The sequence below is a fragment of the Ascaphus truei genome, chromosome 22 (genome assembly GCF_040206685.1).
Source record: "Ascaphus truei isolate aAscTru1 chromosome 22, aAscTru1.hap1, whole genome shotgun sequence".
Classification (NCBI taxonomy): domain Eukaryota; kingdom Metazoa; phylum Chordata; class Amphibia; order Anura; family Ascaphidae; genus Ascaphus; species Ascaphus truei.
In genome coordinates this window covers 17,935,085-17,987,267 of record NC_134504.1, presented here as the reverse complement: position 1 = coordinate 17,987,267, position 52,183 = coordinate 17,935,085, and the positions used below count along the sequence as shown (strand labels likewise).

Sequence of the window (52,183 nt, the reverse complement as noted above, 5' to 3'; positions counted from 1 at the left end):
GCTCAGTAGCAAACTCCAGGCTCCTCCCCCCTCGCGGCGCGGCCCGGGCCTCCTGCTCTCCCCCTCACGTGCGCCGCTACCGGAGAGGGGAAATGCGGCGCGGGACTCCCCCTCACGTGCGCCGCTACCGGAGAGGGGAAGCGCGGCGCGGGACTCCTGCCACTCTTGCCCCCCCAGCTTCCCGAACTCACCTCCTGCCCCAGCCAGATGCCACGGGGTCAAGGTAAGTCTCCCACCCACGCACTGTCACCCACCCAGTCACCCACTCAGTCACCCACCCAGTCACTTTCACCCAGTCACCCACCCACTCACTCAGTCACCCACCCACTCAGTCACCCACCCAGTCACTTTCACCCACTCAGTCACCCACCCACTCAGTAACCCACCCACCCACTCACTTAGTCACCCAAAAACTCACTCAGTCAAGTCACCCAGTCAGTCACCCACCCAGTCACCCACCCACCCAGTCACCCATCCACCCAGTCACCCACCCACCCAGTCACCCACCCAGTCAAGTCACCCACCCAGTCAAGTCACCCACCCACCCAGTCACCCACCCGCCTACCCACCCAGTCAGTCAATCCCAGTCAGCCACCCACCCAGTCACTTTCACCCAGTCACCCACTCAGTCGACCACCCACCCACCTCAGTCAACTCCCCACCCACCCACCTCAGTCAACTCAAGTCACCCACCCAGTCACCCACCCAACTCAGTCACCCACCCACCCAGTCAATCAGTCACCCATTCAGTCAGTCACTCAGTCACCCACCCATTCAGTCACCCATTCAGTCAGTCACTCACCCACCCAGTCAGTCACCCACTCACCCACCCAGTCAGTCACTCACCCACCCAGTCAGTCACCCACTCACCCAGTCAGTCACCCACTCACCCACCCAGTCAATCACCCACCCACCCAGTCAGTCACCCACTCACCCACCCAGTCAGTCACCCACTCACCCACCCAGTCAGTCACCCACTCACCCAGTCAGTCACCCACTCACCCACCCAGTCAGTCACCCACCCAGTCACCCACCCAGTCAGTCAGTCTCCCACCCAGTCAGTCTCCCACCCAGTCAGTCTCCCACCCAGTCTCCCACTCACCCACCCATTCAGTTTCCCACTCACCCACCCATTCAGTTTCCCACTCACCCACCCATTCAGTTTCCCACTCACCCACCCATTCAGTTTCCCACTCATCCACCCATTCAGTTTCCCACTCACCCACCCATTCAGTTTCCCACTCACCCACCCATTCAGTCTCCCACTCACCCACCCATTCAGTCTCACACTCACCCACCCATTCAGTCTCACACTCACCCACCCATTCAGTCTCACACTCACCCACCCATTCAGTCTCACACTCACCCACCCATTCAGTCTCACACTCACCCACCCAGTCTCACCCAAAACCAGTCACTGACCCCACCCACCCACTCACCGACCCCACCTACCCACTCACTGACCCACCCAGTCACCGACCCCAGTCACTGACCCACCCAGTCACCGACCCTGAAAAAGTCACCCAGTCACCGACCCACCCACCCACCCAAAGTCACCTACCCACCAACCCAGAGTCACCCACCGACCCAAAGTCACCCACCCACCGACCCAAAGTCATCCACCCCCCGACCCAACTCACCCACCCACCGACCCAACTCACCCACCCAACCACCGACCCAAAGTCACCCACCGACCCAAAGTCACCCACCCACACACCGACCCAAAGTCACCCACCCACCGACCCAAAGTCACCCACCCACCGACCCAAAGTCACCCACCCACCGACCCAAAGTCACCCACCCACCGACCCAAAGTCACCCACCCACCGACCCAAAGTCACACACCCACCGACCCAAAGTCAAACCGACCCAAAGTCACCCACCCAGTCACCGACCCAAAGTCACCCACTCAGTCACCAACCGACACACCCACTCAGTCAAGTGTCACCCACACACTCAGTCAACTCAGTCACCCACCTAGCTGTCAAGGGGGGGGGGAAGCCTAACCCTGTCGTACGCCCCCCCCAAATTACATCCCGGGCAACGCCGGGTCTCTCAGCTAGTATATTAATACACCATGTTGTTAACCCTTTCATTGCCAAAGGGATCCGCAACCTGGCTCCCTGTGACACATTTTTCGCAACGCCTTAAATCTGCAGTTCAAGCTACATCCTACATGTGTGACAGAAACTATTTTAAAGACATTTTTAATGTATTCTAATGTAACAAGCATTTTTGTTTTTACAGCAACTATTTACAAAGTCACATCCCCTTCCCCTTCTGAAACAGCATCACCTTTTTGAGCCCTGCCCTCTCTAGCAATGAACCAATTGAATCTAGTGCCTGCCTGGTCACATGATCTCCCCCCCCCCCCCCCCCCAGAACTTTGGCTGTCAGTGCATCCCAAGGTTACCCAAGATGCATGTAGTGAACCCCGAGCCAAATCTTCGCTGATCGATCACATGAGAACAGATCGATCGGCAACTTAGCTAATCACTTGTCAGTGTGCAGATTGTATTGATGCACATATTGAATTACATTTTTATTTATTTAAACGACAGCTTGCACTTCAGCTTTAAAGCGAACTTCGCGAATTTCACCCTTTTTTTTTGTCCGGCGAAAACGTTTGCTTCGAATCCACTAGTTTGCGACACGTTCGCTTAACCCCAAACAGCCAATGGGTTGATTTGTATTCTATTCGCTTTAAAAAAAAACCTGCTCAAACGTTAAAAGTAAAATACATATTTTATTTAAGTCGCGTCGCTGCTATTTTGTCACCTTAATAAAGCGAAATATAGACCTTTTTTTTTTTTTACATTTTGGGCCTCTGCTGAAACTGTGGGCGCCGACCGTTCTACCCGCATGTTCGTGGATTTTGGGGCCCACACATGTCTCCTCCTATCACAGCGCTAACCCCATAATAATAGTCATTTTCACTGACAGGGTTAAAGCAGCAAGTGAAAACTGCTGTCATTTGCCCATCGTTTAATTCCAACCTGAGGAAGAGAGGAGAACTCTCGATAGCTCGTTCTATAATATGAATTGTTAGTCCAAATAAAAATAAGGTTCCACCTAATACTATAGTACTCATTTACTCTGCACTATCGCAACTGGACTAGGGTGGCAATTTCTACTTAATTCAATATTTAATTCTCCCAAACGCAGTCATGTGTACAGGTGGGCCCCGCTAATATGGCGGGTTCAGTTCTATGGACCCGCTTCGAAGCGAAAATTGCCGGAAAGCGGAACTGCAATTTTCGGTGTCTGCGCATGCGCAGACCTGCAAGTCTCTCTTCTGCCATGCGCGATTTCCGTTCTGCGCATGCACGACCTGGGCAGCCCCCATTCTGTACTTGCGCAAACATGGCGCCAGTACCGCTGTATGAGTGGAATGCCGTAAGCGGGCCCTACTATAAATAAAAAGTATAGGAGATTATAGTATGTTTAAAGCCGCCATTCTGCCCATTTTGGATACAGATTTTAGTTTCTTTTCACAGAATTTGAACCGCGCTACTTTTAGCCGCGGAGACGCTTGCCGGTTTTAGTCGCCAGTTTTCCAAAGACGGCGAGCCCGCGGTTATCCAATAGGAAGCCGCGCCATCGTCTGTTGGGGCTTCCTATTGGTCCACGGGACCCACGAGGTAGGGCAGCCATTTTTATTTCCCCCCCCCCCCCGAAGGGAAGGAAGACCCCGGCAACTGGAACAGCTAAAAATAGAACGGGTCGGCTTCTGGTTCATATTTTGTAACTAAAAATAAATCAGCCGTAGCCAGGAATGGGGCTTTAATGATGTAATTACCGCAGTATCAAACAACATTGCATGTTCTACAGCATCCCTGCTTCAGCACAACCGGTGCAGTTGTTGACTGAGCCACTGATTGACCCATCTGTGCTGAAGCAGGGATATCCTAAAAACCTGACCTGTTGGTGGCCCTTGAAGACCGGAGTTGGCCACCCCCCTGTTCTAGAGAATGCCCACCGCTGATCTGTAAGCACATCCGTTTTATTCTAGGTATACACAGGGGCAGAATGAATACCCCAAGTTAATGAGCCGTGCAAACAGGGTTACCCAAATACCCCGTCACCTCGAATTCCCAATTATAACATTGGGTCGTCATTCTGTAGTGTGTGGAATATGTCCAGGATCTTCAACTAGTTCCCCCAAGGGGTTAGCGCAGAAAACATTTAGGAACAGAAGGGATATATTTTAGATGTATTGACATACTTGGGAATGATAGTATTTCAACATTTTACCAGCATATACTATAACATCTGTAACATATATATTTCCTGGTCCAGGGTGGGAAGGGAGCGGTAATTTCGGGAACACACCAAAAAGTAAAAAGATATGAACAATAATGGTGCTCTTCAGCAGAGAAGTAGATTCTGGATGAGAAGTAACTCCAAACGGAGATCATACAGGTGGCGGGAACTCAGGATCCCGCCACCTGTATGATCTCCGTTTGGAGTTACTTGGATCTGAGTTCCCGCCACCTGTATGATCTCCGTTTGGAGTTACTTGGATCTGAGTTCCCGCCACCTGTATGATCTCCGTTTGGAGTTACTTGGATCTGAGTTCCCGCCACCTGTATGATCTCCGTTTGGAGTTACTTGGATCTGAGTTCCCGCCACCTGTATGATCTCCGTTTGGAGTTACTTCTCATCCAGAATCTACTTCTCTGCTGAAGATCCAGTTTCACTTATACTGACAGTGTCAGACCATTGCCTTTGTTTATTCCACTTGATGTAAGTAGGAATTTCTACAGAGCCAAGAACTCATTGCTTTCCATGTTGTGTTAATATACTGCACCATTATTGTTCATATCTTTTTACTTTTTGGTGTGTTCCCGAAATTACCGCTCCCTTCCCGCCCTGGACCAAGACTGTTTCTGTAAGGAATCCTTACATATTCCTTGGAAGGTTGAGAAGTATTTTTGGCCACATATCACTTCACAGTGTTTATATATTTTTGTCACTCTAATTTTTATTGTGGGTGTTCTCAGCGCCGATACAAATCACTTGGGTTCACATATATATTTCCATCACCGTATTACCTTTCGGATCTGTTTGTCCTCTCTTGGTATGTAGTTGTTTGTCGTTTCCATCGCTCTGTACCCCTGTCCAGTGTACCGCGCTCCCGAATATGTTGGCTCTTCACAATTAAATGATAATAATAACGACCTTAACTTACATGTGCGTTTCAGTGTGACAATCTGCACTTAGCTGCCGAAGAAACTAGTATGAAATTAGCAGGAGCAGAGAGTCCAGCGCCCACATCCAGGTCCCATGTGGGGGCCAGTTGGAAAACAGTGTAGGGTGTGAAGGTAACGTTAGATTTAGCCAAAACAGGTTCTGCGCGGGGCGCCAGTTGGAATAGGATGTGAAGGTAAAGTTAGCTCCGGCCAAGCCAGGTTTCTCCAATTCCTACACGACTGGTGCAGTTTACAGCGACGCCTTCCATATAAAACCAGAACGGGTCTTTAAAGCTCAAACCTAATTAACCCTTTCACCTGCCAGACGGGGACCTGTACCGCTACGGGAAGCCGAACTTGGACCTGCAGAAAGGGTGAAGGTACTAACGCCATGGGAGAAAAGGGAATCTCTTGTGCTTGATCCTATATAATAATAGCATGTTCTTGTATAGCGCTGCTAGTTTTTACACAGCGCTTTTCAGAGACATTTTGCAGGCACAGGTCCCTGCCCCGTGGAGCTTACAATCTATGTTTTTGGTGCCTGACGTTGGTAACCTAAAATAAGATAAACTAAGAATGGGAAATACATACGGTAATTGGAGTGCTATGTAGGGAGACGTCGGCACCATTCCTGCTACAAATCCGGGTTCCTAAAATAAGTCATTGTTTCTTTAGGAAGGAGACATTTGTTCCTAAATGAAGAGGTAGTTGGTACTGTACTTCGCACTTTACTGCTCGATACTGTAGGTATGAAAAATCCAGAAAGGGACGATTAGCCGCGGCCGTTCAGCTGCCAAGCGAGAGTTGGCCGTGGACGTTTCGGCCTTGGGTAGATGTTGTGTCTAGGACAATTAGCATTAGGATTAGGGATAAAAGATTTTTAGAGTAAGGGGTTAAGATTTTTAGAGTGAGGGGTTCATTTGTTTTTTTTTAAGGTTACGGGGTTAATTTGGGTTTTCTAGGGTAAGGGGTTCAAGTTTTTATGGTAAGAGGTTAAGGTTTATAGGGTAAGGGATTTATTTGGGTTTTTTTAGGTTAAGGGGTTAAGATTTTTAAGCTTTGGTCCCGCTGCCTCTGGCGGCGCGCGGCCGCATGCGCGTTCCTCACCAGCAGGGGTATCCTTCTTTTTCCGGTCCCAGTCCCCCCTCGCTGCACGGCTCACAACGCGCTGTGACGCGTCAGCCGCCAGGGGATGCAAGAAAATTGTGATCCCGAGCGGTGACGCGTCACGTGGTGCGCTGATGAGCCTATCAGCGGCGGGGGCAGGAACTGTCAGAGAGCTTCCTCCACAAGGTAAGGGGTGGTGTGTGTGTATCAGCGTGTGTGAGGAGGGCATTTGTGGGGGAAGGGAGGGAGCGGGAGCTGCTTACCTTCCAGCAGCCCAGGAGAACGAGCCCGTGGAGGGAGGGGGGAGTAGCGGTTACCTCCGCTCAAACCACGGCCGCTGCTGCCGCTCCCTACAGACCGCAGATAGCGGTCTGTGCCTCTCAGCGCGCTGCCTGCATGCAGTGCGGGCGCGCTGACTGAGGGAGCAGGGCCGTAGCCTTAGAGTAAGGGGCTAAGGTTTATAGGGTAAGGGAATAGTTTTGGAGGTTTTAGGATGAGGGGTTAATGTTTTATGGGTTAATTTGGGAGTTTTTGGATACGGGGTTAAGGTTTTTAGGGTAATGTGTAGTTAGAGGATACATTACCTGCGGCGGCCAAATGACCCGGCAGTGAAACAGCCGCGGCTAATAGTCCCTTTCCGGATTTTGCGTGCCTATTTGTCCTAGACGCGGAAAAATCTACTGCTTGAATCTACATTTCTGAAACATTTTAGCCCAGCCCTGTATTTTACACAGATTTATACAACATTTCTACTACACAAGAACGGTGAGAGGAAAAAAGGCAGCGTAACTGGAAGGGTTTAACTGTATAACGGAGAAAGCAGTGGTCCTGCGGCATCTCTGATTATCTGACATCCAACATGCAGCAGATATTACCGTACACTTTATCCTTTTAGGCCTCCATGTTTTGACCGTCACAAGAGAGTAGCGCCGTCTAAACAAATACCAAACCTTTCATCTCGCTAAGAAAAGAAAAAAATAACCTTTTAGTCGTGTCGCTCAGCAGCGGAACCGTTCACCATTCAGACCTAAACTGTTGTTGACCATTGACTTGTTTTCCTCGGCCTCCCGTCTTTACCTGTATGGGAAGTGTTCTAGGAATTGGCTCACATAAGCATGGATCCTTTGAGTGGGTCAGCCGTGTCTTGCATAACGCTCCATGCTCAACAATTCTATTGTTCTGCGTTCTTTTCATTCACAAGCAGATCTGCCAATGTCCATGTTTTTGTTACGAGTAGCAGAATTCAAGGTATTGCATCCATCGTGGATATTTGGGAAGGGCCGGGGGGATACAGGCTCAAACATCTTGTCCGGCTAGGATCAGGGAACAAGTCATGTTGTATCGACCAGTCTTCTTGACTTGGGTACAGTCTTTGGGTAAATATAGTGATAATAACCTAACCTACTGTATAGTAACTCTAAGGGCCTATGTGCTAAGACTGTATTTTCATTTTTTTGGTGCATCATCATTTCGGTGCTAAAACGTAGGGGCTTATCCAATATCCGCCGAATTGGTTGATCGGGGCCATTGGAAAATTTCGTCCCAAATTGTCCCCATCAGCTGCTTCGTCGGATATAGAATAAGCCCCTTAGAAAGAAAAAAGCTTGGGGTGAGGTTACCTTATTTGGGGAGTATGGTAACTAAACCTATAGCGATGCAGGGTTACCTAAGTTAATAAGTGAGCTGCAGGCCTCACAAAATACCAATGGCCCATGTATTCGTCCAAAGTCAAGTGGCCATACAGGTAAACCCTTAAAGAATCTAAGTATCCAGGCAATGTTGGAGCAAAGTAAATTCAGTGCAGTGTAAATATATTCACAGAGGACTATCTCCAATGCTGTAAAAAACAGCCAATAAACCACAGGGTATGCGTTCCCAAAATAAAGCTATTTAATGGCTCAAGAATCAGTTACAAAACACACCAACGCGTTTCAGACCTTAGTGGTCCTTTAACAAGGTTTTTACAGCATTGGAGATAGTGCTCCGTTTTTTTCCCTCTCCCTGTCTGTGAAGATTTCCACAACGGAGGCACATTCAACCTGGAGGTGCTGGACATCTATAAGGACTTTCTTTTCATCGTGGAATCTGCTTTCCCAAGTGAGTCCGTTCCAGCTTTGCCTCAATCAAATTTCCAGGGATCATCAACCGGTAACTATCCTTACCTCATTGCCTTGTGGGATAGCTGTTTACCTGATCCAATAGGACATATATATATCAACAGGTTGTCTTCCATTTCATTATAACAATTTTCAAACTACATAATTGTCTTGAGAGCATCACACATTTTTTTCTTCCAGTGTAAATATATATCTCAAAGAATGTTGTTGCAGTTTTGCCCGTGTGGGTCAGCTTGGGATTTGAGAAGTGCTAGTCTGGGCCACTGACTGCTCTCCAAGACTCAAGACTACTATCTTGGCCTGAGCCCTGGGCTGTTGAGCAGGGTGCTGGGAGATACCTGCCAGCAAGGTACCTGTCGAAGGTAGAGACTTAATGATACAAATAACAGACTTCACTTCAAACATTAACTGGTGGCAAACGATAGGGTTACTCTGCGCTTCTTCCCCTGGGAGCTCTCACTCCTACGCTGGGGGGGCACTTATGCTTGTTTACCTTGGTAATAATTAGATTGGCAATCTCCTGCATAACATCCATAATGCCCCATCTCAGGTGGGAATATACTCTGTCCGCGTGGGGTCAGTATCCAGTCACTCGGTGTACTGCATAACTCGTCCATGCTTATTGGATCAGCATCCAATCGATCCGGTGGGGTCGATCCGATTTATGTGCTGCAGTTACTACTCTGAAAACTCCTATTACGCACACCCTTGTTCCTAAACAATCTTGGACTATTACTATAGGTGCTAACTATATAGGGCACGTTCCTTAACTGAAAATAAATGGTGACAGGACATCTGTAATACAGATAACTACACTGGCGACACACTTTATTCGAGCTTGGCTAGTCCCACGAATTCGGGTATACCCGGGTGTATTGAGGTTTGTGACTGTTTTCTGCCCGAGTGCATTGAGGTATTTTCCAGGCAGGGATTGAAGCATTTTATTCCCACTGGCTGCAATACTGCACAGTATATATATATACTGCATTACAATTCATGAATTTATGCCATCTGGTAGACACGCGAAGCATTGCAGCCTATTAAATCCTAATCATTATCATTTAACAGATCAGCCGCCCATCAGCCAGGCATGAACCCAGGCTGGGAAGGCAAATGCAACGGGGCTTGTCAGAGGTGAGGAGCGGCGCATTCCAGTTATCTGCCAGGTACATACTGGGTATTTGCTCGAATAAAGTGTGTCGGTGCAGTATGCACACAATCCTATATACAGGACTCACAGTGAGGCTTCAATGTGAACTCTAAGGAACCTGTTTCTAGAACAGCGGTGCGCAAACTGGGGGGCTAAAGCCAGGCTCTTATAAATGTAAAGGGTGCACGAATTGTCAATACATGCAGGTTGGATCCTCATATTGTCACCCACATAGTGGGGTAAAGATCAAAATCCAACAATTTCTTAACTGTGAGTCCAGATTCGTAATATACTTGATCAAATGCCCTTGTGGTTTGGTCTATATTGGAAAAACAGTTAGAATGTTAAAGGAACGTATTGCCATACACCGGTCAACTATACGCAAAGCATTGTTATCAGATGTCAATGACCAGGAGTTTAAATGGCTTCCGGTAGCCAAACACTTTAGAGATCAAAAGCACTGTTTAGCTACGTTCAGGTGTATGCCTATTATGCAAGTCCCAGCGCCCGTACGAGGGGGGGACAGAAATAGACTCCTGCTACAGAGCGAGGCAAGGCATATTTTCGAACTACGAACTATGGCACCGTTTGGCCTCAATGAGGATCTGTATTTGGGATGTTTTCTGTGATTTTCATATTTTGTTGTAAAGCAGTTTCTTTCATGTTGTGGTACTTTATGTTCACTGTTATGTTTTCCACATGTGGCTATTTTTGACATATGTAATATGCACGCTAATATCTTTTGACAGCACATTTACTAGGTCCAGATACGGTTTTAGTGTGTCACATATTGTGATGCAATTTGCGGTTGACATGAGAGCACCACGATGGACGTATAGAGCTTGTGAATAATAACTGTATATAACAAATGAGACGAGTTGTGCTATATGTATATATATTTAAAGTAGGCATATATGCGTTTCCTCTATGCCCCATGGTCAGTATGCTCATAGTCTTATGCTTGTATGTTCAAGTGTTCCGTAGAATAGTTCTTTTATACATATCATTCATGTTTGTACATATTCTGTTTAAATGTGTCTGGATCATTTTTATTACATTGTGCAATTAGATGGATATGTGGAGTTTATATACATATGTCTTTTCTGGGTCCCGTGGCCCTGTAGCTCCACCAGGACTGTATGTCCATTATTGATTATATTTTGGACACTATTTAAGGTGTCAGGCTTTAGCTTTCCTTGGACTTGGCCCACAGGGTTTCATAGCGCAGTGTGCGCATGCGCAGTACATATTGGGCAGAAGTGTCTTTCATTTGGGAGGACACTGGCTCTTTAAGGCGCTAGTGAGCATGCGCAACAGAATCGGAGTGCCTAGACTGTTTTGTGCCGAGCCTCCACATGCGTGCCTGGATGTGGCAGCGTGCGTTGGGTGATTTGGGCAAGGCAGAGCCTGGTAGCTGACTGCAGTATGGCCATTATGAGGTAGGGGCCAGCGCTCGCGTCGCGCATGCGCAATGAACCCTGGAGGGATACAATGATCCTTGTGGGCACCTGCACTGCATAGCAGGTAGCTTATGGTAATGAGCAAGATGGTGGTGCGTTCCAGCATAGGACTGCGGTCCAGAACAGAAATTGCCACACGTTTTTCGCGTTTTTTTCTGTTTCCACACAGGTGAGTATGATTATTCTTTGATTATGGTTTGATAGATGTGGGTATATAAGGTGGTTTACTAGCATTTACACACTGCACGTCCCTGAGGAAGGTCACACTTTGATGACCGAAACGTTGGATGCAGTGCCATGTATTTATCTTGAATACAATATCTCTGGATTTCCCTGGCTGTGTGCTGTCTCGTCTTTTCCCGGACCCCCATCTGGTAAAATCTATTTGTGTATGTGCATATATGGGATAAGCATCAGTGGATTATCTGTTTACAGTGTGCCAACTGCCCTCTGTTCTTTTATATATATATATATATATATATATATATATATATATATATATATATATATATATATATATATATATATGTTTTCACATGTGTATTGGGATTAGGTTGTCCCTTGAAGAGCTGCCTCTCACCCCAGCTTTAATTACTCCACATTTAGTCCACTTACTAGTGGTTCAATCACAATATTCATATTAATCTATTTTGGCCCTCGTAATTATATATATATATATTAGCATTTATCCATCTCAGTCCAAAAAGAAACAGCATATGCAATCATAATACAAAATGAAAAGCGACACCGGTGACAGCTCGCACTTGCACAGCGAGATGCCATTAACTTCAAACCCAGGTAATCAGGGTCAGATCATTTAAGAACAAGTGTAAATATTTAACCTGAATTCCTCAGTCGTGACTTCTCCTAACAATGCAACTTCTTGTTCCAGTTCAGTTACGCGGCGGGAGCAGCAGCGCAGTCACAGGGACACCAGCATACGGGACGGAGAAGCCAGGGTAAGGGGAGAGGGGGTGAAGAATTCTTCTTGATAAACATGGACCCCACCAGAAAGCCAATTCTTGCTTATTGTCTATTTATGTACTGTATGTATTGTCATCAATATCACTGATGTTTTATGGAACAACTATATCACCTGATTAAAACAAAATACTAACCATTATATCAACATGTTATTGAAACCAAGGTGAACGTTCTTTTGATTAGAACACACAAAGCTATCAAAACCTCACAATGGTCTTCTTCCAGTGTTCAGCTGGTAATTGTGTCACCATTCATGAAGGAGAGACCTATGACGTTTGGAAAGCTCTGTACGTGTGAAGAGAACAGTGGGGTTTCTTAAGCTCTGTACACATGAAGAGGAGACCTGTGAGGTTTGGAAAGCTCTGTACATTTGAAGAAGAGACCTGTGAGGTTTGGGAAAGCTCTGTACATGTGAAGAAGAGAACTGTGAGGTTTGGAAAGCTCTGTACATTTGAAGAAGAGACCTGTGAGGTTTGAAAAGCTCTGAACATGTGAAGAAGAGACCTGTGAGGTTTGGAAAGTCCTGTGCACTATAGTTTAATCTGTGCAGAACTCCCATGTGGATCTCCTACAGGATCTCACAACCAAAAACCCCCTTACCCCTCTCCGGGACCCGTGTGGCCACTACATTCCTGAACAAAATAATTTGTGCAACAGTAAACAGAATGTAAATGGAGCTATTTGAATGAGAGAAGTATCACTATTTGCCTTTTCCTCACTAAGAGCAAATAAAAATACCCCCTGTGAGCTCATTCACACGTCTCAGACAGGTCTGCAGTCCTGCCCTTCCCCATTATCTCTTAGCATACACTGCTTCCACTGCAGCCAGGGATTCTGGGTAATGACATGCAAATGAGCACACCGTGTCACTCTTTGCTTCAAATCCACTTTAACATGAGACCCCAATACGCTTATACTTGCTGTATTACACAGCTTTTCAGCACAGCCTGGGTTACAGAAGTGCAGAGCCAGTAACCCTACTAAGAGCCAGTTCTTACGACCTCTTGGCTCTCCCCCGTGTGAGGCTGGTTATACTGTCTCTGCAGCGTGAAGCTGGTAACTGGGTATAACCAAACACAAGACAAGTTATGGTGTACTTAGTAAATACAAACTCGGAATGACTATATTTTACCGCTGTGGTATCCTTGTGTAAAGATCTGTGTCACTTTATTCCAGCATGTTAAACAGTCGGGATAGGTGCGGCGTCCCAACCAAACGTTTCTGATCATCCCCCGACTGAAATTCAGGGATTACTGATATCGCTGAGTCGGCGCCATATTTCCAGTTTTGAAATCAGTTGCTGGGGCAATGCTTAAAGATGTACAGTGGCTGTCAATATTGGTACCCGTCAATTGCGTGATTAGATTGGATAGTGGCGGGATTTGGCGTGTCACCGCATCGCTGGTTTGCACTGAAAATGCTGAGAACTCGCGATAACTGCGCATATTTTGGAATCCTATTAACCCTTAGTGGCCTTATTCCAAAACAAGGTAGTATTTTATTTTTTTATAGCAGCCGATACAAGTACAGTATTAGAAAGATGAAAGGGATTTAGATCTTGGGAAGGTATTTCTTTAAGGGTTAAGTCAGGGGTGCTTAACTCCAGTCCTCAAGCCCTCCCTCCCCAACAAGTCAGGTTTTCAGGATATCCCTGCTTCAGCCCAGATGGCTCAATCAGTCCCTGCTTCAGTACAGGTGGCTCAATCAATGGCTCAGTCTTTGACGGCGCCACTGATTGAGTCACCTGTGCTGAAGCAGTGATATCCTTTAACCTTGATCTGTTGGGGGGCGGGGGGCATCTTGGGGACAGGAGTTGAGAACCCCCTGGATTAAGCAAACCCTTCATATCAACCTACACTGGTTGCAAAAAGGTACAAAGTTTGACTTGGCAGATATCTTCGCCTAGAGCTGTTTCTAAGCCTCAATTTCTCTAAGAAGACAGAAAGCTTCCGGAGACTTGTCAGCGTGAAGAGATATTTAGTACTATTGTACAGTGCAGCATGTTCCTTTTTTAGAGCGTTCTGCTTTGTAAGCTATTAAAGGGACTACTGTATGTACACCTTGCTCTGCCTCACGCCCACGGATAGATTTTTCTCTGCATATTCTCTCACAAATACCATTGTTTCGGGGAGGTTTTTTGCCTGCAATCTGAGGGCGTGTCGGTAACAGGACCCATGAAAAGCAAATATTTGCTCTTTGTTATTTTCTGCACGGGAACATCTCTGCCCGTCGGCCTACAGAACAGTGCGGTGACTCACCGGAGCATGCCGTGAAGTTGCACTTCTCAATGGTGGCCTGCAGGTGTTTCATGGTGATGGAGACGTGTAAACCCGAATGGCTCGACATAGCAAGTCCGAGCTCTGCCAACAGCCCTGTTGGGTCGGATCCAGGGGTGCATGGTCTCAGTTTTGTGGGTCACTCCTTGTTAAAACGGAGGGTGAGCTGGAAGTTAGACAAATGATGGTGATCATGGGGTCCTAAAAACTGGTCCACGCCGCCTGACCTTGGATAACAGGGTGAGTTTAGTGTAAAGGTCAACTATTCATGTGTACATATGCATTAATATGGCATTTGTCTATCCTATATCATTTATGTATGTATTCATTATTATCTCATGTGTGTATATGTATATTACTTAGATTATAAGCTCTTCGGGGCAGGGCCTCCTCTTCCTAATGTCTACTTCTACGTATCAAGCCCTTATTCCTCATATGTCACATGTATTACTGCTGTAAAGTGCTATCTACATTGATGGTGAAACGTCGGGCTCCTGTGTGTTATGGGTCAATGAACACCCTCTATTTTGCAACCCACACACATATATACATTTGTGCATTGTGCAGCTGTAGCCAGGGTTATTATACGCGCTGATAATGCAGAATATTGTGTTTTTACGCAGAATATCTCCGATTTCCTATAGGATTCCATGGCCGTGATAACACAGAATATCATAGAATATCCCACCGTGACACGCCAGTGGGAGCAATAACCTTTGCTACATCTGTGTGTGTATTTGTTGTCAAAGAGCCTACTTCAGCACATGTGGTGCAGTCGAAAGCCACCTGTGCTGAAGCAGGGATATCCTGAAAACCTGCCATGCTGGGGGATCTTGAGGACCGGAGTTGAGAGCCCCTGACGTATGACAGGATCTTATACACGATCCAATTGATGAAATCGTTCCATCCAGATGCTTAAGCCAACTCCCTTGCACACAGGAAAAGTACACAGAGACACTTCTCCCAATCCCCCCTCTTCTGTACCCGCCGTTTCATATTCCCAGAAGGCTGGTGCACTGGCCAGCTGGATAAAGTGGGTGCAACCTGATAATATTCAGGTTATAAAACCATATCGCTACCGTCCAAAAAGTCTGCAGAGATATTCCTTCTCCCGTCTTGATTATTACAGTATATCTTTGGTTCAGGACGGCAGATAGACTAACATGCCCGTAATGCCACACGCTCCTATTCATACACAAATAGGAGTACGATGCTGTTATCCGAACACCAGGATACGATTCCATGTTGTTTGAATCAGCCATTCATCAGGCAGTGGAAAATGCAGTGTGACATCTTTGGCATGGGGACAAGGACCATGTTTTCAGTAGCAGCAGATAGAGTTATCGTTGCGAGTGAAACGGGAGCCAAAATACACAGTTCTAGAACAGACCAGGGCTAATAATTAGGCAGATTATTTTCGTGGTAGTGTTCATGAATCCTATAGTGCCCCCTGTCTTGTTCTGTCCACAACATGTCCCCTCTCGGGGTGTAAGAGGACCCACCTTAAGACACATCTGCTTAAAGAAGCATATGAGTAGCACCGTAGATATTACTAGACACCTGATACATAAAACTTGGCCCCCTGCAGACGCACTTACCAGAACTCCCTCCTACTGTCTCTGTACGTTCTCCCTACCTACCAATTAGATTGTAAGCTCCTCGGGGCAGGGACTCCTCTTCCTAAATGTTACGTTTGTCTGAAGCACTTATTCCCATGACCTGTTATTTATATTATATTATTTGTTATTTATATGATTACCACGTGTATTACTACTGTGAAGCGCTACGTACATTAATGGCGCTATATATATATAAAGACATACAATACAAGTGGGGAGAGTGAGAAGGGGAGTGAGAGACAGAGGGCGGGGGGGGGAGAGAAAGCGATGGAGGGGGAGTGAGAGACTAAGGGGGGAGGAGGGGAAGAAATAGATGAGGGGAGGAGATGGATAAGGGGGGAGTGTGGGTAGGGGGAGAGAAATAGAGGGGGGAGTGTGAGAAGGAGGAGAGAGAGTGAGGAGGTATGTAAGAAGTGTTAGAGAAAGAGGGGAGGGGGGTTCTTGCAAGGTCTCCAACACAGGGGGGAGGGGGGGGCGGTGGAAACTCTAGTCCTGGCCCCCCCGGGAAAGCTGTCGGCGGCCTTGCCTCTCTGGGTAGGAAGCTTGGCACTTTGCAATGTGTATTGGCGTTCTCATAAAGTGGAGGCAGTCAGCCATGGAACGCCTTCTCTGTCGTGTTTAACATGTATTTCTTTATTGAGGATTTGGTCTGTGAAAAATAAAGGGCCAAAATCCTACGATCAGACCGCATTACAGGCGGCAACAACAAAAAACTTCCCAGGTGGTGAATGTAAACCCATCCAATAAGTTTTCCAGCAATGCAAGACCAACAACCAAGGTCAGCAGCGAATATTGTGTGTGCTTGTACACTTTTTGCATCAGGTGTCATTTTAAAAATCCATTAAAGGAAGGGCAAGAAGGTATCCTAACTTCAAAAGTTCAAATGACCGTTATTGTGACTAATCAAATATGACATGATCCCATAGTCGTCCCACTCCGTTCTTCTCCAGGCCGGTATAAGGATAGTTCTACTTATTTCAGAGATTAAAAAAACAGCATGTTAAAAATATATATATATATATTCCAAAGTGCTCACTTGTCCATGTGGACTGGAAAGGCATTCTGGGATTTGTAGTCCACCTCTTTGTATTTAGTGGGTAAACTATATGTTTCTGTGCCCTGTAAAACCGGCTGTACCTGAAGGCACAATCCAAATGGGCCAATTTTGGGGAGGTTTTTGTTTTTATATAGGACTTGCTTTTATACCCGGCTTCGTCCGGGGAATGCATCTCCCCTCCACCCCCCCCCCCCCCCCCCCCCCGCCGGTACATCTTTCCCGCCTCCCCCTGCCCCCCGCTGCCGGTACATCGCCCCGCCTCCCCAACCCTCCCCTCTTCCGGCACATCTCCCCGCCCCCACCCGCTGCCAGCACATCTCCCCGCGTTACTTTAGGCTGCGGCCACGCTGCCGCTGGGCTCGCTCATGCTTGAGAGCGGTGACGTCAGCAGCAGTGTCTCTGTGTGTGTACTGTACCTGTGTGTGTGTCTCTTGTGTGTGTGTGTCTCCATTTTCCCTCTACAACCTTCCCCCCTCTCTCTTCCACCTCTCTCTCCCTTCCCCTCTCTCCTTTCTCTCCCTTACCCTCTCTCTATCCCCCTTCTCTCCTTTCTCCCCCCTCCCACTCCGTTTTCTCCCCCTTCCCTTCCTCTGTTTTCTCCCCCCCTCCCTCACTCACTGCGTTGTCTCCCCCCTCCCTCACTCACTGCGTTGTCTCCCCCCTCTCTCACTCACTCTGTTTTCTCCCCCCTCACTCACTCCATTTTCTCCCCCTCCCTCACTCACTCCGTTTTCTCCCCCCTCACTCACTCCGTTCTCTCCCCCTCCCTTGCTCACTCCGTTTTCTCCCCCTCACTCCGTTTTCTCCCCCTCACTCACTCTGTTATCTGCCCCCCCACTCTCTCCGTTTTCTCCCCCCCACTCACTCCGTTCCCCCCCACTCACTCTGTTTCCACCCCCACTCACTCTGTCCGTCCCCCCACTCACTCCGTTTTCTCCACAACCACTCACTCTGTTTCCCCCCACTCACTCCGCCCCCCCCCCACTCACTCCATTCCCCCCCAACTCTCTCCATTTCCCCCCCACTCTCTCTGTTTCTCCCCCCCACTCACTCCATTTCCCCCCCCACTCACTCCGTTTTCTCCCCACCCTCACTTCGTTTTCTCCCCCCTCCCACACTCACTCCATTTCCCCCCCCTCACTCACTCCGTTCTCTCCCCCCTCCCTTGCTCACTCAATTTTCTCCCCCCTCACTCACTCCGTTTTCTCCCCCATCACTCCGTTTTCTCACCCCCTTCACTCACTCTGTTTTCTCCCCCTCACACACTCCGTTTTCTCTCCCCCTCACACACTCCGTTTTCTCCCCCCCTCACTCACTCCATTTCTCCCCCCTCACTCTATATTCCCCCCCTCACTCACTCCGTTTTCTCCCCCCCACTCACTGTTTTCTCCCCCCACTCTGTTTTCTCCCCCTCCCTCACTCCATTTTCTCCCCCCCCTCTCACTCCATTTTCTCCCCCCCCACTCACTCTGTTTTCTGCCCCCCCCCCACTCACTCTGTTTCCCCCCCACTCACTCTGTTTCCCCCCCACTCACTCTGTTTTCTCCACAACCACTCACTCTGTTTTCTCTATAACCACTCACTCTGTTTCCCCCACTCACTCCATTTCCCCCCCCTTACTCTATATTCCCCCCCCTCACTCACTCCGTTTTCTCCCCCCCACTCACTGTTTTCTCCCCCCACTCTGTTTTCTCCCCCTCCCTCACTCCATTTTCTCCCCCCCCTCTCACTCCATTTTCTCCCCCCCCACTCACTCTGTTTTCTGCCCCCCCCCCACTCACTCTGTTTCCCCCCCACTCACTCTGTTTCCCCCCCACTCACTCTGTTTTCTCCACAACCACTCACTCTGTTTTCTCTATAACCACTCACTCTGTTTCCCCCACTCACTCCATTTCCCCCCCCACTCTCTCCGTTTCCCCCCCCCACTCTCCGTTTTCTCCCCCCCACTCACTCCGTTTCCCCCCCCACTCACTCTGTTTTCCCCCCACCCACTCACTCTGTTTTCTCTCCACCCTCACTCCGTGTTCTCCCCCTCACTCACTCTGTTTTCTCCCCCCACTCACTCTGTTTTCTCTCCCCCACTCACTTCGTTTTCTGCCCCCCCCCCACTCACTCTGTTTTCTTCCCCCTCTCACTCTGTTTTCTTCCCCCTCTCACTCCGTTTTCTCCCCCCACTCACTCCGTTTTCTCCCCCCCCCCACTCTGTTCCGCCCCACTCACTCTGTTTTCTCCCCACTCACTCTGTTTTCTCCCCCCCACTCATTCTGTTTTCTCCTCCCCCCACTCACTCACTCCATTTTCTCCCCCCCTCACTCACTCTGTTTTCTTCCCCCCCTCACTTACATTGAAACTGGAAGTCCATCCATCCAGAATCAGTAGAGAGACGGTGGCATCTATTTCCATGTACAAAATGTGGGTGGGTTTGGTAATTACTGTTTGCAATCTAGGGCTGGACAAAATCTGCCCTAAGGAAAATATAGAGCTTGTTGACGGTTCTGGAAGGCGCGTGTGGCCTCTATTTTCCTCCTCAGTCTAAAATGTTTGAAGTTGAGGGAAGTCCGCCCATGGGATTAGCAGCAACGGAGCATTACTCTCTAAGCTTGACATCGCCGATCCGTGCGGTCCTGTTGGAGACGATTCCCGCTTCCATGTCAGACCGCACGGATCGGAGATCTCGGAGCTTTTAGAACAGGGGTGACCATCTCTAGTCCTCGGGGGCCATCATTTATTTTTTTACGTTGCCACTACGTCATTGGGCACTTCAATTGTTAAAGGCTAGATGAGGAGTGGCCAACTCCTGTCCTCAAGTGGCCACCAGCAGATCAGGTATTCATGATATCCCTGCTTCAGCACAGGTGGCTCAATCAGTGGCCCAGTCTTCAGCTGAGCCACTAATTGAGCCACCTGTGCGGAAGCAGGGATATCATGAATTCCTGATTGGTTGGTGGCCCATTGAGGACCGGATTTGGCCACCCCTGTTATAGAGCAATCATAGAAATAAATGGCACACCACTGTTAATAAAGATATGCAGGTATAATTCTGCTTCTGGTGCTGACCTCCCAATGGTCCCGGCGTCTCAAGGCTGGACCTGATAATGGCACAAAAATGAAGGAAAGGAGGACCCTGAGCAATGGACACATTAGTCCTGAAACGTTATCTGTACTAAAGCTCTGATGCTGTGAACACCTTATTGAAGTTTTTCAAAACTCAAATCAAGTCTCCGGTGTGCTCCTCCTTTCCTTCATTTGTGTGCCACCCCTGTTATAGAACATGCCCCAAAGTCTCCATCGGAAGCCAGTTGCACGTCTGTGCTGCACAATGAACACCTTGCAGTCTTCCTCCCGGCTGATACATGCCCCTTGGCGTGACATATGACTCACTAGTGCTCAGTGCTGCAGGTGAACCAGCGTTGGCTAGTTCTGTCTAGCTGCAGTCACTCACCTGCCTCCGCAGGGGGAAAACACCTCGCCAGCACTTCCCTATCTGTTCTCTCATCGGCTCTGCAAAGGTCAATCTCGTCTAAACCGAAAAGCAGATTGACAGGTTGAAAGAAAGGAAACTCTTCCAAAGCGAGTGTGCCGCCGCAGCGCGGTTAGTAAGCACGGCTGTTTTGCTGCGAAACATGATATCTCGCAGGTGAGTAGTTTGCTACTTGTTCAACCGAGCGTTGAATATTTGTTGTACATTGTGTACATTCAGCAGAAATGTGATAGACCCCAGGCGCAAGCAGTGCCCTGTAACTCAATGGTGTCCATTACCAAACTGTTACTTGAAACGCAAGCCCCCCTGGCAATGTAGGGGTTAAAATCCAGAGTTGCCTTTTTACAATGCATTGCACATTCAGCGTTACAGCTCCAATGATCAAGTTACACATAACCCGAGCACTGCCGAACGGGGCTCAATTTGGAACCATTTGCAGCGCAAATATCTCTGTACTTTTACCTCCAGGCAGCGTCAGCCTGTCACCATATGAAATACAGTTTACTGGGAACTTACTGGGACGCTAGTATTCAAATAATGGTGTAATAGTGCCCGCGCCTCTCCTGTGCTGATAAATACAGTACTGCCTGCTCCTCTCCTGTGCTGATACATACAGTACTGCCCGCTCCTCTCCTGGGCTGATAAATACAGTACTGCCCGCTCCTCTCCTGGGCTGATAAATACAGTACTGCCCGCTCATCTCCTGCGCTGATAAATACAGTACTGCCCGCTCCTCTCCTGCGCTGATATATACAGTACTGCCCGCTCCTCTCCTGCGCTGATAAATTCAGTACTGCCCGCTCCTCGCCTGCGCTGATAAATACAGTACTGCCCGCTCCTCTCCTGTGCTGATACATACAGTACTGCCCGCTCCTCTCCTGTGCTGATAAATACAGTACTGCCCGCTCCTCTCCTCCGCTGATAAATACAGTACTGCCCGCTCCTCTCCTGTGCTGATAAATATAGTACTGCCCGCTCCTCTCCTGTGCTGATAAATACAGTACTGCCCGCTCCTCTCCTGTGCTGATAAATACAGTACTGCCCGCTCCTCTCCTGCGCTGATACAGTACTGCCCGCTCCTCGCCTGCGCTGATAAATACAGTACTGCCCGCTCCTCTCCTGTGCTGATACATACAGTACTGCCCGCTCCTCTCCTGTGCTGATAAATACAGTACTGCCCGCTCCTCTCCTCCGCTGATAAATACAGTACTGCCCGCTCCTCTCCTGTGCTGATAAATACAGTACTGCCCGCTCCTCTCCTGCGCTGATACATACAGTACTGCCCGCTCCTCTCCTGTGTGATAAATACAGTACTACCCACTCCTCTCCTGCGCTGATAAATACAGTACTGCCCGCTCCTCTCCTGCGCTGATACATACAGTACTGCCCGCTCCTCTCCTGCGCTGATAAATACAGTACTGCCCGCTCCTCTCCTGCGCTGATACATACAGTACTGCCCGCTCCTCTCCTGCGCTGATACATACAGTACTGCCCACTCCTCTCCTGCGCTGATAAATACAGTACTGCCCGCTCCTCTCCTGCGCTGATACATACAGTACTGCCCGCTCCTCTCCTGCACTGATACATACAGTACTGCCCGCTCCTCTCCTGTGTGATAAATACAGTACTGCCCGCTCCTCTCCTGCACTGATACATACAGTACTGCCCGCTCCTCTCCTGTGTGATAAATACAGTACTGCCCGCTCCTCTCCTGTGCTGATAAATACAGTACTGCCCGCTCCTCTCCTGTGTGATAAATACAGTACAGCCCGCTCCTCTCCTGCGCTGATACATACAGTACTGCCCGCTCCTCTCCTGCGCTGATACATACAGTACTGCCCGCTCCTCTCCTGTGTGATAAATACAGTACTGCCAACTCCTCTCCTGTGCTGATAAATACAGTACTGCCTGCTCCTCTCCTGCGCTGATACATACAGTACTGCCCGCTCCTCTCCTGCGCTGATAAATACAGTACTGCCCGCTCCTCTCCTGTGCTAATCACTAGTTCCCTGTGTAAGGAGAGGAGTGGGACAGAGTTAATCAGCGCTCTGGCATTTAACCGCTGACCAGAGCAGGGAGACGCTGCCACCCACGGCTGCATTTTCCCTTCCCCTGTGCTCTATATACAGTGGGTATTTTGCTGCCCACCACTGATGTAGATTAGAATATGCGGTGAAGTGAGAGGCTGTCACATCACTTATGTCAGAAAACAAGGGGGAAAGTGGATTTCCAGCTCAATAGGAATAGCTGATGGTAAATATGATAATGAGACTTAGGAATGTATTTATTTGTGTATCATTTCCCCCCTTTCTTATGTTATTAATTGTAGTTAAAACATTAAGTACATTTAATGCAAATCCAATGATAATTAGTCAAAGCAATGTATAAGTATACAGGTGCACAGAGGGGTTATGATCTAACAGAAAGAAACACAGTTGCGTGACAGAGACGCCACGCTAGATCCCCTAATTGCCCTCGTTGTATACATGGATTAGTAATGCTTCAAACAGATCAAGGAGTAGAATGTCCTTGGACGACCTAGATAGTTGCCTAATGCAAACCCCCTGGAGTATCAAGGATAGATAGTCAATATCCAAATAATAAAGTTTCAATTTTATATAACATAACGGCGCAGGTACTATACAGGCATACCCCGCTTTAACGTACGCAATGGGTCCAGAGCATGGGTAAAGCGAAAATGTACTTAAAGTGAAGCACTACCTTTTTCCCACTTATCGATGCTCCGGTACAGGTAGGGAGCCGGTATTACTGTTCAGGACGTGCTGACAGGTGCATGTGCGAGCTGCCGTTTGCCTATTGGGTGAGAGGAATCAGCGCGTCACTACTACGGCGGTCTGTAGGGCAGAATAAGTGTCCGTACTCGCGAAGCGAGCGTACGGACACAGGGGTATGGGGCTATTGAAAATTTGTCCTCGAGTGTACTTAAAGTGAGTGTCCTTACACCGGGGTATGCCTGTATATACGTAGTGTTAGTTAAAATGTCTAAAAAAGGAGAGGACCCCCGATGATCGAGACGGCTAATAACAGATGGTTGTCTGTAAAGGGTTAATACCCGTTGGAGAAGACCAACTTCTGTGTATGTTGAGAGTCACGTCCTGCTTACGTAATGTCTGCAGGTGTCACTGCCAAATGATCATATATATCATGTTATTAACTGTAGTTAAAACATTAATTACATTTGATGCAGACGCTAGAGGAGAAAATGTTGGTTGTATTAATTGGCAACCTGCTTGATTCCCAGCTCCCGTTGCCTGGCGGTATGAGTAAGTCCCGGGAAACTCTTTGGAGTTCTTAGAATATAATGTACACGTGTTACAGTATAATAATGGCTGGGAAGGTTTGGGTGATTGTACAATTCTCAGTATTGCAGGGGCATTGCACTTCTTTGCAGCTACGTGTCAACACATTTACTTTGCTGTCATCGCTAAAATGTCTAGTGGCCAGTGTTCTGTGATGGTGTTATTATAGCGAGAACCCCCTCTCCTTCTACCCTGAACATATAACGAAGCCCTCTCCTCTTATATGAAGTCCTCTCCTCTTATACAAAGTTCTTTCATCTCATACAAAGTCCTCTCCTCTCATACAAAACCTTCTCCTCTTATACAATGCCCTCACCTCTCATACAAAGCCATCTCCTCTTATAAGAAGCCCTCTCCTCATAAGAAGCCCTCTCCTTTCATACAAAGCCCTCTCCTCTCATACAAAGTCATCTCCTCTCATACAAAGCCCTCTCATACAAAGCCCTCTCCTCTCATACAAAGTCATCTCCTCTCATACAAAGCTCTCTCCTCTGATACAAAGTCCTCTCCTCTCATACAATGCCATGTTCTCTCATACAAAGCTCTCTCCTCTCATACAAAGCCCTCTCCTCTCATACAAAGTCCTCCCCTCTCATGCAAAGTCCTCTCCTCTCATACAAAGCCATCTCCTCTCATACAAAGTAATCTCCTCTCATACAAAGCTCTCTCCTCTCATACAGTGTCCTCTCCTCTCATACAAAGCCCTCTCCTCTCATACAAAGTCATATCCTCTCATACAAAGTCATCTCCTCTCATACAAAGCCCTCTCCTCTTATACAAAGTCCTCTCCTCTCATACAAAGCCTTATCCTCATATACAAAGTCATCTGCTCTCATATGAAGCCCCTTTCTCTCGTATTAAATACCTCCCTTCTCATTAAGATCATTCATGCAACTGTCTGACAAAGATTATTTCCAAGTATACAATAAAACAAAATGGCGCACGGTTCTGAGAATGCCACACGGGCCATCTGCGTGCTCGTCCTGGTGCCCGCATTGAGAAGCCGAATGGGCACTTAAAGGGGCTTTGTCTGTTGATTCAGATTTGGGCTCTAAAATGTACTTCTAGAAACAGATAAGAACCACTACAAGGCCAACCATGTCTGCCGTTTTCTTATCGGCAGTAAAGACCACAGACCCTATGTGATCATTGGCTTTCTTTGGTTTTCGGAATAGCCTTATTTTTCTTTCACCTTTTTTCTTCTTTTCTGATGTGTATTTATCTGACTATTATTCCTCTCTTTTCTACTCGTTTGGTTTTCTTTCCCTGCACGGCCTCTCCTCAAACAGCAAACTACGACCCAGATTCACCAAAGGCTCTAGCACGGCCTAAGTTCCCATTCATCAAGACCCTTCAGTGAATCTGAACTGCAAATGAGTGTTTCCGAGCTCTGTGGAATTCCACTGAGTTCGGTAACAGAGGTGTACAACATTTTCCCCGAAGGATGCGAAAAAGATGTAAGATTTGCCCTTTTTCTGCCGCAAAAAAAAATGCGCCTTTATTAGAGTTGGCAAGCAATTTGCCAAGCCTTAAATCAATGTGCAGTGCAGTTTGCCAATTTCTCCAAAGTAAAGACTATATACAGGATTCTCACCGTGTTTCACTCGCCGCCTGGCGATATTTCGCTGAAAGCTTACTAATTTGTTGATTATTATTAGCCGTTTGACTTCGGTGGAAACATTTCGCCGGGTAGCAAATTTGGCGAAATGATGGCATTATGGATGGTTTGACACATTATCCTGTTGTTAGGTAGAACTGGAACTGACTGACTTTAAGGCTGAAGGTTTTCCATTGCCACTACACCTGTGCCTTCATGAACATGATCTCTTGCTAGAATCAATGTACACGGGTTTTACAAGACCACCGGTCCCTGGTCTCACAACACGTTACACCTAGGTGTATGCACTACGAATCACGATCGTAGAAGGAAAAATTACCAGGGCACGCAACAATGTCCATTTCATACAAGTAACATTGTAATCCTTAGGTTGACCTTCATCAGTCCCATCTCCGTGGGCAGAATTTATTTAGACTATGGACTAAAGCAGGGTTGGGCATCCCATGGGTCCAACGGCATTTGGAATGGCCAACGTGAGGATACTTGGGGAATAGCCGCTCCTCATCTAAGGGGCTCTCTCACGCCACCCCCAAACCTCCTGCCAGTAAACTGTCCGGCGCCAGAAGTTGAGCTTGCCCAGATATCGGGCACAACCTGCACATCCGCCTAGTATTCCCAACTCCCCTCTGCCGTCTCCCCCCCAAAGTAAAATTATTAGAGGGAATTGAGTGAGAGGAGGAAAGTGATTGAGAGAGAGGAGGATGGTGAGTGGGTGAGAGATAGAGGAGAGGGGGAAGAGGATGTAGGGGGGAAGTAGGACAGTGCCCCCCCCCACCCTCTCAAAAAAAAATGAGCGCCCATTTATTGACACGCCTGAAAAAAAGGTTGGCCCCCTTAGATAGCAATTCTTTTTATTTTATGCTTGTAACTGAAAGGAAGGGCACGTTTTATGTTAATTAGATGGTTCTCCCACGGGGCAACAATTACAAATATTTATGGTAAATAAATATAGGGAGATTTTTTTTTTTTTGCGAGTTGAACGGGGTGTGGAGGTTTCTCACCTGTAGGGATTATCTTATCTACAAAGCAGCACAAACGTCTCAAGTTGTTTCATGTAGTAAATCAAATCTTCCTAAAACCAGAGCCAGCTGGAAAAGCAATTAACAAAGAAAACAACATTGGCTTTTTTTCTTCTCTATTTAAACCGTAGCATTAGTAAATGTATTTATTTATCAAATGTGTTACCAGGAAGTAAGCACATTGAGAGTTACCTTTCGCTTCCAAGTATGTCCTGAGCATAGAGTTAAAATGACAGATACTGTACATGATTACAAATACAGCTGAGTGCTCGCCCCCTATGGGAACTGTAACCGTAGATCACCCATTGGGGATTCAGTTCTCCAATGGCTAGATCTCCCTGTTCTACTCGCGCGAGATTTCGGCCCCGTGACGTCACCGCTGGGGGCGGGGATTGCAGTGTATAACGAGGGAGCCTGTTGAACGCGGATTCACTCTTTGACAAAGGGACACAGGCCCGAAACGCGTTAGAGTTCACTTGTTTCCTATGACCACCCAATAAACTTTTTTAGCCTCCATACTGGTTGCAGCCCCCTTTACTTTGTGCAGCTGTGCTCCGCCACCGGACCCCACGGGATCAAGATTTCCTCATGAATACTGGGCGTGATGCACGCAACTACCTAGGACTGGGCTGCTGCTTACAAAAGTGAGTTCTCACAGTGATTATACATTATTCACACCTGTTTTACTAGGGACACACATTAGACTTATATGGTATATATATGAATCTGTGTTCGTTCTTCAGTATCACATGTACAGTACCAGTATATCACTTTAATTATCCTGTGAGTCCACAGCAGCATTCATGCTTGCCCAGATACCTTGAGTATAATCACACATGCCTGATTCCTATACATATACATAGGATTGCTGAGCCCCTCACATAGGGATTATATCCCAGACTTACCAATATGTGTATCAATACAATTTACTGTACACACTGACAAGTGATTAGCTAAATTGCTGATCAATCTGTTCTCCGGTAATCGATCGCTGAAATTCAGCTAGGGGTTCACTAAAAGCATCTTGGGTCCTCTTCTGCTGCACTGACGCCAAAGTTCTGTGAGGAAGATCATGTGACCAGACAGGCACTAGATTCCATTGGCTCACTGCTAGAGAGGACAGGGCTCAAAAAGCTGATGCTGTTTCAGAAGGGGAAGGGGATGTGATGTTGTATATGGTTGCTATAGGAACAAAAATGCTTGTTACATTAGAATATATTAAAAATTACTTTAAAATTGATTTTTTTTAAATGCTACAAGTATTTTCTCATACAGTAGTACAGAACTGATTTATTTAAAAAAACACACATGTAGGATATTGCTTGAACTGCAGCTTTAAAACACAACCGTGGGATGGAAATATGAGATTGAGAGTGGTTGGGAGTTAGTTGAAGATAATGATGAACCCAGGTGGTATACTTTCTAGAATGGCTGGGACCATGGCTCAGATGGGATTTGCGAACCACGTGTATGCGTAACAATACAAAACTTTTTGCAAAGCCATTACCACACAATCCATGGTAATCCTTGGTAATCCTCTAACCAGGTGATCTTGTCTCTAACAGCGCGGGGGTCAATATTTAAAGTTTATTTATAATATGTTTTACCAGGAAGTAAGTACAATGAGAGTTACCTCTCGTTTTCACGTATGTCCCAGGCACAGAGTTATGATGACAAATACATGGTTACAAATACATAGTTATATTAAGTGAGCAGGGTTATATACAAGACATTGTATGCACAGTAAGAGATAATGTATGTTGTAGGCGTATATAACAGTTACAGCCCAGATTAAAATTTGAGACCGCTTTAGTTTTGAAAGAACTTAGACTGGTGGCGGCTGTGAGAGTCTCCGGTAGATTGTTCCAGTGGCAAAAGTGGCCACAAAAAGTACGCCCACAACTCTGCTGATCCTATCTATGCTCTAGTCTGATGATCGGGACATAGATAAGATCAGCAGAGCTGTGGGTAACAGAAACACTCATGAAAGGGTAGAGCCCCTTCAAATTTCCTTGTGCTGCAGAGATTCACTCCAGGTATATGAAGTCCATTTAAATCAGCAACATCATACTAGACCATAAGGGGTTAACACATATGATGAACAGCAAATGTCTACTGACTCTCCCCTAGTATGGGAGCAGCCTGGCAACATACAGAGGGTTGACCCAGTAGGTTAAGTAACCTGCTAGGGACCCCTCAAATGTATAAATAGTGCACTAAAAGTGGCTGTTCCCCTGGGGTGCTTAAGAATAAGAAATAAACTTACTCAGTTCTTTCATTGGTCTGTTCCAGTTGGCGTGCTCCAGGCTTGTGAGCAATACAGTAGCAGGATATCCTCTCCATAGGAAAGTAATCAGCGGGCACTGCTTGGACTTTTGATTTGGGAATCAAAGTCCCTGTGCGGACGAAACGCGTCAGAGCGCATGAGGGGGGACTCCTTCTCCCCTTTTTTATCCATGTTTGCCGGGAACCAATAAAGGCTTTTATATTTTTTGCACAGTCCAGCCTTCTTGCCATTTTTTGTCCAAGCAGTGCCAGCTGATTACTTTCCTATGGAGAGGATATCGAGCAGTGGGCAACAGGGCTGTTTTTGTGTGGTGGAAACTCCAGCACCTTTTTGTGATCAACAAGACATTCCACACAGCTATTATGTAAAGTCGAGGCTCTTCCTGTCTAATTTCCATATTTAAATCTGAAAGGTTTATTGTAACTTTGATCTATTTCTTTGATTGACGGTTCAAGTTTTGGCACCAAACAAAACAAAAAAAAACTGGTGGCCAATTTTACCACTTGAAATATTGACCCAATTAGAGGCAAGGTCACCTTTGCAGTGGATCACCAAGGATTCCATTTGTGTGGCCGTGGCTTCTCAAGATGTTCTGTATTGTTACGTATGTAGGTGGTTCCCAAAATCACATCTGAGTCATGCTCCCAGCCTGTCTTCTTGGCAGTGAAACCAGGTTGCAAATGGGCCTGATTTATGCTGGCATGGGAACAGTAGCACAGCCATGTGTATGGGAGGGGCTGGCAGAATATGTTCTTTCCTTTAAAACCTGTCAGTCCGAGTGGTACAGTACACAGCATTGAGTAACAATGTTCATTTGAAGTGGTCCATGTAATGAATGATGCAGAAGAATTTTGTTTTTTTCCGTGGTTTGTTTTCTTGTAAAATCAGTGTTTATTGTTTTTTTCCGCTGTTTTCATTTTATTTAAAATAATTAAAAAAAAAAATTTAAACAGTATTTATCAGTGTTAACAATGAAAATATAATTTGACTTTAATGTTTATAGGTACACTTATTTTTTTGTTTCCATATCCTTGTGTTGCCTTTGTCTTCTTCCTGTGGCGGGGCTGCTACAAGACGTACAACTGAATAGGAAATGATGCTTCAGTTCCATTTTGTTTCAGTTTTAACAGGAAGTGCGAGATGATTAGTTGATGGCGAGTTTTTCCAGTTTTCATATATATAGTATCGCCAACTCCGTTCCGTATCCTCATGAGATCCCAACCTAGTCCTGGCTTCCGAAGTCTCATCCCAGTTCAATTAAACCCCACTTTGGAGAGCTCACTTCTAGTAGCCAAAGTATATCAAAGTCGAGTCACTCCTCGGGGTACTAGAGCCATATTGTATGCTGGGGGGCTGCATATTGGGATCACACTCCATACTAGCACTATGAACGGAAGTTGGGGTGTCTCGTGGTAGCCTGGCTAAGGGTCCAGTGTCTGTCTCGTACCTGGCATACACCTGCTTTGTTCCGTGTTTGTATTGACACTTGCTGGAGAACAGCGCAGGATTTGATGGTAAAGTACCACCAGGTTAAAACTTAGGAGATCCTCAGGGGCGGAAAGAGAGACCCCAGTGCAAGAATATTTTTGGGATCCCTCGAGGGCAGCACTGGGCATGAAATATCCCACTCCCTTATTCTCTTCCATACGCGGTGAGCCCCTTAAAGTTGCGGGGTGCTGGTTCCTTGTAATAATAGTAGTTTGTCCCTATGCATGTAGAAGTCCCAGCACCCCTACTTTTAGCCCTGCGCCCGCACATGTATTAGCTTCTTTATTATTTGTAATTTCATAGTTAAAGTGGTGACGATCAAACAAAGTAAAAAAAAAAAAAAAACACAATAGCAATCATCATATCGTCTGCTTCATTAGAAGTTAAAAATAACTTTATTTCAGACAGCGCTTTTCTCCCACAAAGCGCATCACATTTACAGCACAGCGCACGGTACCCAGCACGTAGGAATGTTACAGACACAGCCCCTGCCCTGTAGAGCTTACAATCTACGTTTTTGGTGTCTGCGACACAGGGAGATAAGGTGACTTGCCCAATGAGCTGTCACAGGGGATTGAACCAGATTCTCCCTTGTTCATACTCAGTGTCGCTGTTTACAGAGTCAGCCCCTTCACTCACAGAGCCGCTCCTTCTCATACCTCAGTGTGAGGAGAATGTAACGAGGCATGGGGGGGGGCATCTATAATGTGTTTCTGCCTCCTCCAGCACTCAAGGAGTTAAGTTGGACTGGGATTTAGCCACAAGGGGCATATCCAATACTACAAGAGGTCGGATGTCTTAACATGTCCTATCTCTGACATGTCCCTTCTGAGCGATTTCCTTTGAACCTATTTTCCAACTTCTATTGAGAAAGTGCCCTGGCTAGTGTTTCATCCTCCGGAAGCTCGGTGACATGTTCCGTTTGATTTCCCCTGTTATTATTAAACGTTGGATAGCCTTGCATCTGCTTTCTGTTTTCTCCAGTGCGTCCTGCCCCGCGAATCCTGCAGACATCACAAACTTCCGCTATGTGTCAGAAGCGCAAGTTTTCGGGACTTTTGTTCTTCTCTGGGAGGCTGAATCTTGGGTTTTGTCTTGTGGTGGGGGGGTTGTAACTTGGCTATGGTACTCCCCCCCCCCCCGTGAGCAACTCATTGTAATTGTCTATAAATACCTACAAATACTACTAGGAGGATGGGCACTTCTGAATGCTGCTGGGAGTGGATGATGGTCTATGATGCAGGGAGTGTATGCTACTCTATGGTGCAGGGAGTTTATGCTATTCTATGCTGCAGGGAGAGTATGCTACTCTATGGTGCAGGGAGTGTATGCTATTCTATGGTGCAGGGAATGTATGCTATTCTATGCTGCAGGGAGAGTATGCTACTCTATGATGCAGGGAGTGTCGATGCCCTATGCCGCAGTGAGTATATGCTTCTTTATGCTGCAGGGAGTGATGATGCTTTATGATTCCAGGAGAGGATGATGCTCTATGATGCAGGGAGTGGATGATACTGTACACAGTATGCTGCAGGAAGTGGATGATGCTCTATGCTGCAAGGAGTGGATGATACTGTACACAGTATGCGACAGGGAGTGGATGATACTGTACACAATATGTTGCAGAGAGTGGATGATTCTGTACACAGTATGTTGCAGGGAGTGGCTGATGCTGTATTATTTAATTTATTTATAAATATTTTACCAGGAAGTAATACATTGAGAGTTACCTCTCGTTTTCAAGTATGCTGCAGGGAGTGTTGATGCTGTACACAGTATGCCGCAGGGAGTGGATGATGCTGTATGCTACAGGGAGTGTTTGATGCTCTAAGCTGCAGGGCGTGTACAATGCACTATGCTGCAGGGAGTGTATGCTGCTCTATGCTCCAGGGAGTGTTTATGTTCTATGCTGCAGGGAGTGTCGATGCCCTATGCCGCAGTGAGTATATGCTTCTTTATGCTGCAGGGAGTGATGATGCTTTATGATTCCAGGAGAGGATGATGCTCTATGATGCAGGGAGTGGATGATACTGTACACAGTATGCTGCAGGAAGTGGATGATGCTCTATGCTGCAAGGAGTGGATGATACTGTACACAGTATGCGACAGGGAGTGGATGATACTGTACACAATATGTTGCAGAGAGTGGATGATTCTGTACACAGTATGTTGCAGGGAGTGGCTGATGCTGTATTATTTAATTTATTTATAAAAATATTTTACCAGGAAGTAATACATTGAGAGTTACCTCTCGTTTTCAAGTATGCTGCAGGGAGTGTTGATGCTGTACACAGTATGCCGCAGGGAGTGGATGATGCTGTATGCTACAGGGAGTGTTTGATGCTCTAAGCTGCAGGGCGTGTACAATGCACTATGCTGCAGGGAGTGTATGCTGCTCTATGCTCCAGGGAGTGTTTATGTTCTATGCTGCAGGGAGTGTTGATGCTATATGCTGCAGGGAGTGTTGATGTTCTATGCTGCAGGGAGTGTTGATGCTATATGCTGCATGGAGTGAATGATACTCCATTCTATACTTACGCATGCAGTAACTCCCCAAGGGGGAACAAAAACCGGTGCACAGCGTCAGTCGTGAGATGAGTAATTCAGAAGGATTTATTCATATAAAAACATGGAAAGAAAAAAGTGATTCAGTCACTCTAACGCGTTTCACACTCAGGGTGCCATTCTATACTTACCCAGAAGCCTCCAGTATGTGCCGCTGCTGAAAGCGGGATACTGAGCATTATGGACCATGTGGTCTGATCCAGTACTGACATGTTCTTGTGTCATATTCCGGAATGAAGTAGAAATAGCCGTATTAGGTCAGCTGTGAAAGTGTTATATTCAGGAATTTCTCCGAATGATTCATATCCTAAGTAGAAACCATCACCCACTTCTCCTTCTCCAGCACTCTGCTCACCTTAGGATGGGCCTTCATACTGTATACCCAAATACTGTACATTTCCTATGGAGCTTAAGATAGAGAACAAACCCACCTAAATCAATAGACTGTTTGCCAAATCCTCCTCCATTCTGTTCCTAGGTACACATGTAGCAAAGCTTGATTTCATACCACGGAATAGAACATTTGTGGCAGTATGGGCAATCTCCCAATAATGGGCCAAGTTGAGGGATATTAATTGTTTTATTCTTATGAAGTGCTAGCCACATACGCAGCAATTCTGCACACACAAAAAACAGGTAACTATGTATATAAGATACAGGCGAGAAAATTGAAGCACATAGAAAGAGATACTTATAGTGTCACAATCTGTGTTCAAAGAAGTGTCACAATGTATCAGTACTCACACAAACAGATATAAGGGACCAGCTCAGTGCAAGGTGGGGTTTTTTTTCTTTGAGCAGTTGGTGTTTCTGCAGACTTGGGGTGCTGGGGGGTTTATCTAGCTGTCGTTCCTGCGATTCACACAGTCTGTACGGCCGTCTGCGTTCTTTTTCTTGCTATGTATGTACTGTATGTATAACTTTATTTGATAGTGTTATCCGTGTAAACACAACGCTTCACAGCAGTATTACAAGGGACAAAATAACAGGAGACAACATTTGAATGAGCGCTACAGACATATAAGTAACATTACACTTTTCTGCCCCTCCTTACATCTCACCCTAATCTCTCATTATACACCCCTCTGCCCCTCCTTACATCTCACCCTAATATCTCACTATACCCTCCTCTGCCCCTCCTTACATCTCACCCTAATATCTCACTATACCCTCCTCTGCCCCTCCTTGCATCTCACCCTAATATCTCACTATACCCTCCTCTGCCCCTCCTTGCATCTCACCCTAATATCTCACTATACCCTCCTCTGCCCCTCCTTACATCTCACCCTAATCTCCCACTATACACCCCTCTGCCTCTCCTTATATTTCACTATACCATTCTCTGCCCATCCTTACATCTCAGCCCTAATATCTCACTTTACCCTCCTCTGTCCCTCCTTGCATCTCAGTCCTAATCTCTCGCTATGCACCTGCCCAACTTGTGTGTTCTGCTCAAGGATGTCTTCTCTCTACCCCTTTTGTATCTAAAGCTCTCTCCCAACTAAAACCTTTCTCACTCACTGCCCCACCCCTCACTCACCCTTCCCCTCAATATCCGACTAGCACCCACTCTCTCCACCTTTAACACCTTTCTTAAAACACACCTCTTTAACTAAGCATATTGGTAGCTCCGCTGGCTGACACTATACATCTCATATGCACTGACCGTAGCTCCCTGCAAACGCACTTACCAGAACACCCTCCTACTGTCTCTGTAAATTCTCTCCATTTACCACTTAGATTGGAGCTTATAATTTAAATAGCTGCATTCTAAGTCTTTCCTTGCCTGTGTTAGTCTGTATCTGAACATAACGCCTCTCTGGGACAGGGGGCTGAGGTGAAGCTGCAAAGAGGGACTAACCAAAGACTTCTTCTACATAGTACAGATGAATAAATTAGCAGAAGCCCACACTGCAACCTTTGGGATTATTACTGTTATTGTGTGCCCTGAATCATTTACAATATACTGTATATACTGTAAATACAAATATAGGATAAGCATCTAACGTCTAAATTTAGCATAGATTTTTTTGTTTGGTGAGTAGATTTTTTGGTGATTTGTCGACCACTGTATGTATATATATATATATATATATATATAATTATTATTATTTTATTTTTTTTCAAATATATTATTTGTATCTGCTTTACATTTTTACCTGTAACCAGAAAGTACCTCCTGTATCTAACGGAGATTCAGTGGCCCTACTTCAATGCACCAGCAATTTATTTATTTTTAGTGGTCTACTTTACGTCAGCCTTTTTGACTTAACACTACGCTGAGCCGTTATTAACAAGAACTTGCAGTCTAATGTTTCGTAGCTGATGACGTGATATTGGGTCTTGGGTGGGTCCTTCCAGTGTAGAAGGCAATGACATATCCACAAGATTGTTTTCCCATCAAATGGTAAAACAACCAGTGTCAATGTTGACTTCTCTTCGACTGGAACGGCCGTAATGGAGACGCTTTAGCTGACCCTTTATTTGTAGGCTTTTTCCATGTATGTAAGGCAGGGGTGACCAACCCCAGTCCTCAAGGGCCACCAACAGGTCAGGATATCCATGCTTCAGCATAGGTGGGTCAGTCATTATGACTGAACCACTGATTGAGCCACCTGGGCTGAAGCAAGGATATCCTGAAGCCCTAACCAATTGGTGGCCCTTGACTACTATTGACCACCCCTGATTTAAGTCAAAGACAAGAGGTGGGTTGAAGTAACCATAGGGAGACAATAATTCAAGTCCCAACGAGAAATCTATGGCCGGGACTAACGTACCACCAATGACTTTAATGGTAGTTGACACAAGACCCGAGGTGGGAAAACCCACATCCACACTTCATGAATTCCCCCCCCCCCCTTGTACTAATCCAGTGAAGGCATGCATGATTTATCTAACATTGTATCTGAAGCTGTCAGTGCCAAAGAACAGATTAAATAGAGGTGAGTATCCAATGACTGGGAACGGGAGATGTTAAACAATACATCCGAGAGAAAGGAAAGTGGAAATACCCGTTTTTACTCAACTCCCTCAACGCTTTCACTGCCGGGCTGTCCTGTATCCACTTTATATCAGCCCCCCTACCCCCCCCCCCCCCCCAAAAAAAAATACCACAATACATTACAATTCTGCCAAAGGGGAAATCTGATGGTGAATTTCAAAATAAACAATGTGACCGGGCAAAAACGCTAAGGGGGAATTAGTGCAAAAAACAATTAGAAAGGTACGCTAGTGTTTATTGGAATTTGACTATTTTGTCCATTGAATTTATTCATTTCACGTCAGAGTTGGAAAAGGCAGTGATGTTGTTAAACTTGATACCTGGATGCAGATGCCAAGGTGTGGTCCCATTAATTCCCCCCAAAAGAACCCCTATTTATAATGCTTATTGGCTGTTGGCACCCCTACAGTAGTAACCTAAACCAATAAAAAGATACCCCACACACACTTAATCCAGCTGTGCCCAGAAATGCCCCTCCAACTAACCCCAGCTGTGTCCGCCCCATACGCTTTATCCAAGTCTGCTCCCTCACCTCCTTATCCCCCAAATGCCCCCACCCTTATCCCCACTGGTACCAGCCCCCCCCCCACATATACAGCCCCACAAGTGCATCGTGTCCCCTATCAATACACACCCAATGCTATCCTAAGCCACGTGTCTGCTCATTTATTTGACATGTTTTGTTTACCTCTGTATCTTCTACTTATATCCTGCAGTCTGTTTCCCCTTCTCCTGACTGGTTGTCCTGCGTCCTTAAGTGTTCTACTGCACGGGCAGGATTTTCCAGCCTTACCGGGCTGCCTCGCTGCTGTGCCTGGTGGTGCCACGTGATACATGATGCTGTGAATTCTGGGTCAAGGGTTTTCTGTGTTTGGCCCATGTTTGCTGAGCAGTGCTACTCCATAACATACCTTCTAGCACGGCGTTGGCAATATTGCCCCTCTAAGGCTTTATTTAATGAATGAGCTGTAAGATGGAGTAGAACACCTTAGTAAATTTGACCATCGAGGGTCCATTCACTTGAATAGGCTGCAAGGTGTCTCCTGGAGCCGGCAGGTGTCTTGTGGCATAGCACTCCTTAGTAAACTTGGGCCATAGTCTGGTTGATACAGTATTACCACCTTACATCTCTGGCCCACAATAAGTCCTAGGAATGAGTGGATACGCAGTGGAGGGTTAAGCCACGTGCCCAAATGGGTGGAAGAGCTAAGCCATTCACCGGGGTTCTTCACCTGTTTCTCTAGCTCTGAGTCTAGACACAACACCGATTATATCAGTGGAAAAAATGACAGCTACGGAAAACACACAAAGCAAACGAACAAAAGGAATCTTAAACTCATCTCTGAACACGAGGCCTTGGAAACATCTGGCCATTTAAAATTAGGAATGAAAACATTCCATGACTCGGGACGAAAATGCAATCCGAAAACGAGCCTCCAGGCAGCACAGAGATCTTTCTACAGCAGGTTCAGAGTTCAGCATATCCCAAATGATGGTTTGAACCTATCTAAGTAATTAAGGAGAGTTTGATGGATTAGGGCTACTGGAAGCCGCACAAAACTAACGCCGGCGGGGAGTTCTTGGAAACAGGATGATGTGATGAATGTGAGTGTGCTGGGGCCTCCCAACACGTTCCTGAGAAGAGAATGAAGTGCCCTTTTCAGATCAAAATACATTTGAACCTTGTCCGTAAAAATTGTGGATGAATGGAATAAAGTTAGTTCAACACTACGTACATTTTTCGCCACCACAAATGGAGTACTTTTGGAACATATCCCAACGTGTATCGAGCATGGCATTAGAGGGCTGCCTTAAACACCCATGTAACAAAGTACTTTATAACAATTTTACAGTGTATATGATTTGAGGAAGGGACTAGGGTTGCCAGGAGTCCAGTATTGATCCGGCCTGTCCTGTATTTGGACACCCTGTCCAGTAAAACATTAGAGGTAATACTGGACATATACGTGTATACCGGTATTACCTCTCTAGGCGTGTATGTGTATACCAGTATTACCTCTCTGGGCGTGTATGTGTATACCGGTATTACCTCTCTGGGCGTGTATGTGTATACTGGTATTACCTCTCTGGGCGTGTATGTGTATACCGGTATTACCTCTCTGGGCGTGTATGTGTATACCGGTATTACCTCTCTGGGCGTGTATGTGTATACCGGTATTACCTCTCTGGGCGTGTATGTGTATACCGGTATTACCTCTCTGGGCGTGTATGTGTATACCGGTATTACCTCTCTGGGCGTGTATGTGTATACCGGTATTACTGTACCTCTCTGGGCGTGTATGTGTATACCTGTAATACCTCTCTGGACACAGTGACCTGACAGGCTTGGGGGGCAGGATTTCCCCGAGCAGGGAGAGAGCAGGGCTGCTGCTAGAGGGCTGGGCAGCTTCCTCCATCCTGATTGGCTGCTGCTGGGTAATGCAGCCAATCAGGAAGAGGCGACAGGAGCCTGGAGACAAGGAGAAGAGGAAAAAGCATGGAGCGGAGAGAGGTGTGTGTGTGTGTGTGTGTGTGTGTCTTGAGCGCATCACACTTTTCACCATTGTGTCCAGTAATTTTGGAGAAGCCGCCTGGCAACCCTAGAAGGGACCCACAAGTGGGGCTGTTCCTGACTGAATGAAAGGAACAAAGGAGGAATAATTGCGGCGAGCGTACTCTCTGGCCATCAAATCTGATCTGCATGGAGCATACAACATCTTAATGGACAGTGTCCAGAAGTGACAATAGACGCAGTAGGAAATCCGTGCAGAAAACCCACATTTTAATACATCTTTAAATATCTAAAGCTTTAGATGGCTTAAAAACATAGACAACTGTCTGGGGCTAAAAAAAAACTAGCCAACGCTATCTTCTGACGGGTTTCGTAACGTCATGTCCCCTCCTCGGTGTAAGGACGTGATGTCATGCAATGCATGGCGGGATGATGGTTGCTGGAGGTCTGTAATCCTCGTCATGTTTTTATGGAATAAATAATATTGCTACGGAAGAAGCGCGTACCGCGGGTTTTGGGGGTTCCGGTTTCTATTTTTTGGGGGTTTTTTTTGAGGAGTCGGAAAAAGGTATTAAAAAAAAGTTTTTGGTAAAGTGCAGTATTGCAGTGGTGCAGATGTAGCGCAATTCATCCTCACCATGCGCGTCACTTGGGGTGGGTGTGAGGTCAAGTGCAGTGCGCGGGGGGGATTTCCCATAAGGTTTAATGCAGCAGGGGTCCCTGCTTCTGAATGTGACTCTCGCTGTGTTAATCCTACAGTCTGGAAGAGCAGCGCAGCGAGAAGCGCGCCCCTCTCCCCGCACAGCTCTTACAGGCGATCGCACTGTTTTTTATTTTTAGTACATAGGATTGAAGCAGGGGGTCTCCCGAGCTGAACCGCATCTGTTTCAGGTCCGGGGTCCCCTTGCTTCCTGGGGTACAGGTCTACATAATGGGTGCCGGTATCTCCTGCAATTTTAAATGCCCCGTGACTGGGACATTGAAACTATGCGCTAAAAATAAAATTAAAGCAGATCTTCATTACTTTAGTGGTTAACCGGTAAGGCAATGAAGGGGTTAAACACCAGTGCCCGGTTTGTTGGTAGTAGAGGGGGTGAGTGAAGGGGGTAGCTGCCCCAGGGTGGGTGGTTAGGCCTCCCTTGGGGGTTAGCGGAAGGGGTTAACCCCTTAATCACCTTGTGGCCAAATGCCAAATAAATGACACTGCATCAGTACACCCACTTTGGCATCCAGACAACTGTGTTGCAATAGACCAGGAGAAATGAGAAGTGCTGAAGAACCAGGATATAATTACATTACCTGAAGCCCCACCTGAGAACCAGACACCAATCCCAAACCAGTCAATGATGACAGCCTAATTAATGTGAGAGAGGAAGCTTTATAGCATTGCACGGAGTTCCAGCCAAGTTTCAATGGTACAGGCTATGGTAAGAGAGATGTACTTTCCTTTGGACGTGACATTTTCACCCCTTATCTTAATGCCATCTTAGTATCCGGTGAGATGAATGGAACTTTAACTTCTGTGCTAATGCTTTCTTTGGCTAATTTGTTTCAATGGAATGACGAGATAAGATGCTTTCATTTAGTGCGGGTAGCATTGCGCCATTTTGTATTTCATTACCATTCAGGTTGAATGATTTTAGTAGACTTACTAATGCAGAAGAAAAACAGACTCATTTCAGGCCGTGAGAAACATTAGATTGTAAGCTCTTTGATCTAGGGTCTCCTTATCTAATGTATCAGTGTATATTAATGTTGTAACTGTAATGTCCCCCCCCCTACCCCCTATTGTTCTACAGTATAAATAATAATTATTGTTAATGTCTTGGACTTCAGTGGAAATGATCCCTCTCTTGTACGGCATTGAACCATTTGTGGACCAATGGATGTTTTATGGTCTGAAAAGATGTAAAGAAATATAGCTACACGCTATGGCCAAGCTTTTTTGACAAAGCTACTTGTTGATCTCCCCTTCCCTTACTATCTACCAACCTCCTCCTCTCACCACCTAAAAGGCTGATTCACCTTCTTCATTTAATATTTCAATAGCCTGTACTCATTACTACTCCCTGGAGCCCCTCTTGCCCTCTTACCCTGTTCGCCCAAGCACTGCAAACCATTGCTCCGGCCCTACTGTCTGTAAACCTCCCCACATACCTCTACCATTGTAAGTTCCTTGGGGCAGGCATTCTGCGTGTGTCCATGCACAGCTTAACTTAATAATGGAAGCCTTCCTCCAGTAACATCAGGTGCCGACATTTACCAAGATATAATCGTACAACAAGTAGATAGGGGGTCAGCGGAATTCTGGACCAATCAGATATTTCCATCAACAATGGCGAAAGGTAACATTTACATTGGTGGAAAGGTCCGGCTGGCAAAGCCATCACAACTGTTATTGCGCTGTGTGTTGTTGGCGTGTCCTTGGACTTTGTTCAATGCTGTTAACTCCTTCACTGCTAGATTAGCCTTCAACAAATTTCACAGTAATGGTTAACGGTTCATTTGTTTTAGTGGTCTACTTTACGTGAGACTCTTTTCTTAACACCACGCTTATCCCTTGTTGAAGTCTGATGTTTCGTAGCTGATGAAGTGACATTGGGTCTTGGGTGGGTCATTCCAGTGTAGAAGGCAGTGACGTATCCATAAGATTGTTTCCCCCATATAATGCTACAATAACCAATGTGAATGTTTACTTGTCTTCGACTCTGTTGGTGGAATGGCTCTAATGGACACGCTCTACCTGATCCTCTATTTACCTTTTTGTAGACTTTGGATCTTGCATAGGAAAACAAACTCCATTAAATGGCCAAAGAACCACTTTCCATTGAATGTTATCCTTTCACCTTGACAATGAAACACGTTTGTTTAATGACAGAACAGTGCTGGGAATTTGCTGGCTTCGGTTCCCCCGGCTCTGTGTCCTGCTGGTGAGTCTTGTGTTCCAAACACAATGAAAATATTCATCGGTAGCTGGGACTCACTCCCGCGTTGTATTTATCTGGCTGTGCAAACAAATATGGCGAGGTGGGATGTCACAAGATAGGGAGGAAGAGGGGAGCTGTTTAGCGTAAGCGCTGGTCTCTGAAGTTGACTCAGATAGTGTTCAGTGGTATTAAAAAAGTAAATAAAGGATTAGTACTGGGCTTAAATACTGCAGGCGACAAAGGCGGGGATATGTATTCTTAAACACCATTGTCTGGTATGCTCTGGGTCCATGGTAAAATCATATACATATGATATTTCACTGGGGTTTTTTGTTTGCCTTCCTCTGGATCAATATACTGTAAGTACGGATATAGGATAAGTATCTGTCGTCTAAATTTAACATAGGTTGAATTTGATGGTCTTTTTTCAACCTCATCTACTATATATATATGTATATGTATGTATATGTATGTGTATTTGATAGCATCCCATTATGACCACTGGACTCTTCCACATTTATATGACCACTGATGACTCTCTTTACCAAATCTATTAACCCACTTACGGTGGTTTAAGTATATAAATGTCGATCAGCGTGGACAGCTGCTTTAAATATTTGAGCAACGTTCTTGGGATCGTGTTTTTTGAAAAATGCACCGAATACTCATTCTTCAAAGAACAGAACGGAAGGGGGGAGTCGTTTAAAAAAATAAATAATAATAATAAAAATACCCTTTTGCTTTAAATAGAAAGTGGGATGGTAAGTGCGACAGCCGCTGCCCTTTGGGGTAACATCCCGATGTCCTGGGGGCTCGTGGGATGTTCCATCCATCCCTTTCTTCGCTCTTGTGGGGCTGACCGAGGCTCTCTGAGAACCTTGGCTGCAATCGCAATGGCTTCCTCTTCCGTTTTCGATTGTCAAGCAGTCATGTGACCCAGACACAATTGGTCACATGACCCTGGACATGCCATGTCTGGCAGCCTCTTTATTAACGATGCGGTTAACGACATTGCGTAAGGGTTCTCCAGTTATAACAAGTCCAGTATGTATGTTGATTCTGTAAGTGGGTGATGGATGAAGGAGTAGCTAGGGGTAAGGACATCACTTGGTGAACTCAACTCGAATCTCAGTGTCAGCCCCTTGTGACTATGGGCAAGCCACTCTATCTCCCTGTCCCTATTAGACTGTAAGCTCTTTGGGACAGAAGAGCAAAATTCTATATACTCCAAAGCGGACGTCTTTAGACTCGTATTGAAGTAAATGGATATTTTGTCTGAAAAAGACCTACGGCCTCCGGAGTATATAGAATTGACACCTACATATGAAAACAACTATTCATTTTATCTGGATGTGCAACTTTAACCAGTTTTCTCGGCTAATAATCTGGTTTTAACCCTATGAGGAGGAGTTGCGGGGCCATAGTATCGCGGCCTCTCCGTCACTGGCGATCATGTCAGCGCTCTCTCTCTCTCCGAATCGCTCAGTGCCTGATGATGGAAGGGGGAGGAGTCATCCCGCCTGCCACCATTGCAGACTGCGTCCTGCGCTCCTAGAATGAACTTTTTTTTTTTTTTAACGTAACCACTACGTTATTGGGCACTTCAAGGGTTAAAGGCTAGACCAGGGATGGCCAACTCCAGTCCTCAAGGGACCACCAACAGGTCAGGTATTCAGGATATCCCGGCTTCAGCACAGGTGGCTCAATCACTGAGCCACTGATTGAGCCACCTGTGCTGAAGCATGGATATCCTGAATACCTGACCTGTTGGTGGTCCTTGAGGACTGGAGTTGGCCTCCCCTGGGCTAAATGGAGAAATACTTTAACAGGTTTATAAACTGGTTAAACTGGACCTGCCCTGCCTCCCGGGCAGAACCAAGGAACCTTTCTGCAAAGAGAAAGAGATAGTGTTGCATCGGAATGCTCAGCGTGTCCCAGGTGGGGGCAGTCCTTACATCGTCTTGGTTTTCAAGGGGCAACAAGAACAACCCTTCACGTACCTACGTGAATCGTTCTCGCCATGCAAAAGCAAGGCCACTCTGCGGCCACTGATAACACCACGTCGGACTTTGTGCCGTCCGACGGCTCCGTGGCGGAGACACCAGTTTTTCTTACAGAAAATGAAACCATTCTAACGCGTGACGATAATTACGACGTATTGAGCGCCGCGATAATCAGACACTGAACGTTCGTTCGTCAAAAATAATCCAGGGAAAGCTGCTAAATTTGGTCATTTTTCTTTTTCACTTCTCAGCTGGAAAAAATGTCTGCTTTTTTTTTTCTGTACCAGGGTTTGTAGCCGTATTATTATCTACTTATTTACCACTTCTGGGTATTATTGGGATGTCTAGGACATTTGGTCGTGGCCATTTTTCCGTGACCAAGTTGCTGCCGGCATGTAGCCGCCATTCACCTCACCGCAGGGACTTCTCGCCACCGGCTGTTTTGCCACCAAGGTAAGCTCCTAACCTGAGCCCTAACCCCCCCCCCCTAATGTTAACCCCTAATTCTAACGCTACCCCCTACCCTAAAAACCTTACCTCTTAGCCTAAAAACCCTATCCATAACTTCCTGCCGTAACCACTGAAACCCCTTAAATTAACTTACCTTATTGGCGAAACAGTGTGAGTGTCCAGTGCGGAGCAGCTGCGGCGAAAGGATCCGTAGATGACCAAACGCCAGCGGAGACTTGGCCACAGCAAAACGTCTGTGGCCAAATAACCGATTCTGTTAACGGGCTGCTAGCCAACCCCCTCCTACACTATACATGGCACCCTTATTATAATAATAGAATAAGTGGCCCTGGGGACCTGCATAAGGAGACTCAACCCTTGAAGTGCCAGAAAACTAGCGGGCCCCGGGTACCACCAGTCTTCCCACACTTACCCACTGGTGCAGCGATCCAGTGGTCGTAAGGCAAGCCCCCTAGGACATGGACGAAAGTGCATACTCCCCCTCGAGTTCTGGTCCGTGTGATGTGCAGGGTACGTCTAGGGACACTAAATATGGTTAATGGACCATTTTGCCAGATATAGGACAAAACTGTACCTCTAGCCGTTAGCCCCAATGTGCTGTGAAGCTGACCATCCCTTGCTCAGGAGCACGTATGCTGTATGCGTTGGGATGGAGATATCTTCCTGAGGAAGCGGAACGCGTCTTCACATCGTGATGAATAGCGGTCACTGATTCTAAGATGCGAAATGAAAATGGCTCTCTGTGCATCAGTGTTGTTCCAGAACTGCCTTGATACAGAGAGGTCCATTTACTTGTCTGCTGGCTGCCAAACTGGATCAGAACCAGTGTCAAGAAACCGCACCTGATTGACCAAACTGGTTTCAATGGGGATTACTTTCTCTCTATAAATTTGGTGCCTTGTATGCACTGGTTTTGCGACCTGGAGAGTTAAGTAAATACCTCCCATAAAACCCAGAGAACAAAGGTTCTGTTTACTATAGTCTCCGAGCTGCAAAATGTGAGCAAAAATGCTGCCCCAAACACATCAAGGAAGGATACCCCATTGGTTTCCACTTTCAACAGGAATATACAGTATTCCCCTTGATTAAATTGAGGGCAGTTTTTTTTTGGGGGGGGGGTTCTCATCCCCAGGATTAGCAGCCAAGAGACTTTTGACGGGTGACCCTCGCAGAACCACAGAGAGAGAGTCTTCCTCTGCTCTCTGAGTTTAATGCATGTCTGGCAAAGAAAAGGTTAATTTGAACGCCTGTCAAACAATCCTATAACGTGCTAAGCCCCAAGAATCCCAGCGCGGATCTGGAAAATAAAAAGACACAAGCGAGCGGCTGAACTTCTGTTGCTTATTATTGTGTCAGCCTTCCGTGGTTCTATGGCGGCGGGGAGGGGGGGGGGGGGGTGCATGGGTTCTGGTTTCACTTAAAAGAATTAAATGTCACTGTTTGTTTCTTTTAGTTATTTTAGTGCAAATTGCATGACTTTCAAGTTTGTGTAAGTGTCTGCCGCTCTGTGCTATTTAGGTCTCTGTGTTTAAAGTTTCACCCCCTCCCCCTCCACCCCCCTCCCCCCAAAATCTTTTATTACGATATTTGACATCCTTGGCCCTTTATTAAGGTTTAGAAACCCCGTGCTAGAGCCCGTCGCCCTTGCAGGCTTCTTTCTCCATTTGCTTTGTTTGGGGCTTTTGTTGTTCACTTAGGCCGCGCGCGCCGTCGCGAGCTGCCGGAAACAAATCTGGGTACCTTTACGATGGCGCCCAGAGTGTGCGCGACGGCGCGGTCAATTTTTCGCGAGACGACCAGGTCGTGTGCGCAGGTTCAGCCAATGAGGGCAAACCGCTTACGTGACATCATGGCCACGCCTCCGCCACTCCTCCCCATCGCCCTGGAGCGACAGGCGCGCGTAATGTCACGCGCTCCGTCGCACGCGCACCCACTGTAAACGCGGCCTTAGAAAGGGAAGAGGGTCTGTAACTCCAAGTATGCCTAAAGCAACATTTCAGGTACATGGCGGGGGCTTGTTTACTAAGCAGTGCTACTGCGTAAGACGTTCCGGCAGGGCGCAGTAAATATTGGGCATTCAATGGAAGGGCTGTCGGGTATCTACCAGCATGGATGGTGCCTTGTGGAGTAGCAGAAGTTTTCTGGTTCAGGAGATATTAACCCTCTGCAACCCTGGCAGAATCTGCCATAAATACCACACCCCTCTTCCCAAGCACGTCTCCCTCTGTTTTCATAACTCGTTGGCTGCCAGAGCGGAGATCAACGCACTGGCAGCGACAGGCGGTCCTTCCCCAGAGCCTCCTTCCCTTTAAAGATGATACAGTTCCAGCAGACAGGGTCCGTCCCTTTTAGATTGTAAGCTTTTCCGAACAAGGGTCTGTATATGGCACCGCCTTCAAAGTCATCTGTATTAGTCCCATACTCTTCTGCGTAGGCGCCATCATTGGTTTTGGCCAAGCTGGGCTGTGTGCGCCCACAGTTTTATTGGAGGAGCAATCCCATAGACAGACAGTTTAATTTCTTAAGGGCGTCAGAATGAGGGAGTCTTTGTCAATCAAGTTTTTTTTCTCCGCCTTATTCCCCCCCCCCACTGTCCTTATCAGAGAACAAGTAAAGATAAGTGGAGGTGGGAGGGAGGACTCTGGCTGCACACGCGCTCGCTGATCACACAGTGACATCACACAGAAGGGAGCAGCCAGAGGAAATCACACCCCATCTCAAGTCCCTTTAATAAATACATTAAATATACTTACAGGTGTCAGATTTGTGTAAAAAATGCGTCAGTCACCCCGATGAGACCCTTTAAACATTGCACTGGAATAAGTTCATTTTGGTCTTCGGAGGGACTGCCCCTTTAAACATTTAGGAAAAGACATTTCTCTCATTACACTTCAAGGAAACTCCGCACTTCACAGCCATACGTTTAATTATATGTTGTTCTGCGCCAGCAACTGCTGGATTGTTTTTTTTTCTTTCATTTTTTCTTTCTGTTATTGCAATGTGTTTTCATCCGCCGGTTTCCCCCTCGCCGTTCATGGCGTCGGCGCGGGACATCTGTGCCAAACAGGATTCTCAATGTCCCCAAACTTGTCTCAGGAAAGATATGTTCCGGCATCTTCCACAACAAAAAAACCAGCTCAGGGGTTTTCAAAATATTCAAACGCTGCTCTTATGTCCGTAATAAAAAGCAGAGTCACCCAGTAGCTCTTGATTTACGATGTTTTCTTTGCTCTATATTTCCCCCCCGATGTTTGTGGTTTTCTTAAAAATAACTGTTGTTTGAACCAGTCAACATGAAAACAATTAGAACCATAAGCATGTTTTCTATTTTAAAGGCGCAATCCCCGCGGGATGTTTCCAGAGGATGGAAGCACAGGGTCTCCGGAGCTGAACCCCCAGCTTCAGGGACCCCCTGATTTCAGAGATACTGACCTCCGGAGGGGGCGCCGGTATCACCTGTAAGTTTAAAGCTCCCGCGGGCCAATATGAAGACGTCCTGGATGACGTCACAGCTTCCTATTGGCCCGCAGGGCGCGGGAGCTTTGAAACGCCGCCATTGTGTGAACCCTGCTAGCCGAGCAGAGCGGCTACCGGCACCCCCTACGGAGGTAAGTATCTCCGGAAGCAGGGGGTCGCCGGAGCTGAAATGCATGGGGTTCAGCTCCGGAGACCCCCTGCTTCAATCCGATGTAAAAAAAATGGGGGGGGGGGATAAAAGGGCCACTTGGAAATCCCATTTCTCTTTTGATAGTCGCCTCTTTTTTCACCCACTTACGCTTTATGGGGTGCTGTAAAATAAGAGTTTCCACCTTTTTGAAGAAAATTTACCAGAAGTCGGGCAACTTTCTCCGGTGATGTATTTGTTGCCGTTACTCAACTAAAAACACATGTTTGGTTTAGTTTTCGGTTCAGATTCCTGGTGGCCATATTGCATCAGAAGACTTGTGTTTTCATTGCATATTGTGAGGCCTTTTAGTGGATCGATATGGTCAATTATGGTGTCATGAGCGTTCCAAACCTCACGGGTTTCTTCATCGAGTGCCGTATACTCTGTTCCTTCCAAGAAGACATCTACAAAGTTTTTAAACTATAATTTCATCTATGAGGAAGATCTCGCCCCCTAGAAGATATACAAACCTACAAATAATCTGTTTGGTTCTGTATTTTGATTCGACATCAAGTGTCAAATTTGTGGAACGGTAATTGATTACAGCACAACAATAACCCTTCAAATGAACGGGGGGTGCAAGATTGTTCGGGGGGCGCGGGCGGTTGCAGAGGCCCCGCGCTCTTCCCCCAAGGCATTTAAATTAATGCTGGGGGATCGCGTGAGGCCTCAGCAACGTCCCTTACCTTCTCTTCGGCGACGCGTTGCCACGTCAAATGACGCTGTGGGGGTCATGTGACGTCACGTTGGCACGGCAATGTGTCATTACGTGACCCCGCTGCGTCATTTGATGCCTGAGAGCCAGAGAGAAGGTAAGGGAGGGGGAGGGGCGCGAGCAGGGAGGGAAGCAGGAAGTGGGGCGCACGCGGGAAAGATTGCGCACTGCTGCCTTACGTGCCGAATGGGGTTCCATTGTACACAATTCAATCTATTTAAAAGTATGGTACAGTATGAAGTTAGCCCATTTTCCAGTCTTTGCTTTTGTGTTGCTCTTCACCTGGCATATGAATGTAATCAAATAAATGGGTATCGATAAAAAAAATACACGTTGTTCATTATAGTTTATAAAGAACTCTGCGGAAATCTTCATTTTGGAAAACTGGAGAAAAAATAATTTGTTTAACATTTGGTGTATTTTTTTTTTTTGCAGGTGTTGAGCACAAGCAGAGAATTATTTCCATAGCTCTGGTGGATCTCAACGTATGATGCCAAAATGAGTCAGAGCTCAGATACCTGGAGACTGGTGAATTTCAAAGAGCAGAATTCCTACCAGTACAGCACTGTCAGCAGGAAGACCTTTCAGCACCGGTTCATGCAAAAAGACGGGAGCTGCAACGTCTTCTTCAAAAACATCTTTGGTGAATGGGAGAGCTACGTCGTTGATATTTTCACCACGTTGGTGGACATCAAATGGCGTCACATGTTAATCATATTCTCCCTGTCCTACGTCCTGTCCTGGCTGTTGTTTGGATTTATATTCTGGATCATCGCTCTCCAGCATGGCGACCTAAGCAACCTGGAGATTACTCCATGCGTTGAAAGTGTTCACACATTTACCGGAGCGTTTCTGTTCTCTCTGGAGACTCAGACGACCATTGGTTACGGCAGCCGCTTTGTGACGGAAGAATGCTCCGCAGCTATTATCCTGGTGACGCTTCAATCGGTCCTAAGCTGCATCATCGACACGTTCATCATAGGCGCGGCAATGGCAAAGATGGCAACTGCCCGCAAGAGAGCGCAGACCATCCGGTTCAGTTACTTTGCCCTGGTGGGGATGAGAGACGGCCAACTTTGTCTGATGTGGCGCATTGGTGACTTTCGGCCAAACCATGTGGTGGAGGGAAACGTAAGAGCCCAACTCCTACGTTACACGGAAGACAACGACAAGGGAATCACCATGGAATACAAGGACCTCAAGCTGGTCAATGACCAGATAATATTGGTGACGCCAGTGACCGTCGCCCATTTAATAGACCCGGACAGTCCTTTGTATGCTCTGGATCGCAAGGGGTTAGCTTCAGATAGATTTGAGATCTTGGTCACCTTTGTGTACACGGGCGACTCCACTGGAACATCGCACCAGTCGCGCACGTCTTACATACCCCGCGAAATCCTCTGGGGGTTCAGATTTAACAATATCTTGCTGGCCAAGAAGAAATACTACAAAGTGGACTGCGTGCAGTTTGAGGAAATGACGGAGTACTATGCCCCCTTTTGCAGTGCGAAGCAGCTGGATATCAACGCCCAACGAGGCAACGCGTCTACAAGCTCAATGACCAACGGGGTGGGCAACCTATCAAAAAGTGGGACCACTGTGTCATCACTGAACACAGTAGCCAGCAGCAATTCCCACCAGGCAGAAAGCAACCCGATCTCTGTCTTTCAGGACCCCACCGATAAACCACATCGGAACGTTTTTGTGACTTTGAGCCGAATGTCATGCGAATCCTGAACTTTAAACGTTGTTGGAGAGGGCGGATTTCATATAATGCCATTAGGTTCAGTGTAACAGTGCAGCCCCACTTACCAATTTATAGTAAATTTGCACTACAATGTATGGACTAAACCATGTAACGATTTCTCTGCCATTGCTAACAGCTGTTTCACAATTCAGTCATTGTAATCAGTGTCATAGCTTCGCAGATTTAGCTCAGAGAGCCTTGCTCTGAAAAGCATAGCGCAAAATGCCATTGCCTATACTGTACAATACATGCGTGGAAACTACAACCGTACTTATTTTAAAAAGCGGCAGCGATTCCAAAGTTACCGGAATCAGGGATCATTTCCAAAGCATTGCTTGCTCATATTTTAAGAAAACAATTTCTCCAAAATAAAAAGTCCTGGAATGTTTTATGCTAAAGTGAGTCGTCAGGATAAAACAGAGGAAGTAAAGGCAATTTATACACGGAAGTGATTTTGGGGGCAGATTACACGAAAGGGGCACCTTTATCCCATTGGTCAGCAATATAGTTGAACCTTATTTGGTTTTGTAATGTAAATATCGGTAGGTATCACACAGTTCACTTTTAACATTGATATAATGTGTAATAAGGAGACGTTAGTGAGTAGTTCATTATCTTTGTCATTCTGCAGTTGCTATGGAATATATTCTGATTCAGCACAGCAGCATTGCATTATGGGACCACATGACTTCTTTATCTCGCTGACTGCAATGCCACTGAGACTGTGAGCACAGCATACGCCTGGGGTTGGCCAACTCCAGTCCTCAAGGGCCACCAACTGGTCAGGTCTTAAGGATATCTCTGCTTCAGCACAGGTGGCTCAATCAGTGGCTCAGTCATTGACCTGTTGGTGGTCCTTGGGGACTGGAGTTGGCCACTCCTGGCATAAGCCATCGGCTATTGAGCGTCGTGCTGTTCAAGGGGCTCCACATCACAAGTACAACTCATTGTCCGTTTCTGTGCACAGGGTGGATTTTACACTGTTGCACCTCTAATTGTTTTCAACATGACTACAAGACAATGAAACTCCGCAAACCTACTGTACAAGCAGGAACTGGTGCTGGAAAACCATGTTAGCAAGCACTGATACACTGTATACCAGTGCTTTTCCGATCGGTGTTACTAGGAGCCCTTGGGTTCCGGGGGCGACACTAAAGGATTCCCTGCATCTGATCTCAGACACTATTAGAGAGGGTTGGGGTTCCTTACAATGCATCTGATCGCAGACGCACTATTAGAGAGGGTTGGGGTTCCTTACAATGCATCTGATCTCAGACGCGCTATTAGAGAGGGTTGGGGTTCCACAGAATTTCACAATATAATTATAGGGTTCCTTAACCAACAGAAGGTTGGAAATCACTGCTGTATACAGAATACAGAACCCTGATTATTAGATAATTTTTTTTTATCCATTCACTAGTTACATCAGTTTTGGAGTATTATAGCCACACATAATGTAAAAAAGGAAGACAATAGGCAACAATGATGATGATCAATATTATCCAAAGTGTGAAATACCAACATAAAGTACAGAAACTGCCATTGTGAGCTGATTGTGTAAATAGTGTTATCATTGTGCTTGTTAATGTTATTTTATTAGTTCTTCCTATTCTGCAACAATACTTTCCTCAAATACACCGCAAAAATCACATGTTCAAATATGTGCACTCAAAATTGATTTAGAACTCTGAGTTACAGTATGTAACTTTGGAGAAGAACACACATAGCATAAGAATCAATACAATGCAAAATATATTGTCATGTACCAGTGTTAAAGAATAATAAACTTTATATATATAAACAGTTCGTTTCTTGTGATGTTTGGTGTTCATTTTCAGCATGCAAATTATTAGGACTTTAAGCATCAAAAGACAGCAAGTGTAGGCGTTAAAGCTGCAAAACATGTGACATCTTATATGTGTTACTTACAGTATTTTATTTTCATTATTATTATTATTAAAGTCAATTCCATTGTAATAAAAATAGTTTTAATATACTGAGCATCCTTTGATTTCCATAGCAGGCTTTAGCCCACCTCCCCAGCAGTGCAACATCTTTGCAACACTTTCCTGTTTGTGATCATTTGTTGCCAATGTTCCCAGCAGTTAGAGCTGCAAACTGTAACAATGGATAATGTTACCTTAGTAATATAAGGATACATTGTAGCTGCTGACTTACACTGACTGAAGCAGCCATTATGTTAGGCACGCAATCAGGATTTTTACAGATTTACAACAGGAGAACCAAACGATTGCCAGCTTAGGTAAGAATGTAGAATTATACATTGTCACATGCGTTACATCTACAAATAAGAAAAAGAAGGTGAGAATGTAGTATTGCTGCTTTTTTTGCTGAGTAAGTTAGATATGGAATAGAAAGGTAGATTTCCAGCTCTTTATC

The 52,183-nt window shown here is 46.3% G+C and overlaps 1 protein-coding gene across 5 annotated transcripts; it reads left to right on the top strand.

The window, feature by feature from the left end:
* The first annotated feature begins 11,918 nt into the window (after positions 1-11,918).
* KCNJ16 (potassium inwardly rectifying channel subfamily J member 16) lies at positions 11,919-51,589 on the top strand. Of its 5 annotated transcripts, none has more exons than XM_075580098.1 (2): positions 11,919-11,985; positions 48,472-51,589. In XM_075580098.1, exon 2 carries the CDS (start codon positions 48,535-48,537, stop codon positions 49,771-49,773), a length of 1,239 nt encoding a protein of 412 aa, XP_075436213.1. In that variant the 5' UTR covers positions 11,919-11,985; positions 48,472-48,534; the 3' UTR covers positions 49,774-51,589. The 5 variants fall into 5 exon arrangements, with proteins under 5 accessions (XP_075436213.1, XP_075436216.1, XP_075436214.1 ...); XM_075580101.1 differs by lacking the exon at positions 11,919-11,985 and adding an exon at positions 12,045-12,067; XM_075580099.1 differs by lacking the exon at positions 11,919-11,985 and adding an exon at positions 14,156-14,526.
* The last annotated feature ends 594 nt before the right edge of the window (positions 51,590-52,183 follow it).

Excerpts from the sequence above, each read along its gene's own strand:
- KCNJ16 (XM_075580098.1), top strand. The coding sequence starts at position 48,535 with ATGAGTCAGAGCTCAGATACCTGGAGACTGGTGAATTTCAAAGAGCAG.